This window comes from Hemibagrus wyckioides, linkage group LG27 (genome assembly GCF_019097595.1).
Source record: "Hemibagrus wyckioides isolate EC202008001 linkage group LG27, SWU_Hwy_1.0, whole genome shotgun sequence".
NCBI classification, from domain to species: domain Eukaryota; kingdom Metazoa; phylum Chordata; class Actinopteri; order Siluriformes; family Bagridae; genus Hemibagrus; species Hemibagrus wyckioides.
Window position 1 is genome coordinate 19,600,296 of NC_080736.1, and position 72,089 is coordinate 19,672,384.

At 40.8% G+C, this 72,089-nt stretch overlaps 4 protein-coding genes and 1 long non-coding RNA gene across 7 annotated transcripts; all 5 read right to left on the reverse strand.

The window, feature by feature from the left end:
* Positions 1-10,901: 10,901 nt before the first annotated feature.
* LOC131347596 (uncharacterized) lies at positions 10,902-18,122 on the reverse strand. Its single transcript, XM_058381759.1, has 6 exons — positions 14,293-18,122; positions 13,389-13,616; positions 13,088-13,312; positions 11,816-12,151; positions 11,514-11,726; positions 10,902-10,918 (listed from the first exon to the last, which is right to left on the reverse strand). Exons 1-6 carry the CDS (start codon positions 14,348-14,350, stop codon positions 10,902-10,904), a joined length of 1,077 nt encoding a protein of 358 aa, XP_058237742.1. The 5' UTR covers positions 14,351-18,122.
* Positions 18,123-19,104: 982 nt separating this feature from the next.
* On the reverse strand, positions 19,105-22,805 carry LOC131347907 (uncharacterized). 3 transcript variants are annotated; one of them, XR_009203852.1, is made up of 5 exons: positions 22,179-22,805; positions 20,138-20,231; positions 19,987-20,017; positions 19,796-19,873; positions 19,105-19,546 (listed from the first exon to the last, which is right to left on the reverse strand). It is a non-coding gene; the product is annotated as an uncharacterized LOC131347907 (long non-coding RNA). The 3 variants fall into 3 exon arrangements; XR_009203851.1 differs by lacking the exon at positions 22,179-22,805 and adding an exon at positions 21,253-21,449; XR_009203850.1 differs by lacking the exon at positions 22,179-22,805 and having other exon boundaries at positions 19,107-19,546; positions 20,138-21,246.
* Positions 22,806-22,812: 7 nt separating this feature from the next.
* Positions 22,813-27,963, reverse strand: LOC131347597 (uncharacterized). Its single transcript, XM_058381760.1, has 4 exons — positions 27,900-27,963; positions 23,876-24,136; positions 22,872-23,193; positions 22,813-22,816 (listed from the first exon to the last, which is right to left on the reverse strand). The coding sequence occupies exons 1-4, from the start codon at positions 27,961-27,963 to the stop codon at positions 22,813-22,815; spliced, it is 651 nt and encodes a 216-aa protein (XP_058237743.1).
* A 7,452-nt stretch (positions 27,964-35,415) lies between these two features.
* Positions 35,416-37,124, reverse strand: LOC131347667 (B-cell receptor CD22-like; the record flags this gene model as incomplete). Its single annotated transcript, XM_058381961.1, has 5 exons — positions 35,416-35,849; positions 36,091-36,168; positions 36,282-36,312; positions 36,430-36,523; positions 36,884-37,124. Coding segments are annotated over 5 exons (495 nt in total), but the record flags the coding sequence as incomplete, so codon positions are not given.
* Positions 37,125-45,582: 8,458 nt separating this feature from the next.
* On the reverse strand, positions 45,583-53,655 carry LOC131347598 (uncharacterized). The gene is made up of 6 exons (XM_058381761.1): positions 53,255-53,655; positions 52,373-52,708; positions 52,052-52,276; positions 46,518-46,853; positions 46,213-46,428; positions 45,583-45,794 (listed from the first exon to the last, which is right to left on the reverse strand). Exons 1-6 carry the CDS (start codon positions 53,310-53,312, stop codon positions 45,583-45,585), a joined length of 1,383 nt encoding a protein of 460 aa, XP_058237744.1. The 5' UTR covers positions 53,313-53,655.
* Between the last annotated feature and the right edge of the window lie 18,434 nt (positions 53,656-72,089).

Genomic DNA, 72,089 nt, shown 5'->3' on the forward strand with positions numbered 1-72,089 from the left:
TCAGTCAAGAAGGATAGCAAAATTTTCAGTGGCCACCACATGCATTACCTTTTGGGGGTGTGATTGGCAGTTGCCTCTCCAGTGCATGTCAGCTTCATTTGCACCAAAGCAAGTGAAACTGATTCATAATCACTTATGCTACCTATCTGGACAGATTGATAAGTTTAACTGACTTGGGGTTATATTGTGATGATTAGTTGTTCCCAGTATTGACACACCAAAACAGACTGACCCCTGGGCACCGAGACCACCAGACTGCTCATGTTGAGCACAGCCTTGAGATCCTTCTGAATCACATTTGTTTTGGTCAAGCCACTGGTATGGGCAGCTGTGCATGGAGGCATCTCAGTGTGGTATTTCATGAGGTCCAAGTAACCTGGTCAAGGCAAAAATACAGAAAATTCCCCTTGCAACCTGCCATCTTGTGCTCTCTGGGACAGTGAAAGATGGTCTCTAAAGGGGACTTGGATAAACTAGGACATGCTTTTTGGACTTACCCCTGGTTGCAGCTCCTATCTTTCTGGATCCACCACAGTCAAAGCCACATGGAATTAGAGGATGGATGAATAACACAACCTATACTTTATGCTTTTTCCCCTTAGAATTTAATCCTGACTGGCATAAGCAGATATTTGTGAACAATTTGTGGCCTTGGAGAGCTGCAGTGAACAGAAGTGGCAGTGGTGCTCCTCGGGTGTCTGACCAATGTGCTCTGATCAAAAACGTATCCAGCGACTCTTATTGAGTTTCTTTGGTGCAGAATTGTTAGGATCACAAACATCATCCACTAAAAAAAAACGTTACTGCCATCCAACAGCTATTTACAGCCACCTTTATGTACAAAAAATGATAATAAAAGAGTTTCCTTAAATGTAAATGTTTATTGGGGGAGTTAATCAGCTGCCCTTGGATTTACAAATGAATGTGGACTAAAAGGCTCCTCTGTTTTTACTCTATCTGTACAGATACAGTGGATAGAGATTGATAACTAAATGGAAAATAAAATCACTTGCATCATAGACATCAGACTAGAACTCAGTTAAACGTAAAAGAATAAGGTTATAGGAGTAGACTAGGCGGCCAGTGGAACTTCAAGCTTTGGACCACTAGAAATAAAGAAATTAATGACAATTGATTCTCATTATTAGGCTTTTTAAAAAATACAGAAACAATAACATAATAGAACAAGCATGTGAACTATAAAATCAGCAACTTCTGACCAATCAGAATCGAGAATTCAACAGTGCACTGGGATAATTCATCAAATCATAAACAAACCCTTAATCAGGATCCTAATATCAATCTATATGGAATATAACTGGACAGTCAACACACCCACACACCCATGTGTCTGTGTGAGCGCCTTCACAGGTCACATGACAGCCTTTAAAACCACTGCTGAAATTAACAGTCATTGATTTCACAGTTATAAGGCCTGAATTTACAATGAACATTCAAAAAGGAAGCACTTCACAATTTAGCTCCATCAGTTTAACAAAAACAATCAAGATTCATTCAGGTACATCCTCTAGGCCAGAGCTTCCCAAACTTCAGAGGGGTAAGGCCCCCCAAATACATAGCAAAAGCTCCACGACTCCCCCTCCCAACCTCTTTGCTTAAAAAATACAGCATATTGATTAATAGTATAAAGATATATTTATACATATATTTGTATATTAGATATATTTAATAAAGCAGATTGTCTCTTTGCACAAAATTATCAACATTTATTAACCAGTTTGAAAGAATTTCATGTGAATCATGAGAACTACCATAAAATGTAATATTTTTATATGCTGGTGAAAATAAGATGATGTAAACATTCTTTACAAATATATTTAAATCCTTAACACTACATACTGTCTGCATACTATTTACAATTATATTGAATCAAAGTGTGTAACAGAAGCTTTTTATATTCTATTCTAAAATATTTTAATTATTTTAATATTTTGATTTAGCCTAGCTACGGCCCCCTGCAATACCGCTACTGCCCACCAGGGGGCCGCGGCCCACAGTTTGGGAAGCACTGCTCTAAACTAACATAATTGGCTAAACAGCAAGTCAAATTCAGTCTAACGGGAAATATGGATTATTTTGAGGGATTTACTTCTGATTCATTTTTAAGCAAACTACACATTGTTAGTTATGTATATCACCAGGAAAACTATAGATATTAAATGATAAAGTAACAATAATTGACAAAGAAAGTTTTACAATTATCACAAAAGAGAATGTATAAAAAAAAAAACCATATATAAAGCACTAAAAATAAAACACACTACAAACTGATTAGCATTAAAAATATTATGATGGAAGATAAATAAAGAAAAGCATAGAGATAAAAATAAAATGAATCCTAAACCTGAATTCTTCTTAAAAATCTCAACCTGCATACATAATGTTAAGGTAAAACAGCATACAGTACTATGTGAGCAGTACAATACACTACTGAAGCATCAATACTGCTACTCTGATGAAATGCTAAAGCTGCCCCTCTTCTCCTGTTCAGTTTGGATACAGAACAGAACGATCACATCTCTCTCAGCTTTTGCTTTGTCTGGGGATTTTCTGGACCTTGCTGTAGATCTGAGATGAATCATCAGCCTCTTCATCTGTCACAAGCCTGTGGAACAAAAGGAGGTGATTTAGGAATAGTGTAAGGTGTTAAATTTATAATCAGTTACTTAAAGAACTTAATGATGTTGACTGAGCAGCACAGTTAGTGTTGTAATGATGATGATTTGCTCACTGGATGGCAGCAGTGCTCCTGCTAAAGTTCACAGCAGCGTACTGAACATCCTCTTCCTCTGTGGTGTCTGGAGGAAGTCTGGGGGACAGAGGCACTTCCTGTGTCAGGGAACGTTTAATAACAACACTAGTGTAGTGAACATCATTCTGATCATCTGAGGCAACTCTTCTGCTGTGGTCTGAGGCTGAGATATTTTCATATACAGCATCAGACTCAGGCTGAAAACGAGCAGAGGATAAAGTTTATATCTGAACACGTCACATGATCAAACAGTCCCTCCTCCTTTCACCCACACTCACCTGTCCACTCTCACCAGTGCTGCTGTGGTCATTAGCTGAGCTCCACTTCCTCTTCCTGAGAAACAGGAAGCATGTGTTCATGGTAATTGTAAATAAGTATTTAATTGTAAATCAGGTTTCAAACACATTCAGTATGTTCACATTTTACATACCACATCCACAGAGCTCCTGGGATGAGTGTTAATGCCAAGAAGATAAACAGTCCCACCATGATGAACATTAACACTGTGTTCTTGGAAACTTCAGAAAAAAAGCCATAAGCAATATTAGGCTTTATTTTTGTTATTACTTTATACAGCTATGTACCGTATTGTCCCGAATATAAGATGTCCCTGATTATAAGACGACCCTCCCTTTTCAAAGTGTACCTTTTGGAAAAATGCATTTTGAAGACCAACTCTTGTCTTTTATAAAGAAAATGCTTTAATTTGAAAATAATTTTCTTTTGAAAATTTTTCTTTATCTTTTGAAGCCGTTGATGATGCTCTGTGGGGGAACTGCAGCCCATGCCTGGAGTATCCAGTCACAGAGCAGACTTACCGCGGGCTTTTGAATTTTTCCAGATGGTGTGAGTGTGTGATTGTCAGACAGCAGCCACTCTGTGTATCTCTTGCGCAGACTATCTTTGAATGGCTTGTTAACAACAACATCCAACACCTGTAGCTGACTTGTCATCCCCCCTGGTATGATGACGAGGTCCCCGTTCATTGCATGCAGTTGCTTTTTGTCCGGCGAAGTCACATGTCCACGGAAAGCATCCAAAATTAGCATGTTCCTTTTATTTCTGAGTGCCCCACATCGTCTGCCCCACACCACTTTAAGCCAGTCCACCACAAGCTCAGTCTCCATCCAGCCTTTTTTCTGAGCACGAACGATAATTCCAGCGGGTATTGCCTCTTTCGGTACTGTCTTGCGCTTTAAAATCAAGTACGGGGGAAGTTTGGTCCCGTCAGCGAGACACGCTAGCATGACGGTCACTCGGCTCTTCTCATTTCCTGTAGATTTTACAATGACTGATTTCTCGCCTTTTTTATGTACAGTGGCCGATGCTGGCATATCAAAAAACACAGGTGTTTGATCTGATCCAGGGGATATGAGTGTTTTTTCCTTAAACCGATCACATAGCACTGAAAAGCCAGAAGCTTCTCCGTGAAGTCAGAGGGCAAGCGCTGGGCAAGACTTGTTCTACGTCGTAATGCTAATCCATTGCGCCGCATCATTCTTCTGCACCATCCAAGACTAGCTTTGAACTCAGTGGGGGGTATGCCTAGCTCTTTTGCGATTTCCAGTGCCTTCAACTGGATGACGGCTCTGGTTATGGGTAGCCCCTCATTTCTTTTTTCAGCTACATACTGACACACTTGCCTGTCAATTTCTTCGAAGCGGCCGCTTTTAGGACCGCGGTAAGCTTTTCTTTGACTATTAGCATTTCTTAGACTATCTTTTTGGGCTCGCCATCTTCTGACATTACATTCTGACACTCCGTATTTCTTGGCTGCTTGACAGTTGTTTGATGACTCGGCTGCATTTATCACCATGAGTTTAAAATTTGCATCATAAGCTCTCCTCAGTTGCTGTTTTACTTGGCCGACTTTTGAGCTGCTTTTTTCTGGACAGTCACTCGCCATCATGCAGTCCTGGCACTATAAACGACCGTAATTAATCAGGTTTCTTCAGTCCTGGGGAACGCGTTTACCTGTATTTGGCACCACCTATTTTTGCGGGTGTATTGATGTGTAAAAGTCTAGAGCTTGAATATAGGACGACATCGTTTACTGAGATGCATTTCCATGAAAAAAATATCGTCTTATATTCGGAACAATACGGTAAATGTTTTATGGTGCACTTACCAAACACATCCAGGTGTGTTGGTGTAGAGGTGTGGTTTCCCAGCTGGTGGTGAGCAGTGCAGTAGTACAGTCCACTGTCCTGGGAGCTGATGTAGCTGATGCTGTAATTCTGGCCTGTTGTCAGCAGTGTGTCTGCAGCTGCACTCTGCTTAAACCAGGAGTAGGTGAGAACAGGAGGGTTTGCATCACTGCTACAGCTCAGAGTCACTGAATCTCCCTCCACTGTGTCTCCAGAGGGAAGAACCACTGCTCTGGTGTTTGTAGGGGAATCTGATTTAGAAGATTATTAAGAAATACATATTACAAAACCACCTCGTAAATGTACAAGCTTGCATACCGTGTTTGTGGGTTATTTGCAGCTGTGTTTATAAATGTTCTCATAAGGGGTTTTGTCATATAGAGTGGTCATTGAAGTTCACACAGCTGCTATCTTTGTGACACTGCCTGCAGAAGCAATGCACAATGTCTGTGGATGTTATGTGAAGCCATATGAACATCTAATCCTCCAGAAGTAGATGATGACCTTTAATGCTTTAACTAAACATGGAGAAGTTGCATGGAGGTTTTGTTTGCTGCATAATGCACATGACAATAGGGTGAAGACACTGTGTCTCCAAGCAAAATAATTTCAAGATGGATAATTTTGTGGAGCAACAATCCTTTTCCTGTAGTTGTGGAAATTGTCATAAAATTGTAATAGTGACACCTGCACTGCTGGAGAACTCATATCCCAACATGAAACAGCAGGGAGAATGCAAAATTGTAAGAATGCAATGATGGTTTAATTTTTTGTGGCCTTTTTAGTCTGGACCTTAAGTGCTGCAAAGCTGAGCGGCAGTACTGAAAGATTTAGTGTATGTTACACTCTCAAGTATGTTCAGATAATATTCAGCACAAATACACTGGGATCAAGGAATGATACTCACATAACACATCCAGGAGTGTTGGTGTAGAGGTGTGGTTTCCCAGCTGGTTGTGAGCAGTGCAGTAGTACAGTCCACTGTCCTGGGAGCTGATGTTGCTGATGCTGTAATTCTGGCCTGTTGTCAGCAGTGTGTCTGCAGCTGCACTCTGCTTAAACCAGGAGTAGGTGAGAACAGGAGGGTTTGCATCACTGCTACAGCTCAGAGTCACTGAATCTCCCTCCACTGTGTCTCCAGAGGGAAGAACCACTGCTCTGGTGTTTTTAGGGGAATCTGATTGGGTAGATTTTCAAGAAATACATATTACAAAACCACCTCATAAATGTACAAGCTCGCATACTGTGTTTGTGGTTTCATCATAGCTGTGTGTATAAATGTTTTGATCAGCAGGTATGTTTTGTATTGTGGTTGTTGAAGTTCACACAGCTGCCATCTTTGTGACACTGCCTGCAAAACCTCTGCACAATGTCTGTGGTAGTTATATGAAGCCATATGAACATCTAATCCTCCAGAAGTAGATCAAGACCTTAAATGCCTTAACTTAATATGGAGAAGTTGCATGAAGGTTTTGCTGGCTGTGTAGTGCACATTACAAAAGGGTGAAGGCACTATGTGTCCAAGTATAATAATTTCAAGATGAATAACTTTGCGGAGCAAGAATCCTTTTCCTGTAGCTGTGGAAATTATCATCAAATTTTTAATAGTGGCACCTGCACTGCACATATATCTGTATGAAACAGCAAGGAGAAAGCAAAATTATAAGTATGCAACAGTGTTTTAATTCTTTGTGGCAATGCCTTTTTAGTCTGGACCAGTGGTGGCTGGTGCTAAAAAATGGGGAGGTGGGGGGTGGTTTATGTTAAAGCATGCAATAAATGTACTATGAATCAGTGAATTTGAGTTCAATGTGGGTTTATTATCAGTAATGAAGTAATGAAGGTAATCATTAAAAACACACACACTGGGAAGTTGCCTAATCACAGGCCAGTGGCACTATTTGAAAATAAATTTTGCTCTCCTTTCTTTGTGGCTTGCAAATTTCTCAAAGACCTTCTGGTTAAAGTCAGTCATCTCAGTCACCAGTCTCTTTTCCACTGGCCTCATGGCCAATGCATTCAGTAAGAAGTTCTGGAAAAGCACCGAGTGTAAGCTCGACCACCATCGCTTGACTGCTGCTGAATTTGCAAATTGGGTCGATCTGCTCCATGCTCCTTCTTTTCTTTTTTTCATCTGAATGCTTGTGAAAGGGAGTTTATTTTTTTGTGTATTTTCTTTCATTTTGAGATTTTTTCCTTGCCTCCACATTAATCAGTGCCTGTCCGTCAATTGACAATCTGCTGAGCGGTAATGACACGTGAGGCCAAATATATAAAAACAATATTGATCCGCTAACAACAAAAGTGGGCAGGTTCGGATAACATGACTAACAGTGGAATAGTACGACTAAATGATTTTATAACTAAAATAACTATAAAAGATATAGTTATTGTTAACATGTTAAAGTAGCATTCTTCTCGGGCTAACTTTAAGGGGGTGGCACCCCAGCGCCACCTACTGACTGGTCGCCACTGGTCTGGACCTTATGTGCTGCAAGGCTGAGCTGCATTATATAGATTTAGTACATGTCACACTCCCAAGTATGTGCAGATAATATTCAGCATGAATACACTGAGATCAAGGTATGATACTCACATAACACATCCAGGTGTGTTGGTGTAGAGGTGTGGTTTCCCAGCTGGTGGTGAGCAGTGCAGTAGTACAGTCCACTGTCCTGGGAGCTGATGTTGCTGATGCTGTAATTCTGGCCTGTTGTCAGCAGTGTGTCTGCAGCTGCACTCTGCTTAAACCAGGAGTAGGTGAGAACAGGAGGGTTTGCATCACTGCTACAGCTCAGAGTCACTGAATCTCCCTCCACTGTGTCTCCAGAGGAAAGAACCACTGCTCTGGGGTTTTTAGGGGAATCTGATTAGAAATAAAACACCTGAATCAGCTGCTGTGTGTTCAGGATCAGTGTTTGATAGACATGTAGATGGATTCTGATTGAGGAGAGTAAAATCCACACTCACACACTGGAGGAGAGAGGAGACTGTCATGACCTTCAACAGCACAGCTGTAACTGACCACACCAACGACTGCAGCTACAGAGCAGGAGGCAGATTTACACTCAGACACACGCTGTCCGTTCTTGTACCAGATGTAAGTGGGGTTGTTAGACAGAGTGCAGGTGGTGTTACAGTTCAGCTTGATTTGTCCACTACCCGAGTCTGATACTGTAACCTTCAGATCTGTAAATATTACATTAGGTTCAGAATTACTTTCATTACCTTCATCTGTATAAATGTAGTTAAATAAATGTATAATAGTGTGACATTACCTGTGACAGACAGAGTGACTCCAGGTTCTCCGGTGTATTTTCCTGTAGGATCAGTAGTGTAGAATCTGAACCTGTATGTTTGAGCGTCTCTCTCTCTCAGGTTAGTGATTCTCAGACTACAGTCATTCTGGGAGCTCTGTGTGTACTGCACTCGACCCTGATACTCCTCATCCTTTCTCACATCCTCAGGCTCAACACCAACCTGCACTTTAATGAACCACACTGATTTTATCACTGTGAGGCCTGCAGGATATTTATAAGAGCAGGAAAGATCAATTGATGTGTTTTTCAGAGCACACACATGTTCAGGAGTATAAGTCACACCCCAACACTCTATACCCAGTACACCTGAAACACACAGAGAGGTACACACAGGAAGGAAGAAGTCAGAACTGTGAAATCTGTGTCTTTATAACACAGGTGGACAGTAATGAAGTACATATTCTCATACTATGTCCAAATTCTCATACTATGTGCCCTAAATAGTATTCGAAAATAGAATTAGTATGCCCCAAATCGTTGAAAAGAGTATTCCAAAAACTCCCGGATGGTCTACTAAATATATATAACTTATGTAAAATGCAAAGAGTAAATTATATATATATATTAAGTACTTTTAAAAACAAGTACTTCTGTACTTTTACTTGTAATGGAGTAATGTTTGACCAGTAGTATCTGTACTTTCACTCAAGTAAGGAAGTTGTGTACTTTGTCCACCTCTGCTTTATAAACATTTATCAGCTCAGATGTATTTATTCTGTGTGTCAGTGAAAATATTGTGAGGTGAAATTGTGAAATGAAGCGATTTGTCTAGACTACAGTTGAACACCACCAACAATTTATTGTAGGATTCTGAGTACGCTATCAGAATAAAGAACACTGTTCCAGGGACAAAGTACTGTGCAGGAAATTCTGATTATTTGGCCACAGGAGCCATAAAACCATGGACCATGACTTGCTGGCATTGTGGTGCCACTTAATTACTGCTGGTTTGTGCCCATCTAACTTCAGCTGTCCTGTGAACAACTAGGAGAGTGTAAGAAGGCTGACTTGGAATCCAGCAAAAGACAAAATTAAAGATTTCCACCATTAAAAGATCTAATTTGGTGACAGTTTTTACAATAATGTGTTATTATATATAGACAAGATCTTGAATCACAGGCAATTAGGAAGTTCCGTTCCTTTCTTTTCTCATTTTTTTCCAGAGCCAGGAACAATTCTTAAAACTCAACCGTGAAAACAGAGCTTTGGTCCATGATTCTAATGCCATATTGTTGATCTCCTATTACTGCTGCAGCTGATACACTGTTATTATGTTGACTTGAAAGAGCCAACATTCTGTTTTGCTCAATAAGCTTGTTAGTGGCACTTGCTATGCAAAGCACACTATTACTAGTAACCATTATCACTATTAAGCACCAACCGCCAATTCCCCAGTGGAACTGCAAAATTACAGCAGCATGGGCATGTGACATGTCAAAACACTCAAACACTCAAGCAAACTTTGGAGAACTGTGTGTGATGTGTTCTGATGACGTCACGTGTGCACCACCCCCCAAAATAAGATGAACTGCAAAATTACAGCCACATAAACGTGACATATCAAAACGGTTGGAACAATGTGGGGAACTGTGTGACATGTGTCCTGGTGATGTCTCCACTCACCTCCAATAGTATTGGCACCCTATCTATCCACTCACCTCATCTATCTATCTATCTATCTATCTATCTATCTATCTATCTATCTATCTATCTATCTATCTATCTATCAATTCATTCGTTATTAAGTGTAATGACAAAATTACAGCAATATACACTTGTGACATATCAAAATGCTCAGCACAATGAGGGGAACTTCTTGATGTGTGTTCTGGTGATGTCACATGCACGTCAACCCTGAAAATAAGTGGAATTACAAAACTATCGCAACATACACGTGACATATCAAAATGCTCAACATAATGTGAGGAACTGTGTGACTTGTGTTCTGGTGACATAACCACTCGCCTCCAAAAGTATTGGCACGCTATCTCTCCACTCAACCTCCAGACGCATCGGAACCGTATCTGTCGGCTCACCACCAAAAGTTCTCTTTACAGTTATGACAAATAGGTTTGTTATTGCATCTAGCAGAAGTTCTGATGGCTGAAATATCGTAGACTATTAGGAATGAAAATGTCAACAGGAATGCTCAGCTATCCCAAATGGATCCATTCTGGAGGCTGAGGTTTGTTGAAAGACAGGATATATGTGCCAGTCTTTATTATTTGATCTTTTTTTATTGAGATCCTCTTCACATCCTCTTCTTGTTCTAATTATTACTCTCTTGCAGTTCAGATGTGAGTGAAAGGTAGCTTGCATTGGAAGAGTGGCCAAAGTATTTTTCTAAACAGATTTTCAGCATGCATTTGAATGAGAATTCTACCAAGATCTGACCTGATTTTTTCTATGTCCGTAACTGTTTCTGCAGGAGATTTTGAATTGCACATGGAGATAATTTTGTAAGTACTACATTAGCTAAAGAAGATTCTAAAAGAATAAACCTCTGTAAAAGTTTATTTTTTTATTAGTGCACATCCAGTTTTTATGTCATCATCCGAATTCCATTCCAGTATTTGCTGTTTGAGGGTTTGTTTGTTAGTTTGTCATATTTGTTTACATTTTGTTTCATCATCTTTGCTCCCCGCCCACCTCAAAGCCCTATCAGGTGATGACCATAGCTGCAGAACAGATATGCAGATATAGAATATAATGACGATAAACTTTTGCAAAGAGAACTAATATTTCCGAGTGATCGATTGCCACCGCCTTTACGGAAGCGAAACATACGGCTGATTTAAATGCCACAGCTACCCAGGGCACATTGTGAATAGCAGCTTGATTGGATCAGGGCCTTCCAACCACCCATCTATGTGAAGCTGGAACCAAAGCATTGTATTGGTCCTGGAAAAGCCACAGCTAATTCCTTTCCTCAAACACCAGGACTTCTTCCTCCACAGGCACAGGTCGCAACTCACAGCCTACAAATTGCCCCATTTGTTGCCTTTTTCTAGGGACCTATTCTACCCTGGGGTCCCCACAAGGACATTTATATGTCACATTTTAAAATGAATATTAACTGTATTTTTAATGTTTACAGAACATTTAGATTTATATTTAAAATTTACACTGAAACATAAAACTATTATTTGGAGTTTCTATCTACATGCATCTGAATGGCCTCAAATCTTTAAAAAAGTTAGAGATATGAGAATTCAAGGTTTTACATTTAGCACCATGATGACAGAGTGAGTGAAGTTTAAAGTGAGTTCTTACAGACAGCAGGAGAGCGAAGCTCCTCATGTCCTCTTACAGCACAGGAGTAGCTGCCTGCATTCCCACTACTGACATACAGTTCATTTCTGTCCTGGTCAGTAACACGCTGTCTGTTCTTGTACCAGATGTAAGTGGGGTTGTTAGACAGAGAGCAGGTGGTGATGCAGCTCAGCTTCTTGTTGCCATTCCTGTTTGATACTGTAACCCTAAGATCTACAAATATGAATTTAGGTTCAGAATTACTTTCATTTCCTTCATCTGTATAAATGTAGTTAAATAAATGTATAATAGTGTGACATTACCTGTGACAGACAGAGTGACTCCAGGTTTTCCGGTGTATTTTCCTGTAGGATCATCAGTGTAGAATCTGAACCTGTATGTTTGAGCGTCTCTCTCTCTCAGGTTAGTGATTCTCAGACTACAGTCGTTCTGGGAGCTCTGTGTGTACTGCACTCGACCCTGATACTCCTCATCCTTTCTCACATCCTCAAGTTCTTTAATAAACCACAAGACTTCTGTGACCTTGTAATTATTAGGAAAGGTGTAATAACTGTGTAGGTCCACTGATGAGCCAATCAGAGAGCAGACAGTCTGAGTGGAATAAGACACACTCCAGCAGCTCTTCTCATCGAAAACACCTGAAAACACACAAGATTAACCCTGAACTTTGACAACATTTAACAGGAGTCACGCAGGATCTGAGCTCAAGACTCCACATCAAGACTGGTTCACGCAAAGACTCAGACTCCTTTGCACTGCCATGAACCACCTCTTCATTCTTCAAGTAACTTCACTTCACTCACCATCCACTGTTTCCTGAAAAACTACTCAATTATGTCCAGACCACCAGTCAAACAAAGCAATGAGTGATTTCCCCATCCAAAGACACCACGCAAAAATGAGTACAGGACCTCTAGATTCTCACTGAACTGATGCACAAAGTTTAAAGCCCTACTAAAGAACTAACAGAAGCTTATATTGATGATTCGTTCTTGGTTTGAGATATACCACACATTGCTAGAAACACACATTCATTTCCAACATTGAGTGTGTTTATGGGTTAGTTTAGTTCTGTGTATTAGAACAGTATAATAAAATCTCATCAGTTTTTAAAGGAAAGCACTGATCCTGTTACTGTGATCTTAATATAGTGTTTTCACTACATTTAGGATTTTATTGCTGGAGGTAACATCCCATGCAGAATTAATAAAAAAAAACGTTCAACTTATCACTGTATGAATGGAGAATCAGCTGTGGAAATATTAAGTTCGCAACATTTCTTGAGCTGCAAGAAAGCTGATCTGAGCTGATCGGATAGTTTCCCATTACATATACTGGTGGAGAATGAGGGCAGTTCATTGTAAATTACAAATTCCCCATCATTATTAACTGAGTTATTATTTAATTCTTTGCTAAACATTAATTAAAGTATTAAATGATCCACACAATCCCAGCACTGATTTTAATATATCTTCATTTCAGAAACAATGGTATGAGCAAATCATGACGTTTTATTGACATTAATATGAGCTATATGTTTCAGTTGGATGCTGAGGGACAGATTTGACACTTACACACTGGAGGAGAGCGGTGTTCAGTTCCAGACACCTCACAGGAGTAGCTGCCTTTATCAGATCGACTGGTGGAGTCAAGAACAATGGAGGCATCATTTGTGTATTTGATGTAATGGCCATTCCTGTACCAGTAGATAATGTGTGTGTTGATTCTGCAGGTGGAGCTACAGGTCACTTTCACTTCTCTCTGTCCCACAGTGTTAGGATCCACCTTCACCTGCAAGTCTACACACAATTATGTACCAAATCACTGTAAATACACACTGCATATTACACAATAAAGTGTGTGTGTGTGTGTTACCTGTAACAGTCAGTTGTACTCCAGATGATGCTGATATCCAGTCACTGCTCTGTGTTTTAAATCTAAAGTTATAAACTCCAGAGTCACTCACTCTCACATTCCTCACTGTCAGCTCACAGTCAGACCACCAGGTGCTTACAGACACTCGTCCTGAGTATTCTGGATCATTGTTCAGGTCTCGTGGTTCTCCTTCAGAGCTCTGGACTCGATACCACTCTCTCTCTGTGACTGTGGAGTAATATGGTTTTGTAAATCTACAGGGGATTTTTACTGTAGATCCAGTAACAACACATAGACTCTGAGAGGAGAGAGTTACACTGTGCTGAGTCTCAACTCCTATAACACACACACACACACACAAACACACACACACACACACACACCAGAAGTACAAAGTAAAATGAGTTAAATAACATGTAATAACTTGTGCACTGACCAGCAAGACTGTAACCACAGTGTTATCTGATGCTGCTATTCTCAGACACACATAGCGTGTGACCAGAAGACGTGTGAAAACGACAATAAAATTAGATCTCAGTTTGAAAACGCCCCTGAACTTCATTCCGGTTTATAGAATTTATAGTACAAGTTTTCCACACAGATAAAGAAGGGTGCAGGACATGAATGCATTATATAACAGATTCATAACGAAATGTAGTTACGTGATCATGTAAACATAATATAATGATTTGGTATATTTAAGTTTCAAAAGAATAATAAGAAGAAGAAAATGAATAATAATAATGCAATAATTTATTTTCTTTGGTGCTCCACAATTTGTGTGTTTTACTCTTCAACATCCTACAACACACAGACATGTGGGGAATTTTTTCTGAATTATTGCAGTAGAAACACAACAGCACAGTAAAACAGGAGAGAGAGATGAAATATGGGAAAAGTTTACCTGTCAGTAACATGAGGATCGCTGCTACTGTAATATTTCTCAACATTCTGGAAAACATCAGCCTTCAGACAGCTGACACTCGAAGATCCACCACGTGTAGAATTTACACCAAAAATATCCTCATAAATACAAAATGAATCGATCTTACTCTTATAATGAATATTAACGGTCTTTAATCAGCCTGTTCCTCCTTCACTCGTACTGCACTCGTAAGCAGTTATGAGCTTCTTTATTACTCCATCAGTAAACACACGGAAGTTGAGAAGTGTATTGTCACACCTCCCTCATTTAGATTAGTCTCTTCCTTTTCACTGAACGAGAACAGACATACAAGTGTGATTAACGTCTCTCACTTACACCAGACTCTTTTCTTTTGTGCTATAAAAACGAATCTCTATAAAGTGTTTTTTTTCTTGACAGAGAAATAGGATAGAAAATGATGGGATACGTGTTATGTGGCTTCACCGCAGTCCTGAAAGCACGGTTAAACTAGCCGCACTTATATTTAAGGGGCGCGGCTTTTAGATACTTAGCGGTAATAGCGCTGGAAGAGGAAAGCGAGCGGCCCGAGCTCCTACACCACAGTAATAAATAGTAATAAATTAATACAAAATGATAATTTTTTAATAAAAATCCCATTTGTTAGTTGATTAAACCATTTCAGATTGACCTACTCTCTGGTCTCAATAAAGATCACCCCAAATTTACTTTTTAATAATTTTAAGGAATTCTTCTTCAAGCTGGCAATATAATTATGCCAGAAAGCACTTTTTAATCCATTATAAAATGAATGTTATAAAATGTTATTTCATAAAACTAACTGAAATAACAGAGAGACCTACTATATTCTGTCAATAAAGATTAACCAATTAATAATAATTCCTCTTCAAATTCACAATACCTGAAGCACTTTGTAGTACATTATAATATGGATATTTTAAGATGTTTGTTGATAAAACCATCTCAGATCACTTCAGGATGACATTCTCTATGCTCAAAATAAAGATCAATCAATTTTATTGTGAAACTTTGTAGTAATTTACATTCAGTCACTATATCTTTTAATATAATACAGCCAGAAGCTGATGTTGCTCCGTTATAAAATGACCATTTAAAATTGTTAGTTTATCAAACCAACTCCACACATAGGAGGGGATTCTTAAGTCATCCTGTTTGGATTCAGGGGCATAATTTCCACTGGGGACAGGGGGGACATGCCCCCCCCCACTTTTTAAGTTTGTTTGTTATGATTTTTTAACCACACGCCGTCATCTCCACAGAGGAGCCGGACCGAGCAGGACACCGAGAGTCTGTCTGTGTCGATGCGTGGGTCCGTGTCCAGGAAGGTCGCGTGCACACTCTAAAACTATCTCACTGAAAGGTGTAATGAACAGGTATCGGGGTTGTGGCACAGTCAGTGATGAAACACCAGAAGCAGCAACAGATGGCTTTAATGTCATCATGGATGAAAAGAAAGAATGGAGATGTGAGTTGGTTGATTCAGTAAATTAGCTCAGGTCAGGATAATCATATTTTCTTGAAGATCCTGTGTAGGATGAAAACGAGTTGACTTTAAACTGCACATTTTCTCTCAATGTATGACAAGCAGACTCTGGATGATCTTGAATCCTGTGTACCAAATAAGTTGTGTATCTATTGTGTTTTCAACTTTCCCATCCTTTTGGATTACAGAAGTAATAATTACAGATAGTTACTTCATATCCTGCTATAAGACAGTGTTGGAGGCATAAAAATGATCAACTTTAGGTATTTGTAAATGTAAATATTTTAATTTGTGAAGAGTGGTTGTTTATGCATGAGAGAAAATTATTGAAGTAATGATCAACATTTTCATAAAATTGTTATAAAAATTATAAAATTATATTACATATTAATTTTGCGAAAATAGAGATGTTAACACACAGTTCATAAAAGCTTTTTCTATTCTAAACCCCAGCGGTTTGGTGGACGTGTCTCTGACAGACGTCCTGTGCAATAAGTGATTTATTTTACATTTTCAGGTACAGAGGTTAGTTTGAAATAAAAGTTTGTTTAACAGAGGAAACTGTGTCTTACTTTATTTACATTGTATTCACACAGAAAACATCAATGCTGAACATTTTTGAGAAAAATTATTTTCTCAAGTCTTGGCGATTGGCCCCTATTAAACAATAAAGAATCTAAGACATCTTTTTTTATATAAACAGTTTAGTTGCCTAATATTCTTTTTGATAGAATTTATCATTAATTTTTTATTATTATTGTCCGTACCACTTATCCGATCTATCCTCAGGTCACGGGGAGCCTGTGCCTATCTCAGGCGTCATGGCAGGATACACCCTGGACGGAGTGCCAATCCATCGCAGGACACACACATTTACTCACTACAGGCAATTAAGAGACTCCAATCAGCCTAGAAGCATGTCTTTGGACTGTGGGAGGAAACCCACACGGGGAGGGGAGAATATCCAAACTCCACACACACAGTGAGCGGGAGCAAGACTCGAACCCAGGACGCAGGAGGCGAACGTGTTAAACACTAAGCCACCACTATCAGTATACTCAACTTAATTATTTCCTGGACTTTGTATCACCATAGTCTCTAAATGTATGTAAATGCAGGAAATGGGATTCCAATCCAAAACATTTTCCCCCATTTTGTGCCCCCCCCAAACCAAAGTTACACCCTTGTTTGGATTGATCAACTAACATTTTGACATGTTCATCTTATAATGGATTAAAAAGTGCTTCCAGTTGCATCTTTACTGATATATATGGTGAAGTTGAAGAGGAATTATTAAAAACGGTTTTTATTTTGAGCATAGAGTAGGTCATGTTGAAGTGATCTGAGATGATTCAATTAACATTTTGAGTTATCAATTTTATAATGTTCATTTTATGGATTAAAAAAGTGCTTCCTGGCATAATTATATTATATGGTGAGTTTGAAGTGGAATTATTAAAAAATGTCACAGTAAAATTGGTTGATCTTTATTGGGACCAGAGACTAGGTCATCCTGAAATTGTCTGTAATGGTTTAATCAACTAACAAATTGGATTTTTATGAAAAATGATCATTTTGTATTAATTTATTGTTCGGTGGTGTAGGAGCTCGGGCCGCTCGCTTTCCTCTTCCAGCGCTATTACCGCTAAGTATCTAAAAGCCGCGCCCCTTAAATATAAGTGCGGCTAGTTTAACCGTGCTTTCAGAAAGAGGGGCTGGTTTAACCGCAATCCATTTTTACACTTTCCCCTTATTTTAAACTCATTTTCTTTTCATCACGGGTACCAGCCTCTGCTTCACCGAGACACGGCTGTATCCAGCGGTACCGGACCACGCCATCTTCACGGTTTATCTCCTGGACAGTGTGTGTGATGGTAAACAGCAGCCGAAGAGACAGCGCGAGCATTTTTCCTCTCACGCGCCCCTGCACACACAACCTGGAGCTCCTGACCATCAAATGTCGTCCTTTGTTTCTCCTTCTGGAATTTACCTCAGTCATAGTGAGTGGTGTTTTAATTCCACCCCAGGAAGACTCGGACACTGCCTTGTGTGAACTACATGAGGTTCTCACTCTACACCAGACTCATCACCAGGACACTGCGCTCGTTGTGGAGGGAGACTTTAACGGAGATAAACTCAAACCAGCATGGTGAACAAACTTCCATCAGCACGTCAACTGCCACCTGCCACCAGGGGCAAAAGCTTCTGGGACCTTTGCTACACTTCGTTTAAAAACATCTACAAAGTACAATCTACAGCCATCTTCATCATGTCTAGATATAAACACAGACTGATACAGGAAGCTTCGGTTCACTTGGACGGACCAATCGGGGGCCGCGCTTTAGGACGCTCTAGATGACGCGGAATGGATCGTATGACGTCGCAGTGTATGACGTCGGAAGAGGTTGTGCGATTTATCGGGGAAATTGATAAACGATATAGTTCACAGAACCATCATGAGAACGGTTTCCAACCAGAAGTCCACTGAGGATAAAACTATCCGTGATGCTCTGAGATTACTCATCGCTGATTGTAAATCGTGACTCGCCACCGGGAACACCGAAGTTTTAGGTTAGATATTCACCAGACATTCAGCGACGTGACACTTAGGGACCGTCAATAAATTACCATTTGAATAAAACAAACTCAGGAGGTATGTATCATTCAGTTGGTAATTTATTGACGGTCCCTAAGTGACACGCCGCTGAATGTGTGTGGAATATAAATCCTAAAACTAACTTCACCTCGGTACCGGGAACATGGACGAGTACGAGGCTGTGTCTTACACCGTGAGCAGAGCGGAGAAGGAGACTGCAGCTAATAACTCTATTACAGATATCACACACAGTTACACACACCTACACTTTATACACAATAATCATACTGTTCTGTTCACACATCAATATTCATATATATTTATTTAGATTTTTATATCATTTCCCTTTACCTGTTCAGGTAATTCTATTTCTGTATTTATATATAACTATTTTTTATAATATTTTTTCTTGTTTTTATGACAGATTGTGGAGAATTATTGTGTGTGGTTGTGTATATGACAAATAAAATGTGATTTTGAAGAGTAATATAATTATGAGATGATAGTGTGTGGTATTGGTGATGTGTAACTTTAATATAGTTGTTTAATATTGAATCGATTTCTGCTCAGTGTGTTTCAGTCTCTACTGATACTGATTACTGTATACATTTTAAAATTCTTATATTGTGATTAAAGATGAAACAAACTGTTTTTTATTAAAAAAAATTAAAATAAGTAAATAATTTTTAAAAACACACACACAAAATGCTTATAAGCTCAATTTATTCTTGTAAACATTAACATTTTAAAGATTTTACAGTAACAGATCCGACATATTAAAAATCGATCTTGATGGAGGTCGGTATTCGGTGCTTTAACAGATCAAGTGAAAGAAGAGAGACGATGAGAGAAAGCAGGATATAGTAGAAAATGTTCAGGATTTCTTCAGGCCAATACACATGTTATATATGTATGTGTGTGTATAAAATTATTAAATGTACAAAAGACAACAGATAAACAAAAGGAGCCTGAATAACATAAATAAATGACAATTACTAAAGACAGAAATGAGTTAATACTGTTTAAGTCTAATCCTAAAACTCTCACCCTGAGCATCCTTCCTGTGCTGGTCATGATGCTGAATGTAAAGTCACCAAACTCAGCTGTTAGTGATCATTCTCCAGTTCTGGAGTTCTCTTTACTGAAGCCACATTCTGAAATGGAAAAAAAATCTCATTACACTCTGTAATAAACACTTCTACTGGGATAAATCCAAAACATCTGGATCAAGCTAAGCAGAGATTAAAGATCAATTAAAGAGAGGTGGCAGTGACAGTGGGCTTTGCCACTGCTTAGGAGGACACATTATCTAGTCTTAGTAAGTTCTAGCATCTAGTGTCAGTCTTGCTAACACACACACACACACACAAACACACACACAGGTAGAAAGACTGTATACTTACTTGCAGTGTGTCATATTCTGGGGACACAGTCATGAGGTTCAGCGCTGTGTATGTATCATCTCCAGGTGTTGGAACACACTGAGAGAGATGAAGAGAAAACCTCTTTAGCTTTTATTCAATAACAGATTTATAGGAACTTTATGTAGAGCTTCATGATGATAAAGACATGAAGTGAAAAGTTCTCTCAGTACCTGAGTGTCTCTCTCTGATCTTTTCTTCCTCCTGTTCACACAAAGGATATTAAAACCAGGCTGTTCAATCTGTTCCTAAATTCAGCTAATTTTTACTACTGGATTATGATCATGGTAATTTAAGGAATATAAAAAATATTCAGTCACTCACTTAATACACAGGACAGCGATAATAAGAGAGAGAAGCAGAGCAGGAACGAGTGCAGCAGCAGCTCCCCATACAGCATGCAGCTTCCACACCTCAGCTGAGATAAAGAAAAGCTTTTAGCACAAAACTTTTAACTGTGAAAAATAAACAATTTTTTAAACAAGCATATCTTCTATTATTGAGAATATCATTTCTATATCCTTTGCGTCTCATTTCGGATGCTGCGTCCTCCAGAGATTGCAGTTTGCTGCATACGGCAACAAGAATTTTTTTTTTTTGGAGAAAAGTAACTGTAATAAAATGGACTATTCCTTGTGAGGTGTGAAATACTGTAGAATAATTTCTTTTTTATTTTGTTATTTAACGGTTGATTAGTATTTGCCGTGGCTTCCAGGGGCGATTCTAGAATTCTCATTTAAGGGGGGCTCGGCCCCCAATGAGGGTATAATAGTAAAAAATAAATTAATAAATAAATAAAATAAAGGTTTGACTAACAGGGTAGGATGGTAAACGTATTGCAGCATTCCACTGTATTGCATAGATGTGTATAACATTTGAGTACTGAACAAGCCAAATACGAGTCTTCCTGATCACACAAATACACACACACACACACACACATACACACACACATACACACACACACACACCCACACACACACACACACGTCCTCTGATCCTCGCTCTGCGGATTGAAGAACGCGCTGAAAGACGGGGAGGAGCCGAAATCTGCCAGAGTTTTCATATGAAAGTTAAAGGGGACTGAGGTGATCACCAATTTGTGTAGAGTTTATGGAGAATCGCAGAATTTTAGGGGGGCTGAGTAGAAAATGGCCTAGCGATGCCCATGGTGATGTCATAATGAAGGTATAGAGGTGGATTAATTCAGGAAGGACACCAGTGAAGGCCTAGGTCTGAAATGGACGGCCCACCACTGTTATACACAGTACATCAGTAAATACCACCACTGAAGTTTTACTCACTTATAAAACACTCAGGAAAAATGCTGTTATATGAAAATAATCAGCTTCTGGGTGCTAACAGCAACTGAGTAGCGACAGGGTTGGGCGAGTCCAATAATATAAACCTGTGATTTATTTAGCAGACAGAACACTGACCAAACACATCCAGGTGTGTTGGTGTAGAGGTGTGGTTTCCCAGCTGGTTGTGAGCAGTGCAGTAGTACAGTCCACTGTGCTGGGAGCTGATGTTGCTGATGCTGTAATTCTGGCCTGTTGTCAGCAGTGTGTCTGCAGCTGCACTCTGCTTAAACCAGGAGTAGGTGAGAACAGGAGGGTTTGCATCACTGCTACAGCTCAGAGTCACTGAATCTCCCTCCACTGTGTCTCCAGAGGGAAGAACCACTGCTCTGGTGTTTGTAGGGGAATCTGATTTAGAAGATTATTAAGAAATACATATTACAAAACCACCTCGTAAATGTACAAGCTTGCATACTGTATTTGTGGGTTATTTGCAGCTGTGTTTATAAATGTTCTCATAAGGGGTTTTGTCATATAGAGTGGTCATTGAAGTTCACACAGCTGCTATCTTTGTGACACTGCCTGCAGAAGCAATGCACAATGTCTGTGGTTGTTATGTGAAGCCATATGAACATCTAATCCTCCAGAAGTAGATGATGACCTTTAATGCTTTAACTAAAGATGGAGAAGTTGCATGGAGGTTTTGTTTGCTGCATAATGCACATGACAATAGGGTGAAGACACTGTGTCTCCAAGCAAAATAATTTCAAGATGGATAATTTTATGGAGCAACAATCCTTTTCCTGTAGTTGTGGAAATTGTCATAAAATTGTAATAGTGACACCTGCACTGCTGGAGAACTCATATCCCAACATGAAACAGCAGGGAGAATGCAAAATTGTAAGCATGCAAAGATGGTTTAATTTTTTGTGGCCTTTTTAGTCTGGACCTTAAGTGCTGCAAAGCTGAGCTGCAGTACTGAAAGATTTAGTGAATGTTACACTCTCAAGTATGTTCAGATAATATTCAGCACAAATACACTGGGATCAAGGAATGATACTCACATAACACATCCACGTGTGTTGGTGTAGAGGTGTGGTTTCCCAGCTGGTGGTGAGCAGTGCAGTAGTACAGTCCACTGTGCTGGGAGCTGATGTTGCTGATGCTGTAATTCTGGCCTGTTGTCAGCAGTGTGTCTGCAGCTGCACTCTGCTTAAACCAGGAGTAGGTGAGAACAGGAGGGTTTGCATCACTGCTACAGCTCAGAGTCACTGAATCTCCCTCCACTGTGTCTCCAGAGGGAAGAACCACTGCTCTGGTGTTTTTAGGGGAATCTGATTAGAAATAAAACACCTGAATCAGCTGCTGTGTGTTCAGGATCAGTGTTTGATAGACATGTAGATGGATTCTGATTGAGGAGAGTAAAATCCACACTCACACACTGGAGGAGAGAGGAGACTGTCATGACCTTCAACAGCACAGCTGTAACTGACCACACCACCGACTGCAGCTACAGAGCAGGAGGCAGATTTACACTCAGACACACGCTGTCCGTTCTTGTACCAGATGTAAGTGGGGTTGTTAGACAGAGTGCAGGTGGTGTTACAGTTCAGCTTGATTTGTCCACTACCCGAGTCTGATACTGTAACCTTCAGATCTGCAAATATTAAATTAGGTTCAGAGTTACTTTCATTTCCTTCATCTGTATAAATGTAGTTAAATAAATGTATAATAGTGTGACATTACCTGTGACAGACAGAGTGACTCCAGGTTTTCCGGTGTATTTTCCTGTAGGATCAGTGTGGAATCTGAACCTGTATGTTCGAGCATCTCTCTCTCTCAGGTTAGTGATTCTCAGACTACAGTCATTCTGGGAGCTCTGTGTGTACTGCACTCGACCCTGATACTCCTCATCCTCTCTCACATCCTCATGTTCTTTAATGAACCACAACACTTCTGTAACCTTGTAATTATTAGGGAAGGTGTAATAACTGTGTATGTTCACTGATGAGCCAATCAGAGAGCAGACAGTCTGAGTGGAATAAGTCACACTCCAGCAGCGCTTCTCATCAAAAACACCTGAAATACACAAAATTAATTTTAGATTTAAAAGACAGAAAGAAAGAAAAAGAAAACTAAAGCATGACTTGCATGAGAGTTTACTGCAATCTAACAGATATTGTCCAAATGTAAAAAAAAAAAAAAAGAATTAAGTTAAAATTAAGAAAAAAGGACTTTCTGAATCTATTTGTAAAAATAGATTTTTTAATTTATTTGCTTTAAAACATGATCTCGCCTATCATGGCTTGTTTTTAAATCAGACCAAAATTCCATCAGCAGAACTGCTTTTTACTTCAACTTTGTTCCAAAACTAGCAGAGTACAGTGTAAACCTGGCAACCCTACAGGCACTGTGTTTTCACATGATGTACACTCTGAGAGGGCGATAAGTATACAAACATTTATGTTTAAGATCTGGATTTAGATTTAACATTTACATTTGGATGTACTTTTAAGTTTAGTTTTATCATTTATATATAACATTTTAAATTGAATATTTACTGTATGTTTAATGTTTACATAACATTTAGATTAATATTTAAAATTTACACTGAAAATTAAAACTATTATTTGATACGAGTTTCTATCTACATGCATCTGAATGGACTTAAACATTTAAAAAAGTTAGAGATAAGAGTATTCAACTTTTTACATTTAGCACCATGATGACAGAGTGAGTGAAGTTTAAAGTGAGTTCTTACAGACAGCAGGAGAGCGAAGCTCCTCATGTCCTCTTACAGCACAGGAGTAGCTGCCTGCATTCCCACTACTGACATACAGTTCATTTCTGTCCTGGTCAGTAACACGCTGTCTGTTCTTGTACCAGATGTAAGTGGGGTTATTAGACAGAGAGCAGGTGGTGATGCAGTTCAGCTTGATTTGTCCACTACCCGAGTCTGATACTGTAACCTTCAGATCTGCAAATATTAATTTAGGTTCAGAATTACTTTCATTTCCTTCATCTGTATAAATGTAGTTAAATAAATGTATAATAGTGTGACATTACCTGTGACAGACAGAGTGACTCCAGGTTCTCCGGTGTATTTTCCTGTAGGATCAGTGTAGAATCTGAACCTGTATGTTTGAGCGTCTCTCTCTCTCAGGTTAGTGATTCTCAGACTACAGTCATTCTGGGAGCTCTGTGTGTACTGCACTCGACCCTGATACTCCTCATCCTCTCTCACATCCTCAGGGTCAGCACCACCCTGCCATTTAATGAACCATACTGATTTTATCACTGTGAGGCCTGCAGGATATTTATAAGAGCAGGAAAGATTAATCGATGTGTTTTTCAGAGCACACACATGTTCAGGAGTATAAGTCACACCCCAACACTCTATACCCAGTACACCTGAAACACACAGAGAGGTACACACAGGAAGGAAGAAGTCAGAACTGAATTTTGTGTCTTTATAAACATTTCACAGCTCAGATGTGTTTATTCTGTGTCAATGAAAATAATATAAATACTGTGAGGCAGAAAACTGACTATAAAAACGATACATTAACTACAACAATCACCTATTTACATCCATTATTCTGCTTTATTTTGTACCCATAGCTTTGTATAGCTAGCATTTACTGTTTGATTATTTAGCATATGTTGTTAGGGTTGTCATGTTTCCAGTGTATTAACATCCACTATATGTCTTATTTGGAATGTTTGAGTTCACTGAATGATTTCTGAAAGATGAGAGCATTTCATTATATTATATCCAAAAATCTCAAAAATTCAAACTTTACTCTATAAAAACTCCTACTACTGAAAATCTTTCCAGACCACAAACAAATAAAATCAACTGGAAACCCACCAGTCAAATGATGTAATGAGGGATTTCCCCATCCACAGAGACCAGTAAAGACAAGTACAGGACCTCTAGATTCTCTGAACTGGTGAACTTAAACACAAAGTTTAAAGCCCTACTAAAGAACTAACAGAAGATTAAATTGATAAGTTGATGGTTCATTCAGTTCATGGTTTGACATATACCACACATTGCTAACAACATGGATTCATTTCCAATATTCATTTCATTTTAATCTCTGTTCTAAACCCTTGTTTGTGATCTTTGTGTGTGTTTGTGTGTTAGTTCAGTTCTGTGTATTAGAACAGTATAATAAACTCTCATCTGTGTTTAAAGGAAAGCGTTTTGAATTTATTGTGTTAATCTGCTGATCCTGTTACTGTGATCTTAATATAGTGTTTTCACCACATTTAACACACACACACACACACACACACACACAAGAATGTTATTATTAACGGTCTTAATCAGCCTGTTCTTCCTTCACTTGAACTGCACTCGTAAGCATTTATGAGCTTCTTCATGACTCTAACAGTAAAAAGAGGGAAGTTGAGAAGCTCATTGTGTCATGACATCTGCCTAATTAGGGCCTAAGCACTAGCAGTGTGAAGGGCCCTCTTGTTCTTCTAAGGATTATTATTATTTTTTTTTTTTTCTCAATCATCCGGACACTTTTGGGGGGTCTTAACATGCTCAAAAACTCATGAAAATCAGCAGACAGGTTGGAATCTGCAGCCATTAGGAGGTCACCGTGGCTCGGCCCTGGGCGTGGCACATACCCGTCACAGCGCCCCCTGGAAAATCTTGCTGCACAGCTGACACACACTTGCACGTATCCATGTAAAACTTGGTACACACTTAGATCTCATTGAACTGAACAACTTTCACATTGCATGACATTAAGTCTAATCCACAGGAAGTCAGTTATTTTGAGTTGTTTGCAAAACGCACCCAGTGGAATTTGAAATACTCCTCCTAGGGAATTGATACAACCGCCACCAAACCCAGGCTAATATGATCTCAAGACATTGATACAACCGCCACCAAACCCAGGCTAATATGATCTCAAGACATTGATACAACCGCCACCAAACCCAGGCTAATATGATCTCAAGACATTGATACAACCGCCACCAAACCCAGGCTAATATGATCTCAAGACATTGATACAACCGCCACCAAACCCAGGCTAATATGATCTCTAACATTGATACAACCGCCACCAAACCCAGGCTAATATGATCTCTAACATTGATACAACCGCCACCAAACCCAGGCTAATATGATCTCAAGACATTGATAATGCAAAGTTGTGAAGGGATGTTTGATCTCAAACGGTTCAGCCGTGAGAAGCCCTTAAACTTATGGCGAATAAAACAAAACAGGAAGTAGCTATAACTTTTGGGTACATTAAGTGATCTACATGAAACCTTAAGATTATGTTAAGCATTGATAGCTGATCACACAGATATGACAACTGCGAGTCTCGGTCATAGCTCCACCAACTGGCAGCAGGAAGTGTGTCATTTTTTGAAATCTCTAATATTTTGTCTCTTACTTTCACCTGATTTGGGTCAAAATCAGTCAGTATAATGTCAAGACATGGCTGATGTGAAACTGTGAAGGAATTTTTGACACCTTGAATCATGTTACTATGGCGATGATTTACATGAGAACATAATAGAAGAAAATGAATCTTCTCATATCTTACGAGTGGAAAGGCCTAATGTTTCAAATATTTCACACAGAGAGTGCAAATGTTTATGAGAAAGGTCAGTTTGATATACTCCTCCTAGGGGATTTATATGATTTTGACCACACAGGATCCAATATGATCTGAAAACATTGAGGATCTAAAATTGTGAAGGGATTCTTGATATCTCAAACGGTTCAGCCGTGAGGAGCCCTTAAACTTATGGCGAATAAAAGGAAACAGGAAGTGGCTAATAACTTCTGTGTATATTGACTGATGTACATCAAACTTCGACTTTATGTTAAGAGAAGAAAGCTGATCACAGGGACATGAATACTGCGAGTCTCAGTCCTAGCGCCACCAACTGGCAGCAGGAAGTGTGTCACTTTTAGAAATCTAATGTTTTGTCCCTTACTTTCACCTGATTTGGTTGAAAATTAGTCAGAATAATAGCAAGACATGGCTGATGTGAAACTGTGAAGGAATTTGTGATATTGTGAATGATGTTGCTATGGTGAGGATGTAAAAAAGGACATAATAGAAGAAAATTAATGTTCTTATATCTTAACAGTGGAAAGCCCTAATGTTTCAAAACATTTTACATAGAAAGAACAACTGGTTGTGAGTAAGTTTGCTTAGATTCATGATTTTGTGATGCTCAAACGGCTCACAACAAATTTTTACATTTATCAGCCAATTAACTAGACATGGTTTTGGCCTGACTCCTGCAGTACTAGACTATGTCCACTAGAGGCTCTTTCCCATTTATTTTAAATTTTTTAAATATGGCTTCATGTTCACAATTTATATATACAGAGTGAACCAAAAACTGTATATACACTTCAGGAAAAGAAAAATAGTATGATGTAAATTATATTAGTATAATATTATTAAAATTACCATATTACCAGAATATCATCATATATATCAATCTATAACGTACACATATAAATTTAGTAATAAAATATTTATACAAATTTTTCTTTTACTGAAATGTGTATACATTTTTCTGGGTGACTGGTTTAGAGGGAGAGTCATTGTCCCTTTTGATATCACTGGACATTGCTATGATCTGTTTCATTACACCCAAACTGTCACTTTTGTCCTATATAGTTTAGACAGAGAGGCAGTTTTCTTTTTGCCATCAGTGTACATTGCTGTTATCAGTTTCATGAACCCCAATTGTCACTCTTGACCTTTTGGTATTTCCCCTTTAAATGCATGTACCCACTGTGCCCACGTTGTCTGGTGCACCTTGGTGGCAATGGCACCATTGCTTGGGCCCGATCATCGTTGCTTGCAACTATATTTTAGATTAGTCGCTTCCTTTTCTTTCTACACTCCTCCACTGGCTTCCCGCTTGCCTAGAAAGCCAAGAATGGACCAGCTCCCTCTTACCTCAAAGCTCTTACCTCCTCACTCTGCACCTCACTCCCTCCGATCTACTAGCACTGCTCCACTGGTCCCACCATCTCTCAGGGAAAGAGGGAGGTATACAACAAGACTCTTTTCTTTTCTGGCACCGAGGTGGTGGAATGAACTTCCCCTAGATGTCTGAACAGCTGAGTCTTCATGCAATGGGTGAAGAGCGAACCTCTTCCTGAAACACTTATAAACTAGCTCTTATTTTCCCTGTTTGTTTATGGATTACAAAAACAATTTGCTATATCTCCTCCCGAAAGAGTTTTTAAGCTAATGATATCCCAAGTCTGTGATCTAGTGAACCAGTGATGTATTTATCCATAGAGACTTCAAAACACTTTTGTACGTCGCTCTGGATAAGGTCTGTCAAATGCCAGAAAGGTAAATGTATACATGAAATATCATAGCAACAAACCAGTAATATGAGAGCAAACCACTGGAATACCTTAGCAACACCATAGTAACCAAAAAGGTTTGCTGAGATGCTGACAGGGCGATAGTGCAGGTTAAATGGTTTAAGAAATTTCCAAGCAAATGAAGCAAAACACTGAGTGAGATTAAAGTCAAAGTATAATAATAATAATAATTTTTTTTTAATAATCTTTATTTACAAAATCAATCTGATAGTGTTCTACACACTCAGCTTTTTGTTTATTACCGTAATACATGCACTACAGGCACACCAGGAAATAAAAACCAAGAGTAAACAGTTGAAATGTGACACTGAATCAAATAGTACAAATAAACTTTACATTATACAATATTCATTAAACTGCTTTATCACAATAGTGGCCGGTGAGGTCAGCTGCTGTGACCACATTTTTTACACTTTCCTTTATTTTAACCTCCTTTTCTATTCATCACAGATACCATCAGTTACGACAGAAACTCTTTTACTTCTATTGGTTTACAATGAACTCACCTACCGCCGTTTTTAACACCGACTACATGGAAAAAAGAAAAGAAACGAGTCAGGAACAGGATGAGGGCTCGAGCACACACCGTGCTCATCAGTGTTAAAGGAAAGCATTTTGAATTTATTGTGTTAAGCTGCTGATCCTGTTGCTGTGAACTTAATATAGTTTTTCACAACATTTAGGACACACACACACACACACACCAGAAGCACAAAGTAAAATGAGTTCAGAGCATAAAGTAATAACTTGTGCACTGACCAGCAAGACCATAACCACAGTGTTAACTGCTGCTGCTGTTCTCAGAAACACATAGTGTGTGACCAGAGGACGTGTGAAAACAAGGATAAAAACAGAACTTAGTTTGAAAACGCCCATGAACTTCATTCCAGTTTATAGAATTTATAGTACAAATTCACCCACACAGAAAAAGAACAATGCTGGACATTAATATTTTATATAAGAGATTCATAATGAAATGTAGCAATTTGATCATAATATCTAATATATAATAATATATTACATAATAATATATAAAATATAATATAATGATTTAATATATTTATGTTTTAAAAGAATTTGCAATAATTAATTTTCTTTCCTGCTCCATAACTCTTGTCTTTTACTCTCCAACATCCTACAAATGTTCTTCTCTACACCCAAATCATGTCAAATTTATAAAATATTTCCAAACACACAGACATGTGGAGAATTTTTTCTGAATTATTGCAGTAGAAACACAACAGCACAGTAAAACAGGAGAGAGAGATGAAATATGGGAAAAGTTTACCTGTCAGTAACATGAGGATCGCTGCTACTGTAATATTTCTCAACATTCTGGAAAACATCAGCCTTCAGACAGCTGACACTCGAAGATCCACCACGTGTAGAATTTACACCAAAAATATCCTCATAAATACAAAATGAATCGATCTTACTCTTATAATGAATATTAACGGTCTTAATCAGCCTGTTCCTCCTTCACTCGTACTGCACTCGTAAGCAGTTATGAGCTTCTTTATGACTCTAACAGTAAAGACACAGAAGTTGAGAAGCGCATTGTGTCATGACACCTCCCTCATTTAGAATTAGTCTCTTCCTTTTCACTGAATGAGAACAGTGTGATGAACGCCCTTTCTTACACAAGCATCCGTTATTTTGTGCTTTAGAAACACGTCTCTATAACTTAAGTATTTTCCCTTGACAGAGACAGCATAGTGTTCTTCTTAGATCCAGGAAATTATACAGGAATTATCAGATTTATAGGCTAAGTATGTTTTTATAAATTTTGTGCCGGCTGCTGGTGACCCTCAAAAGTACAGACATAAAATAACTACAGGATAGATTTAATTTACAAACAGTGTTATAGAAAAAAATTAAATAAAGACCACAATATACAGAGTATGAGACAGGCTAGTTATATACTATACAAATAGTGATCCTATGCTTTTGGGAAAGATTGGAATTAATGTTGGAATATCATGGAGAAACACCTACCAACACCCTGGCAACCAACTTGGTTAGCATAGCAACCAGCTAACAACACCATAGCTAGCACATGTTGCTATTGTGACACGCTCATGTCGGTTTCTTCTGTACAATATCAGAAGTATTCTGCCATTTTTATCCACACAGACTGCTCAGGTGCTTGTTCAGTCTCTGGTCATTTAGATACTGGACTTCTGCAGCTCTCTACTGGCAGGTCTACCTCTGAACTCAATTCATCCTCTACAAATGATGGCTTCCAGTAGCTGCATCAGATTTACAACACTCACGCTTGCCTATAAATCCAAGAATGGACCAGCTCTTACCCCAAGGCTCTTATTACTCCTCACTCTGCACCTCGCTCCCTCTGATCTACTAGCACTGCTCCACTGGTCCCACCATCTCTCAGGGTAAGAGGGAGGTATACATCAAGACTCTATTCTCTTCAGGCACCGAGGTGGTTGTCGGAACTCAGAGTCCCCCTCTATCTACCTCTATATGCTGTCTTTATTTTCTTACTTTCATTGACTTAGTTTTACTTGTTACTTTTTTTTTTTCTAACTTATTTGCTCTTCTTATCAATGCTATTGCTCTCTCATTTACCTCGGCCTGCTCTTTTCTGTCAGTTTACCTTAACTTACTTAACTTTACCTTAGAACTGACTTTTTACTTCATGTACTATCATGTATCAGGCCCTAGTTTCACCACATCTCTTCTCAACTGCCATTCACTATCTTTATACACTGAATACTATATATCTGGTGTTTTCCTCACTTGTTTTAGTTATTACCAGCCACTAGAATGGTTCTTTTTTTATACACAGCTTACAGGCCTACATAAGCATCATATCTCTTCAGCTTCACTTCTCTCTGTGATGTCCACCTATACTGTGCTTCTGCATAATGTGTGTACAGTGTGTAGGAATTTTACTTATAATTTTACATCCGGTTGTTTATGTCATGCTGTCATATGAGTTTCATGTCTTATTGTTGTCATGTAGATTCATGAAAATTAGTACATTGAACTACAATGGAAAGAACTTCCCATAGATGTCCGAACAGCTGAGTCTTCAAATGATGGGTGAAGACCGATCCTCTTCCTGAAACACTTAAACTAGCTCTTATTTTCCCTGTTTGTTTATGTATTACAAAAACAATCTCCTCACAAAAGAGTTTTTAAGCTAATGATATCATGAACATCAGCGTCATCACTGAATATAACTCAAACTGTACAGTTTACCTTGGAGCACGCAGCAGGTGATAAAATATATAAACAAAATCCTCATATATCCTCCTCAGGGGAAGTCTGAGGTAAAAGTTACTGAGGGATTTCTCTCTGTTCTTTTTATACATTTGATTGAATGATGACAGGTTTCCTGAACAGCATTAACCATAAAAAGCCATAAAATAATTAGTCTCTTAGGCTAACTGTCTCGACTGAGATGCTGAGAGGACGCTAGTGCAGGTTACATGGGTTAAGAAATTTCCAAGAAAAAGAAAAACACGATGAATGGATTAAAAAGTGCCTCATGACACAATTATATTGACAGATATGGCGAATTTGATGAACTTTTTAAAAATCCACAGTAAAATTGCTTGATCTTTATTGGGAACATGGAGTAGGTGATTATAAAGTGATGTGAGTTAACTTCATCAACTAACAGTTCTTTATTTTGAACATAGAGTAGATCGTTATGAAGTGATCTAAGTGGATTTGATCAACTAACAATCTGAACTGTTTATTTTTTATAATGGATTAAAAACTGCTTCCTGTCTGAATTAGACTGAGATATACGGTGATATTGAAGAGTAATTTAGAGTCATTAAAAGAGTAACTTTACAATTCCACAGTAATATTGGTTGATCTTTATCTTTTATTGTAAATGATGGTTTTGTATGAAGTTCTGGTTCTGTGGTGTAGGAGCTCGCGAACGCTGGCTTTCCTCTTTCAGCGCTATTACCGCTACGTGTCTAAAAGCCGCGCCACTAAAATTTTTCGTGCAGCTAGTTTAACCGTGCTTTCAGAAAGAGCGGCTGGTTAAACCGCAGTATTAGAAACAGCTCGGTAACAACTGGTGATAAACGGAACAGAGCGTTTAATTCATCAAGAACAAAAACATACAAGGGTTTAAATACATTTGCAAAAAAATCTAAATAAATAACCACAAGATGTCCGTCATTATTCCTCATCGAAGATCAACCTAATACCAAACCCCCCAAAAAACAGGGTCGAGAACATCTCCGATATCGTTTAGTGATGAAATTAACCTCTTTAACCAGATAACTTCATTTGTTTATTGTTAATGACATATTTTAGTAACAAATGGTAACATACAGGAGGTCTGCTACTATCGTACACAGTAAATAGCGGAAATGTGACACTGAATCAAGTAGTAGGAATAAACCTACAGACATTAAAAAGCTCCTTTTTTTCACCAAGGATACCATCAGTTACGACAGAAACAATCTTATTTCTATTGGTTTACAATGAACTCACCTACCGCCGTTTTTAACACCGACTACATGGAAAAAAGAAAGAAAACGAGCCGAAGTCAGGAACAGGATGAGGGCTCGCGCACACACCGTGCTCACTTTAACGGAGATAAACTCAAACGCGCGGTGAAAAAACTGCGCCACCAGGGACAAAAGATTCTGTGAGCATTGCTACGTTTAAAGACGCCTACAAGGTACAATCTTGGAAAATCGGACCATGCACCCATCTTCATCATGTCTAGATATAAACACAGACTGATACAGGAAGCTTCGGTTCAGTGGGAGGTCGCGCGCTGGACGGACCAATCGGTGGCCGCGCTTCAAGAAGCTCTAGATGAAGCTGCATGGATTGTGTTCAGTCGCAGACCTGATGACGTCGCAGTGTTTACGGAAGAGGTTGTGCGATTTATTGGGGAAATTGATAAACGATATAGTTCACAGAACCATCATGAGAACATTTTCCAACCAGAAGTCCACTGAGGATAAAACTATCCGTGATGCTCTGAGATTACTCATCGCTGATTGTAAATCGTGACTCGCCACCGGGAACACCGAAGTTTTAGGTTAGATATTCAACAGACAATCAGCGACCTGACACTTAGGGACCGTCAATAAATTACCATTTGAATAAAACAAAACTCAGGAGTTTTTTTCTATAGTTTCCGTTCCACGTGACAACGAACCTAAAAAGAATTGTTTTAGTACAAGAGACAAATAAGACAAACCACTTTTTAATCTAATTTATATCCCATTAACATACAACTGTATGTCTTTTTTCTTATATACTCATTTATTCTAGAGTCTAGAGACTGCTGTTATGTTCGCGGATCAGGTGGTCCGAGTCATGAAAATTAACACTTATTAATAACGGATCAGTAGCTGGTGGGTTAAATAATGGGCTACATCATTATCAAACCTGACCCATGTGTACCACTACACTTAGCCACCTTTTTTAGAGGAAACAGAATAGGCCTATTCTCACTTTACATGATGCATTTGAAATTTATATATAGCGTTAGGAGATCCGATTCTGCTTAGGTTTGGAGTGGAAGCTATTGACAAAACATTAATTTTTCCATACAAATATTAATATAAATTATAAGGAACACTCAAAATGCAAAAGAGGTGTGTCTTATTTGTCTTATTATCTCAAAAGAGGTGTGTCTTATTTGTCTGTTGTAGTAGTACAATTTTGCCTAGGCTTGAAGTCATTGGGTAAAAGGAGAAATCTCCTAAGTTTTGTGACATTCAATTAGTAATTTATTGACAGTCCCTAAGTGAAACAAGAGGCGCATGTATAATATAGATTATTGTAAAATAATAATAATAATAAAGGATCTACACGGAACTGCTTCACCTACAAGCTGTAAAAGAGATAATATTGCATGGTATATCTGTATGAGAGAGAAAATGTAATAAATTTAATTAACTCCTTTTTTTAGTAGCAAGACTCTGAAATGATGGGAGGAGTCAGCAAAAAGATTGAATGAAATTTTCTAAAGTTGCATACTCTTTCTGTTCATTTGTGTTTATTATTAAACAATATTACATAAAATACTCTTACAAAACGTGTTATTCTTGCTTCCCCCCCTCCCTATTAGCCCCTGATGTTTTAGGTTCAGCCCCTGATGTTTTCAAATCCTAGGAACACCCCTGAGAATATCCAACCTAAAACTAACTTCACCTCGGTACCGGGAACATGGACGAGTACGAGGCTGTGTCTTACACCGTGAGCAGAGCGGAGAAGGAGACTGCAGCTAATAACTCTATTACAGATATCACACACAGTTACACACACCTACACTTTATACACAATAATCATAATGTTCTGTTCACACATCAATATTCATATATATTTATTTAGATTTTTATATCATTTCCCTTTACCTGTTCAGGTAATTCTATTTCTGTATTCATTGTAACTATTTTTATAATATTTTTTCTTGTTTTTATGACACAGATTGTGGAGAATTATTTCATTACATGTCATACTGTGTGTGGTTGTGTATATGACAAATAAAATGTGATTTTGAAGAGTAATATAATTATGAGATGATAGTGTGTGGTATTGGTGATGTGTAACTTTAATATAGTTGTTTTATATTGAATCGATTTCTGCTCAACGTGTTTCAGTCTCTACTGATACTGATTACTGTATACATTTTAAAATTCTTATATTGTGATTAAAGATGGAATAAATTGTTTTTTGCATGATTTCATGTCCTTTATTAGGGCAATAAATTATGTTTATTATTTATTTTGTATTTCTACTTAATTTTTTTATTTGCACTTTTCATGTAACCAGGATTGCAGGATTGTTCTCTATATGTGATTTAAAAGATATAAGAGATTTATACTGCCTTTTGAAGAACCTCTACAAATAAAATTAAATTAAAAATAAAACACAATGTAAATGCTTATAAGCTCAATTTATTCTTGTAAACATTAACATTTTAAAGATTTTACAGTAACAGATCCGACATATTATAATCGATCTTGATGGAGGTCGGTATTCGGTGCTTTAACAGATCAAGTGAAAGAAGAGAGACGATGAGAGAAAGCAGGATATAGTAGAAAATATTCAGGATTTCTTCAGGCCAATACACATGTTATATATGTATGTGTGTGTATAAAATTATTAAATGTACAAAAGAAAACAGATAAACAAAAGGAGCCTGAATAACATAAATAAATGACAATTACTAAAGACAGAAATGAGTTAATACTGTTTAAGTCTAATCCTAAAACTCTCAGCCTGAGCATCCTTCCTGTGCTGGTCATGATGCTGAATGTAAAGTCACCAAACTCAGCTGTTAGTGATCATTCTCCAGTTCTGGAGTTCTTCTCTTTACTGAAGCCACATTCTGAAATGGAAAAAAAATCTCATTACACTCTGTAATAAACACTTCTACTGGGATAAATCCAAAACATCTGGATCAAGCTAAGCAGAGATTAAAGATCAATCAAAGAGAGGTGGCAGTGACAGTGGGCTTTGCCACTGCTTAGGAGGACACATAATCTAGTCTCAGTAAATTCTAGCATCTAGTGTCAGTCTTGCTAACACACACACACACACACACACAGGTAGAAAGACTGTATACTTACTTGCAGTGTGTCATATTCCGGGGACACAGTCATGAGGTTCAGTGCTGTGTATGTATCATCTCCAGGCGTTGGAACACACTGAGAGAGATGAAGAGAAAACCTCTTTAGTTTTTATTCAATAACAGATTTATAGGAACTTTATGTAGAGCTTCATGATGATAAAGACATAAAGAGAAAATGTCTCTCAGTACCTGAGTGTCTCTCTCTGCTCTTTTCTTCTTCCTGTTCACACAAAGGATATTAAAACCAGGCTGTTCAAATCTTTTTCTACTTAATTCAGCTAATTTTTATTACTGGATTATGATCATGGTAACTTAAGGAATATAAAAAAATACTCACTTAACATACAGGACAGCGATAATAAGAGAGAGAAGCAGAGCAGGAACGAGTGGAGCAGCAGCTCCCCATACAGCATGCAGCTTCCACACCTCAGCTGAGATAAAGAAAAGCTTTTAGAACAAAACTTTTAACTGTGAAAAATAAACAATTTTTAAACAAGCATAATCTGAATGAATCAAATCCTAGTAAATGTTTAAAAAAAATCCTTCAGTCGTTGAAATCTGTGTTTATATTTCATCCAGTATTAGCTCTTTTTTCTAATCGGTTTAGTCCATTTACACAGTACATCAGTAAACACCACCACTGAAGTTTTACTCACTTATAAAACACTCAGGAAAAATGCTGTTATATGAAAATAATAAACTTCAGGGTGCTAACAGTAACTGAGTAGTGACAGGGTTGTGCGAGTGCAATAATATAAACCTGTGATTTATTTAGCAGACAGAACACTTACCTAACACATCCAGGAGTGTTGGTGTAGAGGTGTGGTTTCCCAGCTGGTGGTGAGCAGTGCAGTAGTACAGTCCACTGTCCTGGGAGCTGATGTTGCTGATGCTGTAATTCTGGCCTGTTGTCAGCAGTGTGTCTGCAGCTGCACTCTGCTTAAACCAGGAGTAGGTGAGAACAGGAGGGTTTGCATCACTGCTACAGCTCAGAGTCACTGAATCTCCCTCCACTGTGTCTCCAGAGGGAAGAACCACTGCTCTGGTGTTTGTAGGGGAATCTGGTTAGAAATAAAACACCTGAATCAGCTGCTGTGTGTTCAGGATCAGTGTTTGATAGAGAGGTAGATGGACTCTGATTGAGGAGAGTAAAATCCACACTCACACACTGGAGGAGAGAGGAGACTGTCATGACCTTCAACAGCACAGCTGTAACTGACCACACCACCGACTGCAGCTACAGGAGGCAGATTTACACTCAGACACACGCTGTCCGTTCTTGTACCAGATGTAAGTGGGGTTGTTAGACAGAGTGCAGGTGGTGTTACAGTTCAGCTTGATTTGTCCACTACCTGAGTCTGATACTGTAACCTTCAGATCTGCAAAGGATAAACTGGTTTCATGTGATTCATCTTAACTTTGTCATGTAAATGCACAGTAGTGTGACATTACCTGTGACAGACAGAGTGACTCCAGGTTTTCCTCTGTATTTTCCTGTAGGATCATCAGTGTAGAATCTGAACCTGTATGTTTGAGCGTCTCTCTCTCTCAGGTTAGTGATTCTCAGACTACAGTCATTCTGGGAGCTCTGTGTGTACTGCACTCGACCCTGATACTCCTCATCCTCTCTCACATCCTCAAGTTCTTTAATGAACCACAACACTTCTGTAACCTTGTAATTATTAGGGAAGGTGTAATAACTGTGTATGTCCACTGATGAGCCAATCAGAGAGCAGACAGTCTGAGTGGAATAAGTTACACTCCAGCAGCTCTTCTCATCAAAAACACCTGAAACACACAAAATTAGTTTTAAAATAAAAAAGAAAGAAAGAAAACTAAAGCATGACTTGTCACGTTTGTCAAAATTCAGAACACCAGAGAGAGTTCCCTCTCCCGAATATTAAGACAGCCACGAATCATACTTCTAGATTTTCTCACAGATATATAAGCAGCGCGCACACATTGTGCTATGCGAAGTATCATCCCCTTGTTGACATACCAAGCCTTTTGTTTTGGATTTGGATATATGTGAATGATATTCTGCCTGTTTGATTACCGTTTATCTCTAGATTTGTTTGCTTCTAGTGATTGCTTTCCCGGTTTCCTGATTATTAGCTACTTTCTCAACCACGTATTTGCCTGCTGATTCTGTTTCAATGAATCTGCTTATGGATTCTACACCTTCCGCCTAAGGTGAGTCATTACAGGATTCTTCACCTCAGATGAATCAAGCGGATTTACAAACTGCCGTATGACATCAGGAACTATCATCCATGCTTATCAAGCGGAAGTCGAGGCACTACATGGAAACAAGCAACTACAACAGCAGGCTCAGAACCAGGACGCACCTCCTGCTCCCACGCCACCACCACGCAGTGAGTTACCTCGCATGGCCCTGCCTGAAAAGTTTGACGGTTCTGCTGATCGTTGCCGCGGTTTCCTTCTTCAATGTGACAACTTTTTCGCCCATCAGCCCGAACTCTACGGGACAGATACCACCAGGAGCGCATTCATGTTGTCACTCCTTATGGGGAAAGCACTAGACTGGGCTTCAGCAGTGTTGGATTTGGATCCGCAAGCTAAAACCTCAGCTGTGTACTTCGTGGGATTGATTCACGAGGTATTTGAATATCCAGCGGGAGGAAAAGATGTTTCTGTTCAATTGCTGAAATTAAGTCAAGGCTCTGAACCAGCCCTGTTGGCTGTATTTCGGGAGGGCCTTAATCCAGCTCTCCATGCAGAGATGGCCTGCCGGGACACTAATGTAATGGTCTCTCCGTACATATCCACAGCTATCCAATTGGACAATCTCAGGCGCTAGCTTCACTCAAACACACGTCCGCCCTGTTTTTCATCACCACACCGATTTTCTAAGCCAGGGAGAGGAGGGTCCCAAACCCATGCAACTCAGACAAGCCCGTGTATCAGAGGAGGAGTGTCAGTGCTGTACCCAACAACAGCTGTGCTACTACTGTGAACAACCCGGCCACCGGGTTTACCGATGCCCTGAAAAACCAGCCACATCACAGGGAAGAATTGTCTTGTTTCTAAAATATCCCTGACTGCCTTGTTACACTATGCTCACGAAGATTTCCCTGTCTTAGCATTAATAGATTTCGGAGCAGCTATAAACCTCATTGACAGAAGTCTTGTAGAGGAATTACGCCTCCCCACCATCTCGTGCACTCCTAACTTACACGTGATGGCCATCAACAATCAACCTATAGGGGAGGGATACCTCACATGCCAAACTATGCAGTTGGAGTTACAAATAGGACTATTTCACCAAGTAAAACTGGCATTTTACCTCATTTCCTCTCCTGATAACCCCATTACATTGGGTTTCCCATGGCTGCAGCAACATGACCCCCCATGTATCATGGAAGGAGGGGGAATTGAAACGCTGCCACCCTAGTGACTCTTCCTAAGGAATACCACGATCCTCAAGAGGCATTCCATAAAAGAAGAGCTACTCTACTACTCTACACCGTTCCTGGGATTGCGCCACAGATTTACTACCTAATGCCATGCCACCTAAGAACCACATTTACCTTCTCTCCCTTCCGGAAAGCAAGGCGATGGAAAAGCATATTGAGGAGGCTCTCACCGCCGGATACATCCACCCCTCAACCTCCCCTTCAGCTGCAGGATTTTCCATCCATGCATTGACTATAGGGGTTTGAATGCTATAAGGATCCCCTACCCCTACCCACTACCACTAATGCCGGCCTCTCTTGAACAACTACAGGAGGCCAAAAAATTTCACTAAGTTGGATTTATGGAGCGCACGATCATGCCATACATACTAACCAATGCATCAGCTGTGTTCCAGTCCCTCATAAATGAGGTGTTCAAGGATATGCTCAACCAATATGTCATTGCTTATGTAGACGACATCCTCATCTACCCTGCCTCCCTTGAGGACCACATATGTCATGTCCGCACGGTGCTCTCCCGCCTTCTGGAACATAATCTGTACGTGAAACTCGAAAAGTGTGAATTCCACTGCAAGAATATTATGTTTCTAGGATATGTACTCTCACAGGAAGAAGTGGAAATGGATCAAAGCAAAGTACAAGCTTTCACTTCCTGGCCTGATCTCACCACTTTCAAAGAGCTACAGAGCTTTTTACACTTCGCCAATTTTTATAGACGGTTCATTCGCAACTATAGCACTATAGCCAGCCCCTTAACATCACTACTTAAGGGGAAACCCAAGAGACTAGCCTGTATGGACCAAGCCAGAGAAGTATTCACCTCACTCAAGCACAGTTTCACCATGGCCCCTATTCTCCGACACCCCGACCCCGATCTCCGATTTGTAGTGGAAGTAAATGCATCTAGTTGTGGAATAGGCGCCGTTTTGTCCCAGCGTCATGGTGACCAGGGTAAGCTCCATCCCTGTGCATACTTCTTAAGGAAATTAACGGTGGCTGAGGGCAACTATGACGTGGGCAACCATGAACTGTCATCCATGAAGGCTGCTCTAGAGGAATGGTGACATTGGCTGGAGGGAGCCACCCTTTCCTAGTCCTTACTGATCATCATAACTCAGAGTACCTCCAAGGGGCCAAGTGCATGAACCCCCGCCAAGCTTGGTGGGCCCTGTTCTTTACTTGTTTTTGATTCTCTTTCACCTATCGTCCCAGTTCTAAGAATGGAAAAGCTGGTGCTCTGTCCCAGCAATATGAAACCAGAAATCCTCTTCCTTTCCCTGAACCCATTCTCCACTCTCAGTCATCCTGGCTCCTGTCCAGTGGAACCTGGTGGAAGAAATCCAGCAAGCCCACACTGTAGAACCTCCACCAGTGACCTGCCCAAGCTATATGCGCCGACCTTGCTTCACCACCATGTCATACAATGGACCCATGAATCTCCCAGCTCCGGCCATCCTGGTATTCACTGTACTGCCCAGCTGATACAGCACAAGTTTTGGTGGCACTCACTTGCTCATGATGTCGAGGAATATGTAAAAAACATGTGCAATATGTGCCCAGTTCCGTACTAGCAGCCAGCTACCAGAGGGGTTATTAGGACCTCTACCCATTCCCTGTCGACCCTGGTCTCACCTGTCTACTGACTTCCTGACAGACCTGCCTGATTCTCATGGATTCACCACCTTTATGGTCATTATCGACTGCTTCTTTAAGGCGTGCAAATTATTTCCCCTCAAAGGACTACTCACTGTCTATAATGTCCTATCAAAATTCAGAACACCAGAGGGTGCCCTCTCCCGAATATTGAGACACCCATGAATGACACTTCCTGGTTTCCCCACGGACATACAAGCAGCACACACATTGTGCTACACAAAGTATTGTCCCCTCGTATACATACCAAGACTTTTGTTTTTGATTTGGATTTATGTGAATGATATTCTGCCTGTTTGATTACCGTTTCGCTCTAGTCTCATGTTTGTCAGATTTGTTTGCTTCTAGTGATTGCTTTCCCAGTTTCCTGATATTTGCTACATTCTCAAACACGTTTTTGCCTGTTGATTCTGTTTCAGGCGAGCCATTACATGACTCTTGTATATGTTGAGTGACAGATCTCGACAGACTCGTCCAATCAGCGGTAAGAATTCCATATTGTGTTTTTTGATTTGTTATTTTGTTTTCTGATTTGTTATTTTGTTTTGCACTTCTGAACCACTGTATACTGGAAAAAAGGGACTTTCCTGGACTTAAAAATAATAAAGAATAAAAATAAAGAAAAAAATGTTTTGTATATTGGAGATAGATCTACACTCTCAACATTTAAATATTTCCTTTGACATAGCACATTTGTTGAAACAATAAATGTTGAAATATATATATTTTTTCATTTATTTGTTAAAACATGATCTTGGCAACAGCAGCTTGTTTTTAAATCAGACCAAAATGCCATCAGTGTTTTCTTACAATGCACACTGTGTCACAGACACTCTGACCACAGCCACTCATCCACGCCCCCAATCACCAGAATACTGAGCACCTACACCTGCACCTAATCACCTGAACACTTTAAAGCACACTCACACCTTAAGACTTTAACTCTAAGACTACAAGACTTTAACCGTCGGCAGATCGCTTTGCTGTTCAGACTACATGACTTCACTGTATGTCTTTTTGTCCTTGTGGTGTTCACACTACGCAACGCTTTGTAAATGATCCACAAGAGGGGGTCACACATCACACCATCTGACAACAACTCTTGTCACTCAACGCTGTCCCCAAACCATGTTTTGTCACAAAAACACACGCGACAGGTGGATCCGGAAATGACGTGAGACTTTCGGTAGAGGTTTGTTTTGAAAATGGACATCGGCAGGAGTCTACCTCTAAATAAATGTTAATTTATTAAAATAAATGTTGTGTCCACACTATTTTTGAAGCCATGTTGCTGCTGCTGCTTTTCTTCTGGTGACCTCAACTCTGTTGACTTGCTCTCTCATTGGCGTGATGTCAAGTCGGCCGACCGTCCCAGATATTTAACATGCCAGATATCTGGATTTTGTCTGCAAGGTGTCAGCGACACGTCAGCGAGCCTCTTTGATGCGTCATTGAGTAGTTCACACATAAAGATTGCCGAGCGCTGATCACCCGCTGATTTTCCCACGATCACAGACCGATCTGTCGGCGAGCTCGTTAATTTGCAAATCGGGCTTAAATCTGGCTCAAAATCCTGTAGTGTGAATGAAGCTTTAGAGTCAGCAGCTGGTATTAACCTTGTGTGTGCTGTAAACATTCTTCATGTCTGTCTTCCTGTGGAATACTATTTGCTACTCCTGCTGCACTCTTCTCTTCTCAAAGTCAAATGTCAAAGTCAAGGAATTTATTGTCACTTCAACCATATATAGTTGATGCAGTACACAGTGAAATGAAACAAGGATCCTCCTAGACCAAAGGTGCTACAAAACAACAAAGACAAAGTACAGGTGATGCAGACAAACATAGAGCTAAACATAGAGATAAAGCTAAACTATACTTAAGGTGCAATCTTTAGAAACTAGACATACAACAGAAGTGCACAGGATGACAAGACAGTGCAGACAAACAGGACATATAACCCCAACTCTGTGCAAACGAATAGTGTTGACAGTGAGTGCAACTATTAAAGTTACATGTAAACATGATCAATGTAAAGTGTAAAGTGTGATGTAAAGTGACACTGCTTAGGATGCTCTCGATGGTCCCTCTGTAGACCATGTAGGTGGTCAGGATGGGAGGTGGAAGATGAGCCTTCCTCAGCCTTCGCAGAAAGTACAGATGCTGCTGGGCTTTCTTAGTGATGGAGCCAGTGTTTAGTGACCAGGTGAGGTCCTCCACCAGGTGAACACCAAGGAATTTGGTGCTCTTGACGATCTCCACGATGGACCCATCGATGTTCAGTGGAGAATTGTCACTCTGTGCTCTCCTGAAGTCAACAACCATCTCTTTCGTTTTCTCCATGTTCAGGGAGAGGTGGTTGGCTTTACACCAGGCTGTTAGCTGTTGCACCTCCTCTCTGTATGCTGACTAATCGTTCTTGCTGATGAGACCCACCATGGTCATGTCATTGGTGAACTTGATGATGTGGTTGGATCTGTGCATTGCTGCACAGTCATGTGTCAGCAGATTGAACAGCAGTGGATTGAGCACACAGCCCTGAGGAGCTCCAGTGCTCAGTGTGGTGGTGCTGGAGGTGCTGTTCCCGATCTGGACTGACTGAAGTCAATCAGGAAATCCAGGATCCAATTGCAAGGGAGGTGTTCAGGCCCAGCAGACTCAGCTTCTCGATCAGAAGCTGAGGAATGATCGTGTTAAATGCTGAACTGAAGTCAATGAACAGCATTCATAGGTAAGTGTCTTTATTGTCCAGGTGTGTGAGGGCTAGATGGAGGGTTGTGGTGATGGCATCGTCTGTGGAGCAATTTGGACGATACGCAAACTACATGGGGTCAAGTGAAGGCGGCAGCAGGTTCTTGATGTGTCTCATGACGAGCCTCTCGAAGCACTTCATGATGATGGGTGTGAGTGCAACGGGATGATAGTCATTGAGACAGGGCACTGGAGACTTCTTCGGCACAGGGATGATGGTGGTGGACTTTAGGCACATTGGGACAATTGCGCTGCTCAGGGAGATGTTGAAGGTGTCTGTAAGATATTTGTTAGCTGTTCTGAACATTCCCTGAGCACTCTGCCAGGAATGTTGTCTGGTCCAGCAGACTTCCATGGGTTAACTCTGTGTAGAGTTTTGCTCACATCGGCTGTGGTGAGACAGAGCACCTGGTCCTCTGGAGAAGGGATGGTCTTCCTCATTGTCATGTCATTTTGTGCTTCAAAGCAAGCGTAGAAGCTGTTCAGCACATCTAGAAGGGAGGCATCACTGTCACAGGCTGGTGGAGCTGCCCTGTAGTTGGTGATGGACTGGATGCCTTGCCACATGCGCAGAGTGTTACTGCTGATCTGGAAGTGGCCATGGATTCTCTGGGAGTGTGCATGCTTTGCCTCCTTGATGCCTTGAGACAGTTTGGCCTGTGCTGTTCTTAGGGCGTCCTTGTCTCCAGCTCTGAAGGCAGAGTCTCTGGATTTTAGCAGCACACGCACCTTTGCGGTCATCCACGGCTTCTGATTTGATCGTGTGTTGATGGACTTGGAGATGGTCATGTCATCGATGCACTTTCCAATGTAGCTGGTCACTGATGACATGTATTCCTCCAAGTCTGTGGTGTCGCCATTGGTTGCAGCCTCCCTGAACATGTCCCATCAGTGCACTCAAAACAGTCCTGAAGAGCAGAAAGGGCTCCTGCTGACCAGGTTTTAACCTGTTTCAGAACCGGTTTGGTGCATCTGACGAGTGGTCTGTAGGCTGGAATCAACATAACAGAGATGTGGTCTAAGTAGCCGAGGTGGGGACGGGGCTCCGCACGATACGCACCGGGAATGTTTGTGTAAAGAACATCCAGCGTGTTCACCCCTCTCAAGTCTCAAGTCCACATGCTGATGGAATTTAGGGAGAACAGACTTGAGATTTGCATGGCTGAAATCTCCGGCGATATTAAACAGTCCATTGGGGTGGGCATTCTGCAGCTCGCTAATAGCTCCGTAGAGCTCACAAAGAGCCTCCTTAGAATTAGCACTGGGTCGAATGTACACTCCGAAAATGAAAGTGGTGGGGAATTCCCGGGGTAAATAAAAAGGTCTGCATCTAACAGTCACAAACTCCAGACACAAGCACAAGTCCTTGCACCATTCTGTGTTGATGTAAACACACACACCGCCACCGCAAGTCTTACCGCACAGAGCTGCATTCCTGTCGGCACGAAACACAGTGAGCCTGGCTAGCTGAATGGCGGCATCCAAGCCACGTCTCCGTAAAAACAAAAACGCAGCAGTCTCTGTACTCACAGTTTATTATCCAGGGAGCAGACATTTGATGAAGTATGGATTGAAGTATGGAGGGAAGTGCCGGTCGGCTAGGGTTTATTTTTAGCCTAGCACGGACACCTGCCACGCTTCTGCTTTCTCGCTCACCGCTTCTGTCGACTCCTCTTCTGGCCACCGGCATCAGGCAACGCCGAGGGCTTGGGACCTGGTCTCCGTAGCAAGCCGAGATCACGAAGCTTTCTCCGTAGGTCATCATGCACATTGGCTGGTGCACGATTTCCATAACTTAGTAGTGTCTGGTGGTCGTACACATGAACACCGTTGTATCTGGTGTCCATATGCCGTGAAAGTCGGGCTATCACAGGACAACAGCACCAACTTTGGTCCGGAGTGGCCACTGCGTGCTACTGCCACACTGCCAATCTTGGGCAGATAAGAGCTTGGATAATAAGATTGTAGAACTTATTGACGGTGTTCATCTTAGTGCGAACCAGATAAGACTGTTTAAGTTATGTTTCATTTACCTCACCTTCTCTACACTGAGTTTTTGCTGCACAAAAAAGTGCACATTTACTCACCTGCTTTGCTCCGGTCTCCATTCCTGGTGTGTTGTGACACTCTGAGAGGGTAAAGCAATTTGTTTTGGAACATTTATGATTAAGATCTATATTTAGATTTAAAATTTACACTGAAAATTAAAACAATTATTTGATATGAGGTGCTATCCACATGCATCTGAAAGCCATGCCTCAAATGTTTAAAAAAGTTCTTACAGACAGCAGGAGAGCGAAGCTCCTCATGTTCTTTTACAGCACAGGAATAGCTGCCTGCATTCCAACTACTTAAATACAGTTCATTTCTGTCCTGGTCAGTAACACGCTGTCCGTTCTTGTACCAGATGTAAGTGGGGTTGTTAGACAGAGTGCAGGTAGTGATGCAGCTCAGCTTCTTCATCCAGATATACGAGTCTGATACTGTAACCTTCAGATCTGCAAATATTAAATTAGGTTCATAATTACTTTCATTTACTTCATCTGTGTAAATGTAGGTAAATAAATGTATAGTAGTGTGACATTACCTGTGACAGACAGAGTGACTCCAGGTTCGCTGGTGTATTTTCCTGTAGAATCATCAGTGTAGAATCTGAACCTGTATGTTTGAGCGTCTCTCTCTCTCAGGTTAGTGATTCTCAGACTACAGTCATTCTGGGAGCTCTGTGTGTACTGCACTCGACCCTGATACTCCTCATCTTCTCTCACATCCTCAAGTTTTTTAATGAACCACAACACTTCAGTAACCTTGTGATTATTAGGGAAGGTGTAATAACTGTGTAGGTCCACTGATGAGCCAATCAGAGAGCAGACAGTCTGAGTGGAATAAGTTACACTCCAGCAGCTCTTCTCATCAAAAACACCTGAAACACACAAAATTAATTTTAGATTAAGAAAGAAAGAAAGAAAATTAAAGCATGATTTGCATGTGAGTTTATAGCAATCTAACAGACATGACAAAAATGTAAAAAATAAAAAAATTTAAAAAAATAACAACAAATTAGTTTTGATCTTTTACTCTCTTTAGAAAGAACTTTTCACGAGACCAGGAGAAAAAAAGGACTTTATGGGCTTCTGTAGAAAAATTTGTATTGTTTTGTACAACAGCTCCTCACTCTTTGTTCATTCTTGCAGGCATACACAATTGCCCATGCTCTTAACACTATTCATACATTACACAGATATACACTTTAAACAAACACATCAGAACACTCTAGACAGTCTAAAATGATACTGACAATAAAAATGATACAGTAACTAATGCAATCACTTATTTACATCCATTATTCTGCTTTATTTTGTAACCATTGTGCTCATAGCTAGCATTTGCTGCCACTGTTTGATTATACAGCATGTGTTACATTTGTCATGTTATCAGTGTATTAACAACCGCTATATGTCTTGTTTGGTATGTTTGCATTTGTTGAATGATTTCCTGAATGATGAAAGCATTTCATTACATTATAACAAAATTTTTCAAAAACTTCAGAAAAAGTGTGAATCCATGTAACCATGTAATTAATATGCTAATTAATGTCATATGCAGAGAATATATCCTGCACTATGACAACATTTACCAGGAGAAAACATTTTGGGGTTGGACAAGCCAGAAAGGATTAAAACAGTATGATACTGATGCAACAGGGGTTGAACTGAGTCAGCAAATCAAGCCAGGGACTTGACTACACAGTAAGATTGGTTCACACAAAGACTCAGACTCCAGCCTTTGACCCGCCATAAACCACCTCTTCACTCTTCAAGCACTTTCACTTCATTCACCATCCTGAGTAGTCTCCTGAAATACAACTCAAAAGCTGTCCAGTCTACCAACAAATTCACCTGGAGACCTACCAGTCAAACAAAGCAATGACAGATTTCCCCATCCAAAGAGACCATGCAAACACAATTACAGAACCTCTAGAAATCCTGAACTGGTGAACTTAAACACAGTTAAGTTTAAAACCGTACTAAAGAACTAACAGAAGCTTAAATTAATGGTTGATGGTTCATTCACTTCATAGTTTGAGGTATACCATACATTGATAAAAACATGCATTCATCCTCTTCTATGCGGCAGTGTGCTGGGGAGGCAGCATAAAGAAGAAGGACACCTCACGTCTGGACAAGCTGGTGAGGAAGGTGGGCTCGATTGTAGGCTCAGAACTGGAAAGCCTGACATCAGTGGCAGAGAAGAGGGCGCTGAGCAGGCTCCTGTCCATCATGGACAATCCACTGCATCCATTGTACAACATCATCTCCAGACAGAGAAGCAGCTTAAGTGACAGGTTGCTGTCATTGCCCTGCTCCACTGACAGACTGAGGAGGTCGTTCCTCCCCCATGCCATGCGACTCTTTAATTCCACACAGGGTGGGAGGAGTCAGTGCTGACACTACTCTTCTCTCTGTATTGGACTGTACAATAAAACACATACTACACACTACACACAATACACTCCGGTTTATACATGACTCTCAATAAACTGAGATTTGCACAGGACTCATAAACACGCAGTTTTTGCACATAACAGTTTTTGCACATCGAATAGGTCTGTAACCTTAAACACTTGTTTTGCACATTACTTATCTTGTTTTTCATCTCATTCTCCCTATTTATTCCTAAATCTCTGTATTTAGTATTTTTCTGCTATATTTTCTTATATTGTTATATTATACTATATTTTGTAATATTTTATATTTTGTTATTTGATATTTTATATTTATATATTTGATCCAGAGGCCTTGCACCGTAGGTGCAGAAGCCCTATTGTTTCCATTAGAATTTATGTTTTTTTTGGGGGTTTTTTTTTCAACCTTTCAGGGCATTTTGGACCCCTTAACATGCTCAAAAACTCTTGAAAATCAGCAGACAGATTGAAAATCTGCGGCCATTAGGACGTCACCGTGGCTCGGCCCTGGGCGTGGCACACACCCGTTCCAGCGCCCCCTGGAACATCTTGCTGCATAGCTGATACACACTTGCATGTATCCATGTACAACTTGGTACTTGTCATTAAGTCTAATCCACAGGAAGTGAGTTATTTTGAGTTGTTTGCAAAACGCACCCAATGAAATTTGAAATACTCCTCCTAGGGAATTGATACAACCGCCACCAAACCCAGGCTAATATGATCTCAAGACATTGATACAACCGCCACCAAACCCAGGCTAATATGATCTCAAGACATTGATACAACCGCCACCAAACCCAGGCTAATATGATCTCAAGACATTGATACAACCGCCACCAAACCCAGGCTAAAATGATCTCAAGACATTGATACAACCGCCACCAAACCCAGGCTAATATGATCTCAAGACATTGATAATGCAAAATTGATGAGGGATTTTTGATATCTCAAACTGTTCAGCCGTGAGAAGCCCTTAAACTTATGGCGAATAAAATGAAACAGGAAGTGGCTAATAACTTCTGTGTATATTAAGTGATCTACATGAAACCTTAGGATTATGTTAAGCATTGATAGCTGATCACACTGATATGACAACTATGAGTCTCGGCAACTGGCAGCAGGAAGTGTGTCACTTTTTGAAATCTCTAATATTTTCTCCCTTACTTTCACCTGATTTGGTTCAAAATCAGTCAGAATAATGTCAAGACATGGCTGATGTGAAACTGTGAAGGAATTTTTGATACCTTGAATCGTGTTACGATTTACATGAGAACATAATAGTAGAAAATGAATCTTCTCATATCTTACGAGTGGAAAGGCCTAATGTTCCAAAATATTTCACATAGAGAGTGCAAATGTTTATGAGAAAGGACAGTGTGGCTGGTCCCCGGGTGTGGCACAGGGCTGTCACAATGCCCCCTGGAACTTTGTCAGAAATATAGCTGCACAGCTCATCTTCCCTTGAACATATATGCATGAGAGCTGGTATACATTTAGTTCTCATTGAGCTAAATGACGTTCATCCACCTGTCATGGGATCTGCTTAACAGGAAGTCAGTTATTTTGGGATGTTTGAAAAATGCACCCAATGGAATTTGATATACTCCTCCTAGGGGATTTGTATGATTTTGACCAAACAGGGTCGAATACGATCTGAAGACATCTAAAGTTCTAAAGTTGATAAGGGATTTTTCATATCTCAAACGGTTCAGCCGTGAGGAGCCCTTAAACATATGGCGAATAAAAGGAAACAGGAAGTGGCTAATAACTTTGGTGTATATTGTGTGATGTACATCAAACCTCAATTTTATGTTAAGAGAAGAAAGCTGATCACATGGACATGACTACTGTCAGTGTCAGTCATAGTGCCACCAACTGGCAGCAGGAAGTGTGTCACTTTTAGTTTTCCCTTACTTTCACCTGATTTGGTTGAAAATCAGTCAGAATAATGTCAGGACATGGCTGATGTGAAACTGTGAAGGAATTTGTGATATTGTGAATATATAACACAATACTCTGATATTGTGAATATATACCTAGAGGCTCTTATCCCATTATTTTATTTTTTTTTACAATATTGCTTCATTTTTACAATTCATATATACAGAGTCAACCAAAAAATGTATATACACTTCAGGAAAAGAAAAATAGTATGATGTAAATAATATTAGTATAATATTAATAATATCATCATCATATAAATCAATCTATAATGTATAGCAATAAATTTAGTAATACAATATTTATACAAATTTTTGTATTAAAAATTTCTTAAATTCTGAAATGTGTATACATTGTATAAATCTGTATACATTGCATACAAATGTATACATGTGTATACATTTTTCTGGGTGACTCTCTCTCTCTCTCTCTCTCTCTATATATATATATATATAAATAAATAAACTGATATAGTAATATAGTTTTAGAGTGAGAGTCATTGTCCCTTTGGACATTGCTATGATCTATTTCATTACACCCAAACTGTCCCTTTTGTCCTTATATAGTTTAGAAGGAAAGTCAGTTTTCGTTTTACCTTCAGTGGACTTTGCTGTGATCACTTTCAGTACACCCAAATTGTCACTCTTGTCCTTTTGGTATTTCCCCTTTTAATGCATGTACCCACTGTGCTCACTGTGTCTGGTGCGCCTGGGCGGCAATGGCACCATGTAGTGATGGCCCATAGTGCGAGGGCCCGTCATTGCTGCTTGCAGCTATATTTTATGTTTTATATTTTGTTATTTGATATATTTTTTGTTATATTTTTTTACCCTAATTTGGGTATTTTAGTTTTTTTTTTTTTTGCTATATTTTGTTATATTGTTATATTCTGCTATATTTGGTAATATTTTATGTTTTTATTATTTGATATATTTTTTTGTTATATTTTTGTACCCTAATTTGGGTATTTTAGTATTTTTGTTATATTCCTTCCTATTTTATCTATTACCTGTGTTTGTGGATACTGCTGGAAACTGTGAATTTCCCTGTATTCTGTGAATAAAGTATCTATCTATCTATCTATCTATCTATCTATCTATCTATCTATCTATCTATCTATCTATCTATCTATCTATCTATCTATCTATCTATCTATCTATCTATCTATTCAAAACCCTTCTTTGTTGACGTTTGTGTGTGTTTGTGTTAGTTTAGTTTCATGTATTAACGAAGTCACATCACTGATTAAGGGAAAGTGTCCTGTTATTGTGCTCTTAATATAGCGTTTTCACTAGATTTCAGATTTTATCGCCAGTGGCCACGGAGGTAACATCCCATGCAGAATTAATAAATAAACTATGTTCAATTTATCACTGGACGAATAGAATCAACCGTGGAAATATTAAATTTGCAACATTTCTCACTCTGAGCTGATCAGACAGTTTCTCATACTGGTGGAGAATGAGGGCAGTTCAGTGTAAATTACAAATTCCCCATCATTATTAACAGAGTTAATATTTAATTATTTAATAAATCATTAATTTAAGCATTAAATGATACACACCATCACATCACTGATTTTAAGCATTAAAAATAATGAAATTAAGTCTCCATTTCAGAAACAATGCTTTGAGTAAATCATGATATTTTTAATGACTGTAATATGAGTTACTGGTTTCAGTTGGATGCTGAGGGACAGATTTGACACTTACACACTGGAGGAGAGCGGTGTTCAGTCCCAAACACCTTACAGGAGTAGCTGCCTTTATCAGATCCACTGGTGGAGTCAAGAACAATGGTGGAGTCATTTGTGTATTTGAGGTAATCACCATTCCTGTACCAGTAGATAATGTGTGTGTTGAGTCTGCAGGTGGCGCTACAGGTCACTTTTACTTCTCTCTGTCCCACAGTGTTAGGATCCACCTTCACCTGCAAGTCTACAATTATGTATCAAATCACTGTAAATACATACTACAAATCAAAGTATACTACAATAAAGTGTGTGTTTGTGTGTGTGTGTGTGTGTGTGTTACCTGTAACAGTCAGTTGTACTCCAGATGATGCTGATATCCAGTCACTGCTCTGTGTTTTAAATCTAAAGTTATAAACTCCAGAGTCACTCACTCTCACATTCCTCACTGTCAGCTCACAGTCAGACCACCAGGTGCTTACAGACACTCGTCCTGAGTATTCTGGATCGTTGTTCAGGTCTCGTGGTTCTCCTTCAGAGCTCTGGACTCGATACCACTCTCTCTCTGTGACTGTGGACTGATCAGGTTTTGTAAAACTACAGGGGATTTTTACTGTAGATCCAGTAACAACACAGAGACTCTGAGAGGAGAGAGTTACACTGTGCTGAGTCTGAACTCCTGTAACACACACACACACACACACACCAGAAGCACAAAGTAAAATGAGTTACATAACATAAAGTAATAACTTGTGCACTGACCAGCAAGACTGTAACCACAGTGTACTCTGATGCTGCTATTCTCAGACACACATAGCGAGTGAACAAAGAACATGTGAAAACAACAATAAAAACAGAACTTAGTTTGAAAACGCCCATTCCAGATAAGAGAATTTACAGTACAAATTCACTCACACAGAAAAAGAAAGCTGCCAGACATGAATGCATTATATAACAGATTCATAACCAAATGTAGTGATGTGATCATGTAAACATAATATAATGATTTGATATATTTATGTTACAAAAACATTTGCACTAATCCATTTTCTTTGTTTTACTCTCCAACATCCTACAAATGTTCTTCTCTACACCCAAATCGTGTCAAATTTATAAAATATTTCCAAACACACAGACATGTGGAGAACTTTTTCTGAATTATTGCAGTAGAAACACAACAGCACAGTAAAACAGGAGAGAGAGATGAAATATGGGAAAAGTTTACCTGTCAGTAACATGAGGATCGCTGCTACTGTAATATTTCTCAACATTCTGGAAAACATCAGCCTTCAGACAGCTGACACTCGAAGATCCACCACGTGTAGAATTTACACCAAAAATATCCTCATAAATACAAAATGAATCGATCTTATAATGAATATTAACGGTCTTAATCAGCCTGTTCCTCCTTCACTCGTACTGTACTTGTAAGCAGTTGTGAGCTTCTTTATGACTCTAACAGTAAAGAGAGGGAAGTTGAGAAGCGCATTGTGTCATGACACCTCCCGAATTTAGCTTACTCTCTTCCTTTTCAATGAACGAGAACAGTGTGATGAACGCCCTTTCTTACACTAGCGCCCGTTATTTTGTGCTTTAAAAACTCGTCTCTATAACTTAAGTATTTTCCTTCAGCAGAGACAGCATAGTGTTCTTCTTAGATCCAGGAAATTATACAGGAATTATCAGATTTATAGGCAAAGTATGTTTTTATAAATTTTGTGGTGACCCTCAAAAGTACAGACATAAAATAACTACACTATACATTTAATTTACAAACAGTGTTATAGAGAAAAATTAAATAAAGACCACAATATACAGAGTATGAGACAGGCTAGTTATATACTATACAAATAGTGATCCTGTGCTTTTGGGAAAGATCGGAATTAATGTTGGAATATCAAGGGAACCACCTACCAACACCCTAACAACCACCTTGGTTAGCATAGCAACCAGCTAGCAACACCATAAAAAGAACCTGAAATATCATATCAAACAACCAGCAACATGCTAGCAAACCACTTGGTTACAATTTGGTTAACACAACAACCACTGAGATAGCACAGCATCCACCTAGCAATACCATAAGTAGCATGCAGCATGCAGCTCTCTACTGGCAGGTCTACCTCTGAACACAATTCATCCTCTACAAATGATCCAAAATGCAGCTGTGTGACTTGTTTTCAACCAACCTAAGTTCTCACACACCACCCCACTGCTGCTCTCCTCCACTGGCTTGCGGTAGCTGCATCAAATTCAAAACACTGATGCTTGCCTACAAAGCCAAGAATGGCCCAGCTCCTTTTTACCACAAAGCTCTTATTACTCCTCGCTCTGCACCTCGCTCCCTCTGATCCACTAGCACTGCTCCACTGGTCCCACCATCTCTCAGGGTGAGAGGTAGGTATACATCTACACTGTTCTCTACACTGTATGTCACTCTGGATAAGGTCTGTCAAATGCCAGAAAAGTAAATGTATACATGAAATATCATAGCAACCAACCAGCAATATGCTAGCAAACCACTTGAATACCCTAGCAACCAACTAAGTTAGCATAGGATCCACTTAGCAACACCCTAGAAACCAAATAGGGTTGCCATCCTTCCGTTATACTATAGGATTGTCATGTATTGAAAAATAAATCACTGCATCCCTTGTAGATTCAATAAGGAAGATGGTTTGTCCCATATTTCTCCTACACGTTGTTTCATACACACCAAGTAGTACACCAATACTCACCAAAGAGCATTGTCTCAAAGCAGCTTCACATAAGAAACAACATAAGAAAACAACAAACATATAAACAAACAGTCCTAGATGTTATCCCTAGTGAGCAAGCCTGAGGTGACTGAGGCGACTGTGGCAAGGGAAAACTCCCTTAGATGGTATGAGGAAGAAACCTTGAGAGGAACCAGACTCAAAAGGGAACCCATCCTCATTTGGGTGACAGTGGAGAGTGTGACTATATTGTGCATTTATGTATAGTCAATTGTGTGATGCCGATACAGCATGTGTAGAATGTTATGTAAATTAATAAGGAGGTTGCTGTCATCCACATAAGGTTGGCAGCATTGCTTTGAATACCCCAATCCTCACAAAGCAGAACCTGGCTGGAGCTGGTCCATCTCTGGATGCCACTGGACCTGGCACAGTCTCTGTATGCGTCGGGATGGGTAGAAGAAGGGAAACAAGTGGAACAGAATTAGCATAGCTGCTGTTCATAATATTAGCAGCACTAGATGATAATTTGCATTTAATCAGATGTACTGGAGTACAAGGTTATGGGATGTGTTAAATGTATGCCAGGCTAAAGAGATAAGTCTTTAGTCTACGTTTAAACAGGAAGGCTATTCCAAAGTTTAGGAGCTAAGTACGAAAATGCTCTACCCCCTTTTGTAGACTTTGATATTCTGGGAACTACCAGAAGTCCGGAGTTTTGTGATCTTAAAGAGCGTGGTGGATTGTAACGTGTTAGAAGACTGGCTAGATACGTGGGAGCTAAACCATTTAGAGCCTTGAAAGTAAGTAGTTCTAGTTTATAGTCAATTCTAAGTTTGGTGAAACAGGTAGCCAGTGCAGGGATGATAATATTGGGGTTATATGATCATATTTTCTTGATCTGGTAAGAACTCTGGCGGCTGCATTCTGGACTAACTGTAGCTTGTTTACTGAAGATGCAGGACAACCACCTAGTAATGCATTACAATAGTCCAGTCTGGAGGTCATGAATGCATGAACTAACGTTTCTGCATCAGATACAGATAAAATGTTCCCAAGCTTGGCAATATTTCAAAGATGGAAGAAGGCTGTTTTTGTAATATTGGAAATATGATTTTCAAAGGAAAAGTTGCTGTCTAATATTACGCCTAGGTCTTTCATTGTTGAGCTAGTAGTAATAGTACATCCTTCTAAATGCAATGCGAGAGCTTCTGTGTACTGGTTTTTGGACCAATAAGTAATATCTCTGTCTTATCAGAATTTAGTAATAGAAAATTATCCAATCTTTAATATCTTTAAGACACTCAGTTAATCTAGATAAATTGGATATTTCATCTGGTTTCGATGAGATATATAACTGGGTATCATCGGCATAACAATGGAAACTAATCCCATGCCTTCTAATGATGTTACCCAATGGAAGCATGTATACCGAGAAAAGCAGAGGTCCTAAAACTGATCCTTGTGGGACCCTGTATTTCACTGGCACTACACTGGACAGTTCTCCATTTAAATCTACAAAATGGTATCGATCTGACAGGTAGGATCTAAACAATTTTAATGCCTGTCCCTGCCTACCTATGTGATTTTGTAAGTGAGCTAAGAGAATGTTATGATCTATAGTGTCGAATGCAGCACTAAGATCAAGCAGGACTAAAATGGAGATGCAGCCTTGGTCCGAAGCTAAAAGCAAGTCATTTGTGATTTTAACTAGTGCAGATTCTGTACTATGATGGGGCCTGAAACCTGACTGAAATTCTTCAAGGATATTCTTTTCCTGTAGGAAAACCAATATTTGTAGGAATATCCAATATTTTGTTCCTGATACTATCAATTTTTTCAGTGAAGAAATTCATAAAGTCCTCACTATTAAACTGTGATGAAATACTCTCCAGAAATCTAATGTTTGAATTTAGTAAATCTATAAATGCGAGTCCTAACACATCGTTAGCATCATTTACATGAATGTTAAACACTTTGCACATTTACTCTCAGATCTTTCGATCAGTTTTGACAAACTCATAAAGAAAATCAGGGTACGCATGCCAGTGTTTTTTGTTACACAAGGATGCCATTCGGACTCAGTTCAGCCCCTAGCTGCTTCCAGAAAATAATGTCCACCATCTTGGCTACTGTACCTGGCATCACCATCTACCTTGATGATGTTATTGTCCATGCTCCGAATGCAGCGATGCATGAACAGTGCTTGAGGGCCACTTTTGCTGCTCTCAGTCAACATAACCTGACACTTAATGTGGATAAATGCTTCTTGGCGCTACCTTAGGTTGACTTTGTTGGCTTTCGCGTCTCAGCTGCGGGCCTTTCGCCATTGCACTCCAACGTTGAGGTGCCAGAGCCTTCGTGTACTGGTCAAGTTGCATCATTTCTAGGGATGACAACATACTACATGCGTTTCCTGCCTCAGTATTCCACTATTACATACCCTCTCCGCCAGCTGCTTAAAAAAGATGCTCCCTGGATTTAGTCTCCGGCCTGTTCTAACGCTGTGCGCGCACTTAAGGAACTGTTAACCAGCCCCCCTGTCTTGGCCCATTTCAGTCTTGACTGTCCCACACTGGTCACTTGTGACGCTTCGGCTACCACTGCTGGCACCATTCTGCTGTCCCGTTCTGTGCCACCACCCATTGCCTCCTGTCATGTGGGTGAAGAAAAGGACCTTATTCAACTAGTGCATACACCCCTCACTGCTTTTGTGTCCTTAGAGGAACTCACAGAGGAGTCGTCTGCTGATCCCACCCTCTCTGCTGTCTGCGAGTATGTCCTGGGGAGCTGGTCAGCTCAAGTTGCCATGGAAATCCAGCCATATGCCCGAGTGAAACATGAATTGTCATGCTGGAATAATACATGCTTGGCCCGCAGACACTGTGCAGTTATTCCCGCTAAACTCAGAGGACGAGTGCTGGCCATGGCCCATGAGGGTCATCTCAGAATTATTAAATTGAAGCAGCATTGTAGGGACATCATATGGTGGCCAGGGTTAGATAAAGACATCGAACAGCTCGTTCGGGACTTTACCCCGTGTGTTCTCAGTGGTAAAACTGGCCTGCCACCTCCACCGCCCCTGGGGGCTTTGCCCTGGCCAACTCAGCCTTGGGACCACATTCAGCTGGATATCTGCAGTGAACTCCGTGACGTGCCCCACCATTTGCATTTCCTGGTAGTTGTCTACGATCTTCACTCAAAGTGGCCAAAGGTTGCACCTGTGGGCTCCGTCATGTCCAGCTCCATCAGCTTTTTTGGAGTCACTCTTGCCCAGTGGGGCCTGCCCAGCACCCTGATGACAGACAATGGCCCTCAACTGGTGTCTGCTGAGTTTACCAGTTACATTCAAAGCAAAGGGATCAAACATATTTGAACGGCTTATTATCACCCACAGTCAAACGTGGGCGTGGAGCGATTCAACCAATCATTGAAAATGGTCTGAGAGCCCATTTGGCAGAAGGTTGCCCTTTTAATGATGCCTTGTCTCAGACTCTGATACACTACAGAGCAGCTCAGCATGCCACCACAGGGGTGTCACCAGCAAAATTGATGCTAGGGCGGGAGTTGAAACTGCCCTTACATAGACATTTCCTTGTCGGACTGGGTGCGAGTCCAGCGGTCGCACCAGAGTAACAAACTTCACACTCTCTGGAAAAAGCCACAACAAGTACGAAGGCAGTTAGGTCCAGCTACGTTCCAGTTATCGAATGGTTCCTGTTGGCATGCCAGTCGACTTCGGAAAGTGCAGTGCCCTTCTGGAGAGGATCAGTTGAAGGACGTTAGGCTCTCCCGCTCCCTGCTCAGTCCACCATGTCCACTGTTTAGGGCACAGCATCCAGTGCCTCCAAATGCAAACAACGGATCTTGCACCTCCTGCAGAACCACAAGGTCGGCCTGCAAAATCACGCACCTGGCCTGTACGTTTTCAGGACTACTTGACATCGTTTCATGCTTAGTTCCTGGGGGGGGGGGGGGGGGGTGAGGTTACATGACTAGCATCCTGATGTTTGTTGTGTTAATGGATGTCTGTCACTTTAAGAGTTTTACAAAATGGGAAGTGATGTAAGGCTTCCGGATGTGAAAATACAGTTGAATTAATAGTTCTGTTTTGGATAATAAAGAGACAAGGAAAGTTTGTAAACGAGTCATCTTTCCAGATAGAACAGTCTGGCAAGTTAAACAGTAGCTATTATAATTGTAATCTAATGTATGACTTACCAGTCAGATGGTGCGCAGTGTCCTAGAGATGTTGTCTGAGAGGACTGCTGCTCCAACTCTGCTTGGGTGCAGGCCATCAGAACGGTAGAGCCTAGGATGCTCCCAGAAAACATTCCAGTTATCGACAAAGGGTAATTTCTGGTCTTGACACCAAGACTGTAACCATTCATTAAAAGCAAATAGCCTACTGAATCTCTCAATTCCTCACTGGAACGTGGGAAGTGGTCCTGACACGATGATCCTTTTCATGGGCGATGTGGCGTGAACCTTCTCCACCAGGCTCCTGAAGTCCTGATCTCCGTCTGTCTCAGCCTGATGTTGTTTGTGCCAGCATGGAGGACCACAGCTCCAATGTTCTTATTCAGGATCGCGGGTACCTGTGCAGCGACATCAACAACACGAGCACCAGGAAAACAGCAAGTGCGCACCTTACCTTTAGCCGCTGTAGCATGGATGTGCCGGACGATGGAGTCTCTGAAGATCACCGCCTCACACTCCGTCTCGCGACAGGGAGCGAAGCGGTTGCGGGTTGAGATCTCGAAAACGGATGGCGGCGGAGGGGGAGAGGTCCACGCCTAGGGCTTGGCTCGTGTCATCCGCTGCTGCTGCATCCAGGCTCCGTGGTACTCCGGCGCTGGAGTGAACGAAACCTGGGCGGGCCGCGTCCTAGGTGCGCTGGGCCTGGGCAGAGAAACACGCGGAGTTGAGGTTGTGGGAGTGTTTGTTTCACGCCGTGGATTTACCTTGGACAGGTAAGTGTCAGTCCGGGAAGATTCCAGCGCAGCTTTCCACTGTTGCAGCTGGGCCTGCTTCACCTGTAGGTCACGGATCTGCTTCTCCATGGCCTCCAGCTCCAAGTCCACCAAGTGCAGCTCGAAAGAATCCTCACCCTACACTGCAAGGCAAACCCACAACCAACATAGTGTTAAAGAGCAGTAGTACAACAGAGATAATTGGTGTGAAAAACGTAAACAAACTTGTGGTAGCCAGGCTAACAGGTTAGCATGCTAGTGGGCTAACCGGCTATAAGCGGGTGGTCTGGAAAACAAATAAAACTTGTGATATAAAAATGGTTTGGAATGAGAATATTATGGGATTATCTCATGATATTCTGAGACTTATAGAATATAATGCGAATATTATTATTATTATTATTATTATTATAATGGGACTATCGGCTAATAAAGATATTATAAAAAGTTATAATATGAGACTGTATTTAAGATAAAAATCTAGAAAATTTTGTGAAATTTTAGGTCAGCTTGGTGGGGCTCAGAAAAACATGTCTGCACTCAATTGATTCTGGCTATCCCAGTTAGCATAAAATTGTACAGTTTACCTTGGAGCACACAGCAGGTGATAAAATATATAAACAAAATCCCCATATATCCTCCTCAGGGGAAAACTGAGGTAAAATTTACTGAGGGATTTCTCTCTGTTCTATTTATCTAATTAAATGATGACAGTTTTTCTAAACAGCATTAACTAACAATAAAAATCCATAAAATAATTAGTCTCTTAGGCTTAACTGTCTCGACTGAGATGCTGAAAGGACGCTAGTGCAGGTTAATTGGTTTAAGACATTTCCAAGCAAAAGAAGGAAAACACGATGAATTGATTAAAAAGTGCCTCATGACACAATTATATTGACAGATATGGTGAATTTGATGATGATTTTTCCACAGTAAAATTGCTTGATCTTTATTGGAAACATGGAGTAGGTGATTATAAAGTGATGTGAATTAGCTTGATCAACTAACAACTTAAATTTTTTTATTTTATTATGAATTGAAAAATGTCTCCTGGGTGAATTAGATTGACATATATGGTTATTTTGTAAAGTAATTACTTCACAAGGGCCATCAATAAATTACCATTTCACAGAAAACTCAGGAGTTTCCATGCCATGTGACCCAGTGACTCCGAACCTAAGCAGAATTGTATTACTTTCAGAATTGAAGAAGACACACCTCTTTTGATTGCATTTGAGGGAATGTTCTAATTTATATTAATATTTTTATAGGAATATTAATTTATTTCAATAGCTTCAGCCTCGGATGAAATCCAACCCAGCTGCATGGGCTCTGGTCCCTCCTCTTGGAACTTTATGGCATAATCCGCAGCCGAGTCGAACCGAGACATCCTGGCCTCCTGCTGGATATTTAAATACCTCCAGTAGTAACCCCGCAAAATAGTTAATGGACGTCCTTAACTGTGGGTTCATGATCCCAGACTGCAGAGGCCCAGTCCAACACTCTCCCTGTTAGCAGTGAGAGAAAGAAGGCACATTTAGCTGTCTCGTCCTGATAAGTGCCAGGCTGGAATGCGAAGTAGTTCTTACACTGTCGAAGAAATCCGTGACAATGGTCTGCAGAGCCATCAAACTTTTCAGGGAGCGGCATCCGAAATGATTCACTTTTGCCATGTTCGATGTCTTCTCCGTTTGAATTAAATATACACTCATCATTATAAAAACTACAAAGCTGCAGTGAATTTTTTACTTTCAATTAATATTAACGACATAGACAGCAGCAGGTATACAATATCAGGCTGCTGTCACTGAACTATGGCACAGATATAACATTGATACTGATATACTTATTGATATTTTTCTTTATTTATGGTCATTTAAGACATAACAGACTGTGGTTAGGTGAATACTAAACAGATAAGATGGACATTCTGACATAATTTTGTGTGTAATTGCAAACAACCGTAAAAAGAGAACTTAATTCTCTACTCGCACATGGTTTGAGAGGCAGCATGCGAATTCAGAATTCAGTTCTCCTTTGTAGCCTATTGCACTACATGACTAACGTCTGGTATAAAAATTAAATATACCTAGTGTGCCAAGTGCATCTAATTGCCCTGTAAGCTCATTATAAGTGAATGATAATATTGAACATACAAACATACTATTCTCATCCTATTTTCAGGAAGGTACAGTCTATGCAAGGAACTGCCACACTGCCATTTTGTCTTGTCATACAACCTTTTGAGTTTTGCCTTAACTCATAATCAAAACATTAATAGTAAACATGGGGCAACATAATTCCAGACCTCTATTAGCTATACAGTGGCACCTCGGTCCTCGACCACCTGTGTTTGTATTTTCGGTATTCGATTCGAATTTTTAAGTCAATTTCACCTCGGTGTATGAAAATATTTTTTCGGTGTACGACTCGACCATCAGGAATGCCAGTTCTTGATTTATACAGGATTGCGAATATCAACATAAATAAAACAAAATAAAATAAACGTTTGACTAACAGGGTAGGATGGTAATCTTATTGCAGCATTCCACTGTATTGCAAAGATGTGTATAGCATTTGAGTAATGAACAAGCCAAATATGAGTCTTCCTGATCACACACACACACACACACTTGTCCTCTGATCCTCGCTCTGCAACACCGCGGTCTGTGGGTTGAAGAACGCGCTGAAGGACAAGGAGGAGCCAAAGGCTAAAGCCCCCCTAAAAATGGCCTAGCGACACCCATGCTGCACACGCTTTCCATGTGACGTACCCTACGATTTCAGGCCCTTATGCACAGCAATAGCCTGCTAGAAGTAATTTTGTAGGGCTCTACATGCCCGTCATGACCAACTGCACCCCTGAGCTGTGAGCCACCTTGAACTTAAAGATACCAGCCTGCTGTCATCCTTCATGCCATGGGGCCATTGAAGTGGGGCAAGATTGGAAAAGAGGGTAAAATGGCATCCCAGCAAGTAGTATTAGAGGCTGAGGACATGATGGCCAGACACTCTTTCTCAATTGTGCTGTACTTATTCTCCCTCAGCAAGACCTAAGCATCTTGTTGATGTACATTGCAGCTTAAAGTTAACTTAAATTGAGCTGCACCTAAACAATTGAAACAGCATTGACACACCAAAACAGACCAATCCCTGGGCACCTAGACCACCAGAGTGCTCATGTTGAGTACAGTCTTGAGATCCTTCTGAATCACATTCATTTTGGTCAAGCCACCGGTATGGGCAGCTGTGTATGGAGGCATCTCCAAGTGACCTGGTCGAGGCAAAAATACAGAAAATTCCATTTTGTGCTCTCTGGGACAGTGAAAGATGGTCTCTAAAGGGGACTTGGATAAACTAGGACATGCTTTTTGGACCTACCCGTGGCTCCTATCTCTCTGGATCCACCACAGTCAAAGCCACATGGATCCGCCTCTCTCTACAGCATCAGGAGACTGAGGTGGTATATTTGAAGTGTCTCCATCCATTCACCTGACTTAATACTTGACTTCTCCAATACTCTGTGTAACATAAAAGGGTCCTTGCAAAGGGTCCTAGCAAAAGTCATTTAGAGCTAGACATGAGTAGTAAAACAACTTCCTACATTCCCATCGCCAAGTATCCCATCATACCTTCAGGATTGATGTTCTTGTGCCTGACGCAAATTCTCCTATGTTGTAACTTAAGGTGTGGAGTTTTGCTTTCAGGTCAAGAACAAACTGAATTTCATTCTTGCTGGTAGAAGGTCCCTTCTCTCAATTTTCATTAATGACGTCTTGGATGCTTCAAGGCTGTGTCTGTACACTAATTTATATGTAGGCTTGCAGGACCTCTGGTACTACAAATAACAGGAAATCAATATACTTATCTCAATTACATGCATCTTCATGAATGAAATTGCAAGTGATATTTTTTAGTATTTGATTAAACTGTTCAACCAAACTGTCTGTCTGTTGACCATAGACTTGAGCATTTTCTGAACCACACATATCTGTAGTTGAGCCACCAATATGGGCAACTGGGCAACTACACCTGCAGAAGTCCCAGTGTGGTGTTCTGTGAGGTCAAAGTAGAGTTAAAAAAATCCCCTTGTTCTCTGCGACAGTGAAATTTAGTCCCTAAAAAAGACCAGGGTAAACTGAGCCATGCATTGTGGACTTACCCCTGGTCCCAGCATTGTCAGAGCCACACAAGTCTGCCTCACGGGTTCAGGAAACTGAGGTGGTATGTTCGGTAATGGTAGTCTTTATCCATTCACCTGACCATTCACCAAACTTCTCATACTTGCTGTGATATTAAAGGGTCCTTGCCACTTTCCAAGTCATTTAGAGTTGGCAGGGAGAGTAAAACACAGTTCATGTTATATTAATTAAGGTTTGGAGTTTTGCTCTCAGGTAAAGAACATTCTACAATTCATGTCTGTCATATAAAAATAGTGCCCTTGTCAGTCAGGGATCTCAAGTCAGGAGATAATGTGGAAGCGTCCATGCTAAGATGTTGCATTCATTTTAATGGCTTAAAGTCCATGGGCATCGCTGGGACATTTTTAGGGGGACTTTAGCCCCACTAACAGTTCTTCTCAGTCCCCCAAAAATTCTGCGATTCTCCATAAACTGAAAATTTGTGAAAATTTGTAAATCCACAAATTTGTGATCGCCTCAGTCCCCTTTAAATTTCATATGAAAATGGCGGCAGACTTCAGCTCCTCCCCGTCCTTCAGCGCGTTATTCAATTCGCAGACCACAGTGTCACAGAGCGAGGATCAGAGGACAGGTTTGTGTCTGTGTGTGTGTGTGTGTGTGATCAGGAAAACTCATATTTGGCTTGTTCAGTACTCAAATGTTATACACATCTATGCAATACAGTGGAATGCTGCAATACGTTTACCATCCTACCCTGTTAGTCAAACGTTTATTTTATTTTATTTTATTTTTATTTTTTACTATTATACCCTCATTGGGGGCTGAGCCCCCCTTAAATGAAAATCCTAGAATCGCCCCTGACGAAGTCCATGCCATTTTCATAAAGGGGACCTTGATTAATGATAATGAACGCAGGGGACAGACCAGCTGACAGTTGTGACATGCACACAACCTGCCCAGCAAAGTGTTTTGTCCTGCCCCAAACACCACATTGTAAGTGAATGATAATATTGAAAATATGATAAAGATTTTCATCCATTTTCCTGCAGTGAGGGTATGGCCCACGCATCACTACCTTGGGTTGAACTGCCACACTGTCATTTTTTCTTGTCATAAAAACATCTGCAGTGAATATGGGGAAGCAAACCCATAATAACTCTATGAAAGTAAATGGAGCAGTTGCTGCATCATGGGTGCAAAAAGCTCTCAACAGCAGCTCCAGACACTTTCATGTGTGACACATGTGCTCAGTGTGAACCTGTTCCCATCCATGAAGAGAATAGGGAGCCAGAGGCAGACCTGTCAATTCTGGTGTTCAGAAATTAAGCTGCACAGTGTTGGAGCACAGTCCCACTAGTGGATGTCAAGCCCTCATGCACACAAGTAGCCTGCTAGAGGTCATTTTGTAGGACTCTGGCAGTGCTCCTCTTGTTCTGCCTCACACAAATCCTGATCAAATACTGATCCTGCTGCTGGGTTGTTTCCATTCTATTCCATGGTATACCATTCATGTCCTGGGAGACTCACCAAACCTACTTGCAATGGCAAATATGGATGTGCCATCCTGGAGTCAGGCTACCTGTGCAACCTGATTGGCTTGCAGATACTGCCTCATATTACAAGTATTGAAAAGGACCCAAACAAAACACTAAACTAGGTAAATCAGTCAAGAAGACTAAGGAGAGATCAATTGTCTGTGGCCACCCCCTCCATTAACTTTCAGGGGTTTGTTTGGTAGTTGTCTCTCAAGTGCACATGTCATTTGCACCAATGCAAGTACAGCTGATTTATGAGTACAACTCATTTATGCTTCCCTACTGCACAAACTGATTAATTGACTTGGTGTTATACTGTGACGATTACATGTTCCCAATAAGTGTTTCCATCACCCAACACTTTAAACACCATACCCTTCTACTTAAAAACTATACCTACATGGGGTCAGCATGGGCACCCTGACTGTTCTGCGGCTGTGCAGCCCATATGCAACAATCTGTGATGCACTGTGTATTCTGACACCTTTCTATCAGAACCACTATTTAATTCTGCAGCAATTTCAGCAACAGTAGCTCATCTATTAGATCGGATCACACGGGCCAGCCTTTGCTGCCCACGTGGATCCTATGAGACTTGGCTGACCATGATCCTGTCGCTGGTTCACCACTGTTCTTTCCACTTTTGTTAGATACTGACCACTGCAGACTGGGAACACCCCACAAGAGCTGTAGTTTTGGAGACGCTCTAATGCAGTCATCAAGCCATCACAATTTGACCCTTGTCAAACTCTCTCAAATCCTTATGCTTGCCCATTTTTCCTGCTTCTAACACGTTAACTTTGAGGACATAATGTTCACTTGCTGCCTAATTTATCCCAGCTACTAGCAGGTGCCATGATGAGAAGATAATCATCCTCATGGGCCCTTGACTGCTGTTGTAGAAAAGATATTAAGTAGTTACATTATTTACTGTCCAGTGTCTCCCAAATGAGTATGGGTTCCCTTCTGAGCCTGGTTCCTTTCAAGGTTTCTCATATCATCACAGGGAGTTTTTCCTTGCCACCATCGCCACAGGCTTGCTCATTAGGGATAAATAGTTTAATAATTGAATTTAATAATTTTTTTCTCTCCTTTCTCTGTTTCAGAGAACAGTGTGGAAAGGCAGTTTTTTCAAGGGAATCTACCAATCCCTATAGGTTAAGTCCAGTATCAAATTAAAGTGAGCTGCACCTAACTAATTGACACTGTACTGACACACCAAAACAGCCTGAACAGTTGGCCTTGGGCACCAAGACCACCAGACTGCTAATGTTGACCAAAGCCTTGAGCTCCTTCTGAGCCACACTTATCTAATTGGTTGACTTCTTCGATTGGCTGTGATATTAGTGGGTCCTTGCCACTTTCCAAGTCATTTAGTGATGACATGGGTAGTAAAATAAGTACGTTTTTCACACAGTGCATGTTACGTTAATTCAGGTTTGGAGTTTTTGCTCTTAGACCAAAAAACATTCTGAATTTCATTTTTGCTGGTAGAAGGTCCCTTCTTTCAAGTTTCTGTAATGATGTCTGGGTTGCCACAAAGCTGTGACTTTACAATAATTTGATTCAGGAAACCCCATGTAGGCTCAAATGAACTTACAAATCATATTTTTAAGGATTTTATTAAACTGTTATGAAACTTCAGTCCTCGGTGTCGCCTGATGCCAGTGGCCCGGAGAGAGGGCGTCATAAGCGGTGCTCGAGGAAGCGGTAGCGCAGAAAACGGGCGGGTGTCCATGCTAGACTAAAAACAAACCCTAGCCGGCCGGCACTCCCCTCCATCATTCTGTCCAACATCTGCTCACTGGACAATAAACTGGCGTGAGTTCAGAGACTGCTGCGTTTTTGTTTTCACAGAGACATGGCGCAACTAAAGAGTTCCGGACGCCACCATTCAGCTAGCCGGGCTAACCGTGTTTCGTGCTGACAGGAATACAGCTCTGTGCGGTAAGACTCGCAGTGGCGGTGTGTGTGTTTACGTCAACATGGAATGGTGCTTGTGTCTAATTACTGTTCATCGCTAGTGAAGTTTGTGACTGTTAGATGCAGACCATTTTATTTACCACGTGAATTCACTACCGCTTTCATTTTCGGAGTGTACATTCCCCCAGCACTAATGCTAAGAAGGCTCTGTGTGAGCTCTACGGCGCTATTAGCGAGCTGCAGAATGCATACCCCAAAGGACTGTTTATTATTGCTGGAGATAATAAACAATCAATCATGCAAATCTCAAAACAGTGCTCCCTAAATTCCATCAACATGTGGACTTTGCAACCAGAGGAGTAAACGCACTGGATCTTGTTTACACAAACATTCCTGGCACGTATCGTGCAGAACCCCGCCCCCACCTTGGCTACTCAGACCACATCTCTGTTATGTTGATTCTAGCATAGAGACCACTTGTCAGATGCACCAAATCTGTTCTGAAAGATGTTAAAGCCTGGCCAGCAGGAGCCATCTCTGCTCTTCAGGACTGTTTCGATTGCACTTACTGGGACATGTTCAGGGAGGCTGCAACCAACGGCGACTCTATTGACTTGCCGGAGTACACGGCATCAGTGACCGGCTACAACGGCAAGTGCATCGATGACGTGACCATCTCCAAGTCCATCACCACACACTCCAACCAGAACCCGTGGATGACTGCAAAAGTGCGTGCTCTCCTGAAATCAAGAGACTCCACCTTCAGAGCAGGGAACAAGGCGGCCTTAAAATCAGCAAGGGCCTATCTGTCCTGAGCCATCAGAGAGGCGAAGCACACACACGCCCAGAGAATCCATGGCCACTTTCAGGACAACAGTGACTACCAGCACATGTGGCATGGCATTCAGGCAATCACGAACTACAGGACAACATCACCTGCCTGTGACAGTGATGCCTCCTTCCCAGATGCTCTGAATGACTTCTACGCTCGGTTTGAGGCACAGAACAATGTAACAGCGAGGAAGACCATCCCTCCTCCTAACGACCAGGTGCTCTGTCTTTCCACAGCTGACGTGAAGAGAACTCTATGCAGAGTTAACCCCCGGAAGTCTGCTGGACCAGACAACATTCCTGGCAGAGTGCTCAGGGAATGTGCAGAGCAGATAGCTGATGTCTTCACTTACATTTCCCTGAGCAGCTCCATCGTCCCAACGTGCCTCAAGACTATGACCATCGTCCCTGTGCCTAAGAAGTCTACGGTTTCCTGCTTCAATGACTATCGTCCCGTCCAACTCACACCAATTGTGATGAAATGCTTTGAGAGGCTCGTCATGAGGCATATCAAGACACAGCTACCACCTTTACTGGACCCCTTGCAGTTTGTGTATCATCCTAACTGCTCCACGGATGATGCCATCACCACAACCCTCCATCTGGCCCTCACCCACCTGGACTGTAAGGACTCATACATACGAATGCTGTTCATAGACTTTAGTTCAGCATTCAACACAATCATCCCTCAGCAGCTGATTGAGAAGCTGAGCCTGCTAGGCCTGAACACCTCTCTCTGCAACTGTATCTTGGATTTCCTGACTGGGAGACCTCAGTCAGTCCGGATCAGGAACAGCATTTCCAGCACCACCACACTACAACAGTCCACTGCTGTTCACTTTGCTGACTCATGACTGTGCAGCAATGCACAGCTCCAACCATATCATCAAGTTCGCCGATGACACAACCGTGGGGGGTCTCATCAGCAAGAACGATGAGTCAGCATACAGAGAGGAGGTTCAACAGCTATCAGCCTGGTGTAAAGCCAACAACCTGTCTCTGAATGTGGACAAGACTAAAGAGATGGTTGTTGACTTCAGAAAAGAATAGAATAGAATAGAATAGAATAGAATAGAATAGAATAGAATAGAATAGAAGTTTATTGTCATTGTACCATATGCACGTACAACGAAATTTAAAAGTGCCAACTAGTCAAAGTGCAGCAGTCATACATACATTCAAACAATTAAAAAAAAAAGTACTAATTACTATATAAAAAATAAATAAATAGGTATGGAAAATTGTACAAATTCACATTCACCATCTGTCTATTTTGTTTCACATCTTATGAAAACAGTGTTTTTTGATTATTGAGAGTGGTTATGTCTGTTGGATGAAAACTGTTTGTCCTGGCTCTGATTGTCCTGTATCGCCTCCCTGATGGTAACAGTTCAAACAGATCATGTCCGGGGTGTGATGTGTCTTTGAGAATGCTTTGGGCTTTCTTAATACAGTGTGAAGTGTGTAGATCTTCCAGTGTTGGGAGAGGGCAGCCGACGATCTTCTGGGCCATGTTTATGACCCTCTGGAGCGCTTTCCTCTGAGCCACTGTGCAGCTGGTGAACCATACGCCAATGCAGTAGGTTAGGATGCTCTCTACGGAGCACCGATAGAAGGACACCAGTAGTCTCTGAGTGACGTTGTTCTTCCTCAGCGCCCTAAGGAAATAGAGTCTCTGCTGGGCCTTTTTCAGCAGCTCAGAGGTGTTTGTGCTCCAAGTCAGGCCCTCCTCTATCTGGACTCCCAGAAACCGGAAGTCAGCTACCCTCTCTACACAGTCCCCACTGACGGAAAGTGGAGTAATGTCCGTTTTCTTCCTCCTGCAGTCAATGATCAACTCCTTGGTCTTTGTGGTGTTGAGGAGCAGGTTATTCTCCTTACACCACCATGAGAGCCGCTCCACCTCATCCCTATAAGCTGACTTATCCCCTCCTGATATGAGTCCCACCACCGTAGTGTCGTCTGCAAACTTCACAATGGTGTTGCTATGGTGAGCGGGGGTGCAGTCATGGGTGTAAAGAGTGTAGAGCAGGGGGCTCAGAACACAGCCCTGTGGGGAACCGGTGCTGAGGCTGAGGGCCGTAGAGGTGTGTCGGCCCACTCTGACCCTCTGACTGCAATCAGACAGAAAGCTATTAATCCACATGCAGGTGGAGTGTGGAAGCCCCAAGTCCTTAAGTTTGTCCACCAGTTTGACAGGAAGAATGGTGTTAAATGCCAAGCTATAATCCACAAAGAGCATCTGGACCTAGCTCCCCTGCTTCTTCAGGTGGGAAAGTGCAGCATGGAGGGCTGTGGCCATGGCGTCCTCTGTGGATCTGTTTCCCCTGGAGGCAAACTGGTGAGTGTCGAAGCTTGGTGGCAGGAATGATGTAATGTGACTCCGGACCAGTTTTCGAAGCACTTCATTACCACTGGTGTGAGTGCAACTGGCCAGTAGTCACTCAGGCTCGAGATGTGAGATTTCTTTGGTAATGGGACTATGGTGGAGGATTTCAGACACGATGGGACAGTGGACAGGGCCAGTGACTGGTTGAAGATCTTGCTGAAGACATCCAGTCCAGAAGCCTTCCTTGGGTTCACGGACCTCAGCGTATGCCTAACTTCCCTCTCGTTGACTGTGAGGGTTAAGCTGCTGAGGGCCTTGATGTGTGGCGTGGCTGTCTCTGGTAGCTCCACCTCAAAACGTGCAAAGAAGAGGTTTAGCTCCTCTGCCAGTGTGGTGTCACCCTCAGCAGCTGAAATTAATGAGATGCTGGACTCCTTGCCACACCTGCCTGCTGTTGTTGCTGTCCAGATGGTCCTCGATCCTCCTCCTAAAATCCAGCTTGGCCTCTCTGATGCCTCTCTTCAGGTTAGCTCGGGCAGCACTGTATTGCTCCCGATTTCCAGACCTGAAAGCGGTGTTTCTCTCTCTGATCAGCCGCTTGACCTCCCGGGTCATCCAGGGCTTCTGGTTGGAAAAACCCGGATGCATTTGTCCACTGTGACAGTGTCTGTACAGTTCTTTATGTAGCACAGCACACTGTCTGTGAACACTCCCAGGTCCTTATGTTCAAACACCTCCCAGTTGGTCCTGTCAAAGCAGCCCTGCAGCTGCTGAGAGGCACCATCAGGCCAAGTTTTGATGACTTTTGTGCTGATAGAAGCAGTTTTACAGAGGGGGGCATATGCGGGGATCAGAAGCAGGGACACGTGGTCAGACTGGGCCAGGTGTGGAAGTGGTCTCAACCTGTAGCCCATCTTGATGTTAGAGTAGACCTTGTCCAGAGTGTTAGCTCCTCTAGTAGCACATTTAACATGCTGGTGGAATCTAGGGAGTGCTGCTTTCAGGTCAGCATGATTGAAATCCCCTGCTACTATGAGCACAGCGTTTACTAATACTCCCATGTAAAAGTCCAATAGCCGAGCAAGCATTAGCGTCCGGTGGAATGTAAACAGCGGTTATTATGACTACTGTAAACTCCCTCAGAAGATAGATGGGCCTGCATTTAACAGTAATTTAAGTCCATGGAGCAGTGTCTGTCTACGTTCACTGTGTTTGTACACCAGCTGTTATTAATGTACACACAGAGCCCCCCTTCTCTGCTCTTACCGGAATCCACTGTCCTGTCCTGACGCTGTGCAGTGTAGCCTGCTAGCCCAATAGCCGAGTCCGAAATAGATGGTTGAAGCCAAGACTCTGTGATTAACAGTACGCAACTGTCTCTCACCACGTTGTTGGTAGCAATCTGTAGCCTTAGTTCGTCCATCTTATATGGGAGGGATCTGGCGTTTGTGAGAAATAGGCTGAGAAGCGGTGGTTTGAATGGCTGCCTTCTTAGCCTAGCCCACTTCTGCTTCCTGTCTCTGCGCCGCCTGCGCCGCCTCACCGCTGGGATGGTAATCCATGGTGAGCCGGGGGTTCTCGCTATGTCCACTGGGATATTATGCGAGCGG

Excerpts from the sequence above, each read along its gene's own strand:
- LOC131347596 (XM_058381759.1), bottom strand. The coding sequence starts at position 14,350 with ATGTTTTCCAGAATGTTGAGAAATATTACAGTAGCAGCGATCCTCATG. Across the intron at positions 13,313-13,388 it reads AGTACAACTGACTGTTACAG|ACTTGCAGGTGAAGGTGGAT; the intron begins GTAACACACACA and ends AATTGTGTGTAG. Across the intron at positions 11,727-11,815 it reads AGTCACTCTGTCTGTCACAG|ATCTTAGGGTTACAGTATCA; the intron begins GTAATGTCACAC and ends TCATATTTGTAG.
- LOC131347597 (XM_058381760.1), bottom strand. The coding sequence starts at position 27,963 with ATGATCGGGCCCAAGCAATGGTGCCATTGCCACCAAGGTGCACCAGAC. Across the intron at positions 24,137-27,899 it reads AGACAACGTGGGCACAGTGG|ATGAAGGAAATGAAAGTAAT; the intron begins GTACATGCATTT and ends ACATTTATACAG. Across the intron at positions 23,194-23,875 it reads GCTTCGCTCTCCTGCTGTCT|GTGTTTTTGATGAGAAGCGC; the intron begins GTAAGAACTCAC and ends TGTGTATTTCAG.
- LOC131347598 (XM_058381761.1), bottom strand. The coding sequence starts at position 53,312 with ATGTTTTCCAGAATGTTGAGAAATATTACAGTAGCAGCGATCCTCATG. Across the intron at positions 52,709-53,254 it reads GATCCTCATGTTACTGACAG|GAGTTCAGACTCAGCACAGT; the intron begins GTAAACTTTTCC and ends TGTGTGTTACAG. Across the intron at positions 46,854-52,051 it reads ACACCGCTCTCCTCCAGTGT|GTGTTTTTGATGAGAAGAGC; the intron begins GTAAGTGTCAAA and ends TGTGTGTTTCAG.